Source organism: Antedon mediterranea, chromosome 5 (assembly GCF_964355755.1).
Source record: "Antedon mediterranea chromosome 5, ecAntMedi1.1, whole genome shotgun sequence".
Taxonomy (NCBI): Eukaryota; Metazoa; Echinodermata; class Crinoidea; order Comatulida; family Antedonidae; genus Antedon; species Antedon mediterranea.
The window spans coordinates 17,048,686-17,120,774 of record NC_092674.1 but is presented as its reverse complement, the minus strand read 5'-3'; the positions used below and the strand labels follow the sequence as shown (position 1 = coordinate 17,120,774).

Genomic DNA, 72,089 nt, shown 5'->3' with positions numbered 1-72,089 from the left:
AAATAAAGACGCATACAACATAAGTTCTGGCTTAAATAGTTTAATTAGTAAATGAACATTCACCCATGTAAAACTGCACATAAAAGTCATAAGCAAATAGAAGTTATATAGCAATAATTTTCCAATTCTAAGTAAGCACAACAGGGATGCTCAGAGAAAAATAGCCCACGGCAGGTGCCAAGGCACCGCCAAGAGCAGCCCACCAAAGTGCAGGAAAAAAGGAAGAATGTTCACTTACCCGCATGAAACTGAGATAAAAAAAAAACAACCAGGACTCCCTGGAAGAGTCTTCAAAGAGACTGATAGGTACAAAAATCACCATTAATACAACGATGCTCCCCATGAAAATATACGCAGATACTTCATGGCAGTATGTTGAGCATCAGCACCTTCCACCCAAGGCTAATCCAAGGGCTCCACTACCGTGCACTGCAATGGGAGCAAAGTTGTACTAACACATCGCCAATAAACAATACTGACAGAAAAAAAAACAAAAACGCATGGATGTGAGTTATAATGTAAATGTAGATTTTTATTATGTTGTTGAAAATTCGCAGAAATATAAATTATTCAATGAAATACAACAATACAGCTGGCCACCTCTTGAACATGATGAGGAAAATCCCTGTTACAGTTTATGACCGCCCATTTGGAGATCTAAAAGTATGATGCTTTTTGATTGGAGTTTCCGTAACAACCTGATGTGATTGTCAATTAGATTGCCAAGGGCTTTAGGTTGTCAACAAAGCATGTCCCAGGTTAAGATAAGATAAGATATGAGTGAGATCATCCATAATACCCATCATCTGCAGCTTCCTTACTAATAGAGGCATCAATACCAGAGTGGGTAAGACCATCTCGGGTACAAGAAAGATCACCTGCGGCGTGCCCCAGGGCACTAAATTGGGCCCAGTTTTATTTCTGGTCCTAATTAATGATGCCAGTCTAGGAAGCTGCAGAAGATGGAAGTATGTGGATGATCTCACTCTAGGTGAAGTCGTGAAAAAAAACAATAATTCCCATTTACAGGTCTCCCTTGATGATTTGGATGACTGGTGTAAAGCTAACAATATGTTGCCTAAACCGTCTAAATGCCATGTTATGACAATTAATTTTTTGCGTAATGCTAGTGAGTTCCAGCCATTCACCCTCAACAATACTATCCTTGAATGTGTTGGCAACCTCAAATTGTTAGGGGTTACTATTCAAGATAATATGAAATGGGACATGCATGTCACAGACATAGTCTCTAAGGCATCTCGAAAGATGTTTGCTTTATTTGTGATGAGGAGGTCTCGCGCGTCTGTGAATGACCTGATCAAGGTGTTCTGTTGCTATATTAGACCTATTCTTGAGTATGCATGCCCTGTGTGGCATGGTGCAATTACTAAAAAATTAGCACATAAAAATTGAAGCTGTTCAAAAAAGAGCTCTAAGAACTATCCTGGGAAAAAATTATATATCGTACGATTTAGCTTTAGAGGAGACGCAACTCCTTTCGCTTGCGGCAAGGAGGGAAAGTCTGGTGCTTTCCTTTGGTCAGGGTCTCATAAAATCGACTTTGCACAGGGATATGCTCCCTCCTTGCCGCAAGCGAAAATTAAACCTTAGATCCAATGGTGGAAATCTGGAAGTGCCTAAATGCAAAACCGACAGATATAAACGGTCTGCTGTACCGTATATTGTTAATCTGCTTAACTCGAAATAATTTTTTTATATAGGATTTTTATAAGAAAATAAATAAATTCATTTAAATTAATACTATTGTATTTATTGCTTAAAATAAATTAAAACCTTGATAAATTTTAATGATTAATGTACAGTATATTTATTTTTCTTATGCATATTGTAAATTGTTTTGTATTTTTTATCTGTAATGTAAATTTTTTATATAATGTGCTACAATAATTTCAGACTTGTTCTGCTTTTTGTAATGTTTCATATACCGAAATAAATAAATAAATAAATAAATGATAAGATAAATCTTTATTGTCATGAACACAACAAGGCGAGCATGAAATTGGTTTTCCTTGATGCTTAAAAACACATACAATATATAAAACATTAAAAATATCAATACAATACAATAAAAATATATACAGTTGTAAACAAGTAAAACAAACTATCTTTGAAATGTTGAGTTGGAAATGAATAGAGTTGTGGACGATGTCTAGAACAGAATTGGTGAACTTTCAAAAATTGTCTTCGGTTTTTCGGTAGGTTGATCCAATATTTAAATCAAAGACACATATAAAATAAAAAGATAATGTTTAAAATACATATTGTTAAAATATTAAAGTGATTGGTTGAGAATTGATGAACGGAAAAAAAAAAGAGTAGGCACATGTTTTTCGATTCTCAAGCCACGGTCCATTAGTTCCATTGTCTCGGGCTGAGTGAGGCTAACCTGTGACTGTCAGTAGCAGTTTGGCTTAACGGAGGTTAAATTTTCTATATATTGTATTTAACCAACATTGATTATAATTATGATTAATATATTTGCCATTCCTAACGTTCCGAAGTATTAATAATAGGTACTTAATTATTTTGAAGTATTTTAAAACATATTAGTTAGAAATGCGCAACATCCCTATTATAGTAAATGGAATCGTCCGTACCATGAAAGTTAAATACTTTATGGACAGGTCCACTTATTTTCGAGGGATATTCTTTGATTATTATTGATTGAGGATTATTTATATATATATAAATTTGCCATTGGATATATATATATATAAAGTATGAAAGGAATCATATTTTGTAGGTTTTTAGTTTTAATTGATTAATTTAAAACTGTTAGTACTGCTATAGAAATCTATGTTTGCATTTTCTTCAGTTAATATTTATTTTTAAAAATGAAAACAGATTATTTTTAAAACTGTTAGTACTGCTATAGAAATCTATGTTTGCATTTTCTTCAGTTAATATTTATTTTTAAAAATGAAAACAGATTATTTTTAAAACTGAATTTATTGTAATTAATTAAACTAGATGGTCGTGTCCACGGATGGTTCTCGAATACACAGTAATTTCAGCGTGAAAAAAAAACTACGAAAAACTGGCGATTTCAAATGTACGTACCGCAGGACTATAGAACATTGTCGTTTACAGAAACGAATAAATAGACACGATGATTTATGTAGTCAACTAAAATTAGCACCATGGTAATTAGACCTACTTCCGAAGAAGGAGAAACTTTTTTATTTGAACTCATTTAAACAAACCCAATTTGTGTTTTGTATATAACATTAGAGTTGAGGGATAGGGAAGAGGATGGGAAGAACATTTTTTTTAATATATATCCTTTATCCCTTCAGTAACGAAATATTTTTTAATGTTTTGGCCTATCAATAATACTTATACCACTAGATACAGTAAAACATTTACATTTTAGTACTTCTTTAAAACTGTCCCTGTCGATTAAAATAGTAAAGTACATGTAACGATACACCACTACGAAGTTTATATTGTTTATAATTAATTATTAATATAAACGTTGAGAAGCAGCTGTCAGTAATGCCGTTTCTTATTTGTATATTATGTGTTTATATATCCAGCAGTAGAGCATACCCACGGTAACAGTAATACATGTTCTTTGTATATGTGTTTATATATCTAACAGTAACCACATTCACCGTAAGAAAGTTTCGATTCAAATGGCGACCAAAAATGGTTAATACGTATTTACAATAATGTAAAAGTCTTGCAATATCTCAGTTTTAAGTTTATTCCCCAAGGGTTCATAACTTTACCTACTTGTGTTAAACCAACACCCCTATTTGGGGCAAATAATTGAATCTAAATACGTTTTAATTGTTAATAACTAATTATCTGACTAAATTTAATTAGTAAACAGGGTTACATCAGGTGGTAAAAACCAGTACCGAGATTCTAACCAACTTTATCATCGAGTAAACATTCTAGGAATAACGCACGATTTACCGAATTTTTTCCTTACGTAAATTTATATATAGATTATTATTGATCAACAGGTATTTAATCTATACAGTAATGGAAGAAAATATGAAAGAAAATTATCAGAATCAGATTCTTCAATGAACATATGTAATTCCGACAGTTTGAAAAAGAAAATTGATCGTGCAAATAATGTTTACGTTTCAACATATTTTTATTTATTACATATTTCTATGGTATCAAAAACATATTTTTAATAAACATTTGATTTAAAATTGTGTATTTATATTATACAATTAACTGGTGAAACAATGGGCATGATGTGATTTATAATTAAAGAGCTATGTTAGATCTTGTGTAATTTTGCGATTAACCAACACATTTTTATTTTGTTACACGTTTCCATGATAACAACAAAAACATATTTTTCGTATCTTATTAAAAATTGTGTATTTATAGTATACAATTAAATAGTGAAAAAAAATGGGCATTATGTGATTCATAATTAAAGAACTATCTTTGATTTGTATGTATTTTTGCGATAAAACGACAATTTTTTTATTTTTTATTTTTTTTTTATTACACGTTAACAACATGTTAACAAAAACATATTTTTTAATAAAGTTTTGATGGAAAATGATGTATTTATATTATACAATTAACTGGTGAAAAAATGTGCATAATGTGATTAATAATTAAAGAGCTATGTTAGATTTTTGTGTATTACATTCAAATATTACCTATTTGCATTATGTATTATGATAAAACAATATTTTATTATTTTTTTTTTTGCAAAAGTTTTATAGAAGATGTATTTACATCAATCAATAACAGTTGAAAAAACTAAGTTGGTACAATTTATGGTTGTCTTACGTGCTGTCCGTTTGGCCAATATGAACCCCTATCAGAAATCGATGTAAGAATACAATAAAACAAAATGTTAATACCCCAAAACGTAGTGTGTATTGCCGTACCATATAAATATTATAGGTATTATACATATGTACAATGGAGCTAGGCTGAATTCAAAACTTCACTTGACCGAACATATGGAAAGGTAAACGTTTGTTTGTTTGTGTAATTACTAGGCATAGTCGTTTGTAGACGTTAATATTGAAAGTTAGCTTTTATATTTTACTTAGAAGATGACATATAAAATTCATGTGCGAGTCGGTATCGCACGACATATAAAATTCATGTGCGAGTCTTTATCGCACGACATATAAAATTCATGTGCGAGTCGTTATCGCACGACATATAAACATTCATGTGCGAGTCGTTATCGCACGACATATAAAATTCATGTGCGAGTCGTTATCGCACGACATATAAAATGCATGTGCGAGTCGTTATCGCACGACATATAAAATGCATGTGCGAGTCGTTATCGCACGACATATAAAAATTCATGTGCGAGTCGTTATCGCACGACATATAAAATTCATGTGCGAGTCGTTATCGCACGACATATAAAATTCATGTGCGAGTCGTTATCGCACGACATATCATGTGCGAGTCTTATCGCACGACATATAAAATTCATGTGCGAGTCGTTATCGCACGACATATAAAATTCATGTGCGAGTCGTTATCGCACGACATATAAAATTTCATGTGCGAGTCGTTATCGCACGACATATAAAATTCATGTGCGAGTCGTTCATCGCACGACATATTATAAAAGTATATGTGCAGGTAATGTCTGTGTCGTTAATATCTTCCTACAATAGGATTTATATATGGGCCTTGTCTTCGGCTAAGGCGAAAGTAAATGTGCGAGTTGTTATCGCACGACATATAAAATTCGTGTCCGAGTCGTTAATCGCACGACATACAGGGATTACAGTATAATTATAAGAGTATAATATGTGCGGGTAATGTTTGTGTCGTTAACATTTTCCTACGAGAAGACAACATATAAAAGTATACAGAAATATATATATATATATATATATATATATATATATACGTATAAAGTCGGATAAAACATGTGTTAAATCACAATGGCGGCCGAACAGTTGGCCCTCGTGTAAACTGGAATCACACCAGTAGCCTGGACACACCTTAAAACACACTCACGTTACCACACATACAGTACATAGGTACGGGTAGACTTTCCATAACGGAAAGGGCTGTAGTATTTGTAGTCGTGGAAGTATGAGTTGCATCGCATAAGGTGCCGAATTGTTCGAAAACTTACTTGTAAAAATGTTGTCGTGTTAGGATGGAAATCGGTGATGTATTTTGGCTTATAACTTGACATATAAGTAACATAGTAGGTTAGAAATGATGTCTATACAGTACCTATTTTTGTGATACTGAGGATTCCAAATATATTGTTATTAAAGTTGTAAATATTCTATTTCAGCCGCCATGTTGAAATCCAAGATGGCCGCCATAATTTTAAACGTATTTTGGCTTATAAATTGACTTTTAATTAACATAGTAAGTTAAAAATGGTTTCTACCTATAGTCCAGTAAAAGTATGGTTGAACCTAGAAAAAAATTTGCAACATAATTTGTTTTTGTTTTGTCTGGTTGATATGGTCCAAATTAACATCATATCCAAAGTTTGCCAAAATCGGACAACGTGAAGTGGGTTCATTAGCATAAATAGAAAAATGGCCGAACGGTTGGTTTTACTTATAGACCACCTACTGTAAGTGAATTACTATTAATTATTATTATTAATCAGATGTCTTGTTAATTTTGGACTGAACAAAAGATACATGTTTCGAATTCATTCATAATTCATATCTTTGTTTCTTTACAAGTTTTTTCGAAAATCACAATGTGGTCTAAAACGTCTCCACATTCGATTTGAAGCTATTCTGTACACTTTGATGTTTTGTGTGAAAAAGTTTTGTCGAAATGCTCAAAATGGTCTAAAACGTTTTTAAATACGATATTAAGCTCTTTTGTGCTCTTTGTTGTTTTTGTGTAACACAGTTTCATCGAAATGAACAAAATGGTCTAAAACGTCTCCAAATGCGATTTGAAGATTTTCAAAGCACTTTGGTGTTTTTATGTTAAGTTTTTTCGAAAATCACAAAATGGTCTAAAACGTCTCAAAATGCGAATTGAAGGTATTTTGAGCACTTTGGTGTTTTTATGTTAACAAGTTTTTTCGAAAATAACAAAATGGTCTAAAACGTCTCCAAATGCGATTTGAAGCTATTCTGTACACTTTGATGTTTTGTGTGAAAAAGTTTTGTCGAAATGCTCAAAATGGTCTAAAACGTTTTTAAATACCATATTAAGCTCTTTTGTGCACATTGATGTTTTTGTGTGAAAAATTTTATCGAAATGCTCAAAATGGTCTAAAACGTCTCCAAATGCGATTTGAAGCTATTCTGTACACTTTGTTGTTTTGTGTGAAAAAGTTTTGTCGAAATGCTCAAAATGTTCTAAAACGTTTTTAAATACGATATCAAGCTCTTATGTGCACTTTGATGTTTTTGTGTGAAAAGTTTTAACGAAATGCTCAAAATGGTCTAAAACGGTTTCTAATGTGATTTTAAGCACTTTGATGTTTTTGTGTAACCAAGTTTTTTCGAAAATCACAAAATGGTCTAAAACGTCTCCAAATGCAATTTGAAGCTATTCTGTACACTTTGATGTTTTGTGTGAACAAGTTTTGTCGAAATGCTCAAAATAGTCTAAAACGTTTTTAAATACGATATTAAGCTCTTTTGTGCTCTTTGATGTTTTTGTGTAACCAAGTTTCATGGAAATGAACAAAATGGTCTAAAACGTCTCCAAATGCGATTTGAAGCTTTTCTAAGCACTTTGGTGTTTTTATGTTAACAAGTTTTTTTCGAAAATCAAAAAATGGTCTAAAACGTCTCCAAATGCGATTTGAAGCTATTCTTAGCACTTTTGTGTTTTTATGTTAACAAGTTTTTTCGAAAATCACAAAAATGCGATTTGAAGCTTTACTGTACACTTTGATATTTCGTGTGAAAAAATTTTGTCGAAATGCTCAAAATGGTCTAAAACGCTTTCAAATACGATATTAAGCTATTTTGTGCACTTTGATATTTGTGTGTGAAAAGTTTTATCGAAATGCTCAAAATGGTCTAAAACGGTTTCAAATGTGATTTTAAGCACTTTGATGTTTTTGTGTAACCAAGTTTCATCGAAATGCACAAAATGGTCTAAAACGTCTCCAAGTGCGATTTGAAGCATTTCTAAGCCCTTTGGTGTTTTTATGTTAAAAAGTTTTTTCGAAAATCACAAAATGGACTAAAACGTCTCCAAATGTGATTTGAAGCTATTCTAAGCACTTCGATGTTTTTATGTTAACAAGTTTTTTCGAAATGCACAAAATGGTCTAAAACGTCTCCAAATGCGATTTGAAGCTATTTTGTGCAATTGATGTTTTTGTGTGCAAAGTTTTATCGAAATGCACAAAATGCTCTAAAACGGTTTTAAATGTGATTTTAAGCACTTTGATGTTTTTGTGTAACCAAGTTCCATCGAAATGCACAAAATGGTCTAAAACGTCTCCAAATGTGATTTGAAGATATTCTAAACACTTTGGTCTTTTTATGTTAACAAATTTTTTCGAAATGCACAAATGGGTCTAAAACGTCTCCAAATGCAATTTGAAGCTATTCTGTACACTTTGATATTTATTTGAAAAGTTTTATCGAAATGCTCAAAATGGTCTAAAACGGTTTCAAATGTGATTTTAAGCACTTTAATGTTTTTGTGTAACCAAGTTTCATCGAAATGCACAAAATGGTCTAAAATGTCTCCAAATTCAATTTGAAGCTATTCTGTACACTTTGATGTTTTTGTGTGAAAAGTTTTATCGAAATGCTCAAAATGCTCCAAAACGGTTTTAAATGTGATTTTAAGCACTTTGATGTTTTTGTGTAACCAAGTTTCATCGAAATGCACAAAATGGTCTAAAACGTCCACAAATGCGATTTGAAGATATTCTAAGCACTTTGGTCTTTTTATGTTAACAAATTTTTTCGAAAATCACAAAATGGTCTAAAACGTCTCCAAATGCGATATGAAGCAATTCTAAGCACTTCGATGTATTTATGTTAAGAAGTTTTTTCGAAATGCACAAAATGGTCTAAAACGTCTCCAAATGCGATTTGAAGCTATTCTGTGCACTTTGATGTTTTTTGTGTGAAAAGTTTTATCGACATGCTCAAAATGGTCTAAAACGTTTTCAAACACGATATTAAGCTATTGTGTGCAATTTGATGTTTTTGTGTGCAAAGTTTTTTCGAATTGCACAAAATTCTCTAAAACGGTTTTAAATGTGATTTTAAGCACTTTGATGTTTTTGTGTAACCAAGTTTCATCGAAATGCACAAAATGGTCTAAAACGTCTCCAAATGTGATTTGAAGATATTCTAAACACTTTGGTCTTTTTATGTTAACAAATTTTTTCGAAATGCACAAAATGGTCTAAAACGTCTCCAAATGGAATTTGAAGCTATTCTGTACACTTTGATATTTTGTGTGAAAAGATGTTGTCGAAATGCTCAAAATGGTCTAAAACGCTTTCAAAATTAAGCTATTTTGTGCACTTTGATGTTTTTGTATGAAAAGTTTTATCGAAATGCACAAAAGATCTAAAACGTCTCTGAATGCGATTTGAAGCTATTTTGTACACTTTGATGTTTTTGTGTGAAAAGTTTTATCGAAATGCTCAAAATGGTCTAAAACGGTTTCAAATGTGATTTTAAGCACTTTGATGTTTTTGTGTAACCAAGTTTCATCGAAATGCACAAAATGGTCTAAAACCTCTCCAAATGGGATTTGAAGCTATTCTGTACACTTTGATATTTTGTGTGAAAAAGTTTTGTCGAAATGCTCAAAATGGTCTAAAACGCTTTCAAATGCGATTTGAAGCTTTGGTCTTTTTATGTTAACAAATTTTTTTGAAAATCACAAAATGGTCTAAAACGTCTCCAAATGCGATTTGAAGCTATTCTAAGCACTTCGATGTTTTTATGTTAAGAAGTTTCATCGAAATGTACAAAATGGTCTAAAACGTCTCCAAATGCGATTTTGTGGACTTTGATATTTTTGTGAAATGCACATAATGGTCTAAAACGTCCCCAAATGCGATTTGAAGATATTCTAAGATCTTTGGTCTTTTTATGTTAACAAATTTTTTCGAAATGCACAAAATGGTATAAAACGTCTCCAAATGCAATTTGAAGCTGTTCTGTACACTTTGATATTTTGTGTGAAAAAATGTTGTCGAAATGCTCAAAATGGTCTAAAACGCTTTCAACTACGATATTAAGCTATTTTGTGCACTTTGATATTTGTGTGTGAAAAGTTTTACCGAAATGCTCTAAAACGGATTTAAATGTGATTTTAAGCACTTTGATGTTTTTGTGTAACCAAGTTTCATCGAAATGCACAAAATGGTCTAAAACGTCTCCAAATGCAATTTGAAGCTATTCTGTACACTTTGATATTTTGTGTGAAAAAGTTTTGTCGAAATGCTCAAAATGGTCTAAAACGGTTTCAAATGTGATTTTAAACACTTTGATGTTTTTGTGTAACCAAGTTTCATCGAAATGCACAAAATGGTCTAAAACGTCTCCAAATGCGATTTTAGCATTTCTAAGCACTTTGGTGTTTTTATGTTAGCAAGTTTTTTCGGAAATCACAAAATGGTCTAAAACGTCTCTAAATGCGATTCTAAGCACTTTGAAGTTTTATGTGAAAAAGTTTTGTCGAATTGCTCAAAATGGTCTAAAACGCTTTCAAATACGATATTAAGCTATTTTGTGCACTTTGATATTTTTGTGTGAAAAGTTTTATCGAAATGCTCAAAATGCTCTAAAACGGTTTTAAATGTGATTTTAAGCACTTTGATGTTTTTGTGTAACCCAGTTTCATCGAAATGCACAAAATGGTCTAAAACGTCTCCAAATGCGATTTGAAGATATTCTAAACACTTTGGTCTTTTTATGTTAACAAATTTTTTCGAAATGCACAAAATGGTCTAAAACATCTCCAAATGCAATTTGAAGCTATTCTGTACACTTTGATATTTTGTGTGAAAAAGTTTTGTCGAAATGCTCAAAATGGTTTAAAACGGTTTCAAACACGATATTAAGCTATTTTGTGCAATTTGATGTTTTTGTGTGAAAAGTTTTATTGAAATGCACAAAATGGTCTAAAACGTCTCTAAATGCGATTTGAAGTTATTTTGTACACTTTGATGTTTTTGTGTGAAAAATTTTACCGAAATGCTCAAAATCCTCTCAAACGGTTTTAAATGTGATTTTAAGCACTTTGATGTTTTTGTGTAACCAAGTTTCATCGAAATGCACAAAATGGTCTAAAACGTTTCCAAATGCGATTTGAAGATATTCTAAATACTTTGGTCTTGTTATGTTAACAAATTTTGTGATTTTTTTCGAAAATCACAAAATTGTCTAAAACGTTTCCAAATGCGATTTTAAGCTATTTTGTACACTTTGATGTTTTTGTGTGAAAAGTTTTATCGAAATGCTCAAAATGGTCTAAAATGGTTTCAAATGTGATTTTAAGCACTTTGATGTTTTTGTGCAATCAAGTTTTTTCGAAATGCACAAAATGGTCTAAAACGTCTCCAAATACGATTTGAAACATTTCGATAAAACTTTTCACACAAAAATGTCAAAGTGCACAAAATAGCTTCAAATCGCATTTACAGATGTTTTACACCATTTTGTGCATTTCGATAAAACTTTTCACACAAAAACATCAAATTGCACAAAAAAGCTTAATATCGTGTTTGAAAACGTTTTAGACCATTTTGAGCATGTCGATAAAACTTTTCACACAAAAACATCAAAGTGCACAGAATAGCTTCAAATCGCATTTGCAGACGTTTTAGACCATTTTTTGCATTTCGAAAAAACTTCTTAACATAAAATCATCGAAGTGCTTAGAATAGCTTCAAATCGCATTTGGAGACGTTTTAGACCATTTTGTGATTTTCGAAAAAACTTTTTAACATAAAAACACCAAAGTGCTTAGAAATACTTCAAATCGGATTTGGAGACGTTTTAGACCATTTTGTGCATTTCGATGAAACTTGGTTACACAAAAACATCAAAGTGCTTAAAATCACATTTGAAACCGTTTTAGACCATTTTGAGCATTTCGATAAAACTTTTCACACACAAATATCAAAGTGCACAAACTAGCTTAATATCGTATTTGAAAGCGTTTTAGACCATTTTGAGCATTTCGGTAAAACTTTTCACACAAAAACATCAAAGTGCACAAAATAGCTTCAAATCGCATTTAGAGACGTTTTAGACCATTTTGAGCATTTCGATAAAACTTTTTACACAAAAACATCAAAGTGCACAAAATAACTTAATATCGTATTTGAAAATGTTTTAGACCCTTTTGAGCAATTCGACAAAACTTTTTCACATAAAACTTCAAAGTCCTTAGAATAGCTTCAAATCGCATTTGGAGAAGTTTAGACCATTTTGTGCATTTCGATGAAACTTGGTTGCACAAAAACATCAAAGTTCTTAAAATCACAATTGAAACCGTTTTAGACTATTTTGAGTATTTCGATAAAACTTTTCACACAAAAATATCAAAGTCCACAAAATAGCTTAATATCGTATTTGAAAATGGTTTAGACCATTTTGAGCATTTCGACAAAACTTTTTCACACAAAACATCAAAGTGTACAGAATAGCTTCAAATCGCATTTGGAGACGTTTTAGACCATTTTGTGCATTTCGATGAAACTTGGTTACACAAAAACATCAAAGTGCTTAAAATCACATTTGAAACCGTTTTAGACCATTTTGAGCATTTCGATAAAACTTTTCACACACATATCAAAGTGCACAAAATAGCTTAATATCGCATTTAGAGAATTTTTCGAAGCATATAGGAAAATTGTTTTGTGTCACTTAGCAGACAGGTATAATTGTAATTCCTGATAGAGGGTGTTTCATTTGCCAAGTCATGTATAACATATCGCTGGAGGGGCTTTATAAGCGGCGGCGCATGTGGTTTAATCCTCTCCTTTGTTTTAATTAAGACTAAACCTACGTCCTGCGTCAAAACTCAATTTTCAAATTCCATTTCATCGTGGTCATTATATATTTGGAGAGTAATTTTTCGTATCACTTCCTAACTATTCGTGATTTCTTCAGAATTCAACTGTATTTTACGCATTCTCCCTCGTTTCTGTAAGTAACTGTTTCAATTTATAAAGGTATCATGCCAATTACGGTATGCCTTTTTGGGCACTCCTTTATTCGGAGGCGGCGTGACTATGCCAACACGCCGTTCAACAATGCGGCTAATATGAGACTGTCGAAACACAACTTTGTTATTGGCTACAGATGTAGAGGGGGTCTTAAACTTCATCAATACACATCTTTATTATATGCTTGGCCTGTGTCGCCTGATGTTGTAATTATACAACTTGGAGAAAACGACCTAGCTGACCGAGATAATCGCTACATAGTCGCACGCTTATGCACTTTAGTTGACTTCCTGCTATGCGGAACAGGTTGTAAACTCGTGATGATTTGTCAACTCCTTAAACGATCGCCGAACTCGAACGGACTTTAGAAAGGCGGTTTGCTAATAGGCATAATGTTATACTATGGAAGCACAGAGGATTATGGGCGATTTGTCTCATCTACATGTAGACGGTGTCCATCTCGGTCCATCAGACATGTACAAGTATATGAGGAGTGTAAGAGGAGCGATGATGCACGCAGAACAAATTCTTAAAAGGCCAGTATTTAAATAAATGTTTCTATCATCAGTAAATATAAAAAATATTTTCTATAAGAATATGCAATAATACTGCTACTACTATTATATATTATATATATATATATATATATAGATATATTATTTTATACTATATCATTATCATTTTCTACTATTACTTAGTAGTCTACTACCTATAACTACGGTACCTAACCACCAACTTATTACATGGTTTTCCTGGGTAATTTCCAGCTATTTTAGCTGTGCCTCCAGGCTTTTTATCTTATGGTCAGCCATTTTATCTTCGGTTGGTGTTATACTATGCCATATCAATTGGCAGTTTTTTACTCTCCGCCGAATGTATTTTTATTTTTAATAACGTAGCCACCAACTATCGGTCCTGGGTAACTTCCAGCAGTTTTATGCTGTGCCTCCAGGCCAAGTGGTGGGGCCGACCATACTATGTTTATATAGCTTTTTATACCATGTTAATTATATTTCTATTTGGTTGGTTGGCTCACCCACGTTTGGATGTTTACCTGGGTAATTACCAGCTATGCTGTGCCGCCAGGTTACTTGCAAATCGATGGGTGAATCATACATGTTACCACGGGATATAAACCCGCAACTACTTTATATATATATATATATATATATATATATATATATATATATATATATATATATATATATATATATATATATATATATATATATATATATATATATATATATATATATATATATATATATATATATATAAATCCAAAGGCAAATTACTGAAAAAAATGACAATGCTGTGGGTATCAGTGGCTGGATCTCAATGGAGATACAAAAATAAAAAGCGAAAAGCTAAATCAAAACGATAAAGTAAACAGCCAGAAAAGTTAGCAGAGCTTTCGGGCAACACTAGCCCTTCATCAGTGCAAGTGAAGGAATTTGGATAACGTCAGAGTATAAAGCTGGCAAGTGCTGCCTGGGTGGACAGGAATAAAAGAAATATAACAAAGGGAGCCAGGGTGGAGTCTGAATATATATATATAAATAAAATAACAGCAGAAAACTTGGTTACTTCATTGTTTTAATCACTACAAATTTGTTTCGTACGAAACAAATTTGAAAAAACCAAGTTTTCTGCTGTTATTTTATTTATTTATGCTCTACCTTGGTATTGAGCACTCTATCCAAACGGTCTGAAAATTTCAACCTGAATATATATATATATATATATATATTTTGTTCTTTAATTACTATTATCTAGGTAAAATGCCGAAATCAAAGTCAACCCGCCGGTCAGCGGCACCAAAACCAACCACAATGGAACAACTAACAGCTAATATCGACTATGAAAATTTGGCAGAGGCCGTAGCAAAACAGATGAAGAAACCGACCGACGCGCCTCCTGCTACTAATTCACCAGAAGGAGATGAACCATCGGCGATGGAAGAAGCGTTTACCCCTTTAATCAGCGACCTTCTCCAAGGTGAGCCGTCAACTGGGTGTCAATTGACAATGATGGACACTATTGCTTTGGGGTAGGACATTCCGCTTCCCACCAAAACTAAAATTTGGAACGATCAATATATCGAAATAAGGTCTCTGCTCCCCAACCAACGCGACCCGCATATGTCGGTAACTATAGCAGGAAATCAAGTGCGAGTCGAGAGCGACCAAAAACGGAAACCGCTCACGGTTTTAGAATGGCAACAGGTGTTCCACATCTATGCAGCCATTTTCTTGGAAAAATTCCCAAAAGAATGTTTTAACATTTTAAAATATGCGAACAACATTTTGGATTTGTCAATTACCGCACAGAACAATGCATGGCGAGCATACGATGAACAATTCAGAAGAGCCCGTCAAGGACGCTCCTTGAAGTGGGAGGTACTGCACACCGAACTGATGCTAAAGCTAGTAACATATCAATCGGTCCCGATGACCACTTCAGGGGTGAGAACGGGATTCAATCAGCCCTTTCGTGGGGTTCCCAAGGGCTACTGCTTTGTCTTCCATACAGGAAAAACCTGCACAGCACAGCCCTGTACTTTCAAACACAACTGTACCTTGTGCGACCTCCCTCATCCCAAGATCCGCTGCAGGAAACAGCGCCCCTCTGGATTCGGACATACCACGGCCAGAAATCAAACAGCCAAGCAAGGCAACATTACCAACACCAGTAAAAGTTAAAGTACTGGCTTCGTACTTAACCGGTTATTCACCACCCCTCTTTACAAATTTAATTTGGGGATTCTCAGTCGGGTTCAGACTTTGTTGCACCACTTCCCCCCTCCGCCGGGAATCGCACGCAACCATCCTAGCGCCATTAACCATCCGGAGCAAATCACAAATTTTATTAAGATTGGGATCCAACGCAAAAGGCTAGCAGGCCCATTTGTCTCCCCACCTTTCTCGGATTTTGTCGCATCACCGTTGGGCGTCATTCCAAAGGCGGAAGCGGGAAAATTCCGTATTATACAATACCTGTCATACCCGCGGGGTGTCTCTGTAAACTCCGGTATCCCTTCCGAAGCCTCTGCCGTGTCATACGATACAATATATTCGGTAATAATGCTTGTTCTCCGCAATGGAATAGGATGCCTTATGGCCAAGGCCGATATCGAAGATGCTTTTCGCATTGTCCCGATCCATCCGGACGACTATCATCTGTTAGGTTTCAGTTGGGAGGGTCTACTTTACTTTGACAAGTGTCTACCAATGGGGGCTAGCAGATCCTGCCAAATATTTGAGTGATTTAGTCGGGCAATAATATGGATCATGGGGAACAAATTTCAGGTTCATGAGTCTTCGCACATTTTAGACGATTTCTGGTTCGTAGGCCCGGCGCATTCGAAAACCTGTCGCGAAGCATTAGCCAGTTTCATATTCCTTTGTCGCAGAATTGGAGTACCTATAAAAGATTCTAAGACAGTCGCTCCTACGACGAATATCATCATTTACGGCATTGAAGTTGATTCAATCAACATGATATGTCGCTTGCCGGAGGCAAAAGTAACGAAAATAAAATCAATTCTAGATACATTTGTAACAAGGAAAAAAGTTACTTTAAGGGAACTACAGTCGTTAATAGGTTTCTTGCTTGTTCAGTTGTCCTACCGGGTCGAACCTTTCTGCGAAGACTCATCAACCTCCTCTCCCTTGCAAAACACCCAAACCATTTCATTAGGATTAATTTAGAAGCAGAACAGGATCTGTACATGTGGCTTACCTTTATTAAACATTTCAATGGCAAAGCCCTCATTCTTCCGGTAAAATGGATCACCTCGGATACGATCCGATTATTTACCGACGCGGCGGGTTCAAGTGATTGGTTTGCGTTTCCTTGGCCGTGTTCATTTTTAGGCAGGTCCATAGCTGTACTTGAATTGTTTCCAATTGTGATTGCGTTGGAAACGTGGGCACCCAGGCTCACGAATAAGAGGATCCTATTTAGGTCCGACAACCAAGCAGTTTGCGAAATACTTAACAAAAAAACCGCGAAAGACGCTACTCTCCTGCGCCTTTTGCGACGCTTGGTGCTTTGTTGCCTAAATCACAACATTCTGTTCAAAGCAAAACACATTCCAGGAAAGAAAAATGTGTTGGCTGACCTACTGTCCAGGATCCAAATCAACAAAGCATTGTCATTGGATAAGTCTCTTAACGCTCATCCTACAGAAGTACAGCATGAGCTGCTTCAATAACTTACTTACGTTAAACAAGATTAATTTGTATAGTTTATTTTACAGGCTTCTCCATTATAGACCCACAGCAAGGAGCAGCCAATCCCGCTCTGACACCGACAGCGGTCTCCTTAATCGAATCCTCCCTTGCACCAGCCACCAGAAAGGCTTACAGACGTAGTCTGCAACTGTTGGCATCCTGGTCAGGAAAACGAGTACCCTTACCACTTGATGTAGGTACAATTTGTAATTTCCTGTCTCATTTATTTGACAAAGGTCTGGCACCAGGAACAATTTCCTCACATATGTCTGCAATCTCGTTCGTACACAAGTTAGTAGGCCTACCGGATCCTAGCGGGTTTTTCCTCGTTCAAAAAATTATCCACGGAATTCATTCTAGGGCGGCAAAAGTGGACTCTCGGCTTCCCATAACAAAAGGGATCTTGATTAGGCTACTCGATGCATTGCAGTTTATAGAACCATTACTACCCCATCGTTTGTTACTTGAAGCATTATTTCTTACAGCGTTTCAGGGGTTTTTTTCGGCTCGGAGAATTGGCATCAAAAGCCAAAGATTCAAACGTAGTACAGCGCAACGATTTAACTCTGAACGAAACAGGGGCCTTAATCATAATACGACACCACAAAACTGGAGTTGGAAAATCCCCCGTTTCGGTATCATTTGCACCATGGGTTAGAGAAAAGTACTGCCCAGTGGCCGCACTAACAAACTACCTCGCACATTGCCAACAGTCCACAGGTCCCTTGTTTCAGCACCTTGATGACAAGGCGGTTACACAACAATTTGTGGCGTGCCGGCTGAGAGCGACAGTGTCGTTTATTGGGTTGAATCCGAGCCATTACAAGGGCCACAGTTTTCGTATTGGGGCAGCAACACATGCTGCGTCATTTGGCATGTCAGATAGCCTCATTCTACAATTTGGGAGATGGAAATCTTCTGTTTTCAAGAAATACATTCGTATTTCATGGTTCAGTTCATAAGGGTCAGGTCCGTGGTTTTTGTTCGGTCTGGGTGGGAACCCATCCAAGGCTGGGTTTTTGGCGCTGACACCCAGACTCATGTCTTATCTACAGCCAATTTCATATTTGTATTTTAATCAGACTCAAGTAGATTTATAGATGTATATATTTGATGCTTAAGTCAAATTTTTTAACCTAATATTAAGTACTGTTTAGTAAGTAGAGTTTAATACTTTGATTTATACTTTGTTTAAATATTCTGATTACTGATATCCGTTATGCAGTATTTGATTTATGGTTTCAGATGACATAACGTATAGGGCGTAACCCCTTTTTATATTATCTAATATTATTAAGTTTTTTTATGTCATCTATGTTTTACCAATATACACGTTTTAATATTCGTCATTTTAATAAATGACATTTCCATCCAATGATCGGTCGGCGATTTTTTTTTTCGTACATAAGTTGGGGACCCCTCATGAAACGTCAAAAATAAACATTAATAATTCATCAGTTAAATTGTCTTACTCCGTGTGCACCCAAGCGTATAGCAACAAGAAGGTGATTACACAACTGCGATACGATTCTAGGCCTATCTCCGCTGTGGTTTGCGGCGTGCGATTTCATAAAGAATAGCGGCGTTTTGTGTGGATTGTCGAAATAATCAGCCTTTAGTTTTTGGGGTTTTTTAATAGAATTTATTACTAAATAATTACGTGTTAAAATTATAGTTTCTATTAATACTATTAGGCCTAATTATTAGTCTCTAAAACCCATGTCTATTCTAATGTGACGTGTGTGTGTTAGGTATGACACAGTCCGAGTAATAAGTCAGCAAAATTAAACAAATTACATTACACAAAAATACATTTTTTATTCTCGTGGGTCTAATCTTTCCATCTCATGTGTTCATATACGCGCATTTTTAAAGTTCCTTTGAGTACATGCATATTGTTTGATAATAAAATAGCAGAATCAAAAAATTACAGTACACAAAATTATACACATTCTCGTGGGTCTAAGCTTTCTTTGGGCTATGTCCAATTATTACTCAGCTGAATGTGTCTTGCCTAGCTCTCGATTAGCCTCGACACATTTTGCATAGTGGTGTGTGTGTGAAGAAGAGTGCGCAAAGGCAATCACGTGAATTGACCTAGAATCCAAGGCCTAGAAAGAATTGTATCACTTGTTGCTATACGCTTGGGTGCCCACGGAACAACAAATTTAACTGATGAATTATTCATGTTTATTTTGTGACGTTTCATGAGGGTTCCCCAACTTTTGTACGAAAAAAAAAATCGCGTCCGGTCACAACAACACAAAGAGACGTTTTAGACCATTTTGTGCATTTCGATAAAACTTTTCACACAAAAACATCAAATTGCACAAAATAGCTTAATATCGTGTTTGAAAACGTTTTAAACCATTTTGAGCATGTCGATAAAACTTTTCACACAAAAACATCAAAGTGCACAGAATAGCTTCAAATCGCATTTGGAGACGTTTTAGACCATTTTGTGCATTTCGAAAAAACTTGTTAACATAAAAACATCGAAGTTCTTAGAATAGCTTAAAATCGCATTTGGAGACGTTTTAGACCATTTTGTGATTTTCGATGAAACTTGGTTAAACAAAAACATCAAAGGGCTTAGAATAGCTTCAAATCGCATTTGGAGACGTTTTAGACCATTTTGTGATTTTCGAAAAAACTTTTTAACATAAAAACACCAAAGTGCTTAGAAATGCTTCAAATCGCATTTGGAGACGTTTTAGACCATTTTGTGCATTTCGATGAAACTTGGTTAAACAAAAACATCAAAGGGCTTAAAATCACATTTGAAACCGTTTTCGACCATTTTGAGCTTTTCGATAAAACTTTTCACACAAAAACATCAAAGTTTACAAATTAGCTTCAAATCGCATTTAGAGACACCATTTTGTGCATTTCGATAAAACTTTTCACACAAAAACATCAAATTGCACAAAATAGCTTAATATCGTGTTTGAAAACGTTTTAAACCATTTTGAGCATGTCGATAAAACTTTTCACACAAAAACATCAAAGTGCACAGAATAGCTTCAAATCGCATTTGGAGACGTTTTAGACCATTTTGTGCATTTCGATGAAACTTGGTTACACAAGAACATCAAAGTGCTTAAAATCACATTTGAAACCGGTTTAGACCATTTTGAGCATTTCGATAAAACTTTTCACACACAAATATCAAAGTGTACAAAATAGCTTCAAACCGCATTTATAGACGTTTTAGACCATTTTGTGCATTTCGATAAAACTTTTCACACAAAAACATCAAATTGCACAAAATAGCTTAATACCGTGTTTGAAAACGTTTTAAACCATTTTGAGCATGTCGATAAAACTTTTCACACAAAAACATCAACGTGCTTAGAATAGCTTCAAATCGCATTTGGAGACGTTTTAGACCATTTTGTGATTTTCGAAAAAACTTTTTAACATAAAAACACCAAAGTGCTTAGAAATGCTTCAAATCGCATTTGGAGACGTTTTAGACCATTTTGTGCATTTCGATGAAACTTTTCACAAAAAACATCAAATCGCACAAAATAGCTTAATATCGTGTTGAAAACGTTTTAAACCATTTTTAGCATGTCGATAAAACTTTTCACACAAAAACATCAAAGTGCACAGAATAGCTTCAAATCGCATTTGGAGACGTTTTAGACCATTTTGTGCATTTGGTAAAATCTTGTTAACATAAAAACATCGAAGTGCTTAGAATAGCTTCAAATCACATTTGGAGACGTTTTAGACCATTTTGTGATTTTCGAAAAAACTTGTTAACATAAAAACACCAAAGTGCTTAGAATAGCTTCAAATCGCATTTGGAGACGTTTTAGACCATTTTGTGCATTTCGATGAAACTTGGTTAAACAAAAACATCAAAGGGCTTAAAATCACATTTGAAACCGTTTTCGACCATTTTGAGCATTTCGATAAAACTTTTCACACAAAAACATCAAAGTTTACAAATTAGCTTCAAATCGCATTTAGAGACACCATTTTGTGCATTTCGATAAAACTTTTCACACAAAAACATCAAATTGCACAAAATAGCTTAATATCGTGTTTGAAAACGTTTTAAACCATTTTGAGCATGTCGATAAAACTTTTCACACAAAAACATCAAAGTGCACAGAATAGATTCAAATCGCATTTGGAGACGTTTTAGACCATTTTGTGCATTTCGATGAAACTTGGTTACACAAGAACATCAAAGTGCTTAAAATCACATTTGAAACCGTTTTAGACCATTTTGAGAATTTCGATAAAACTTTTCACACACAAATATCAAAGTGTACAAAATAGCTTCAAACCGCATTTAGAGACGTTTTAGACCATTTTGTGCATTTCGATGAAACTTTTCACAAAAAACATCAAATTGCACAAAATAGCTTAATATCGTGTTGAAAACGTTTTAAACCATTTTGAGCATGTCGATAAAACTTTTCACACAAAAACATCAAAGTGCACAGAATAGCTTCAAATCGCATTTGGAGACGTTTTAGACCATTTTGTGCATTTCGTAAAAACTTGTTAACATAAAAACATCGTAAGTGCTTAGAATAGCTTCAAATCACATTTGGAGACGTTTTAGACCATTTTGTGATTTTCAAAAAAACTTGTTAACATAAAAACACCAAAGTGCTTAGAATAGCTTCAAATCGCATTTGGAGACGTTTTAGACCATTTTGTGCATTTCGATGAAACTTGGTTACACAAGAACATCAAAGTGCTTAAAATCACATTTGAAACCGTTTTAGACCATTTTGAGCATTTCGATAAAACTTTTCACACACAAATATCAAAGTGCACAAAATAGCTTAATATCGTATTTGAAAGCGTTTTAGACCATTTTGAGCATTTCGACAAAACTTTTTCACACAAAATATCAAAGTGTACAGAATAGATTCAAATTGCATTTGGAGACGTTTTAGAACATTTAGTACATTTCGAAAAAATGTGTTAACATAAAAAGACCAAAGTGTTTAGAATATCTTCAAATTGCATTTGGAGACGTTTAGACCATTTTGTGCATTTCGATGGAACCTGGTTACACAAAAACATCAAATTGCTTCAAATCACATTTAAAACCGTTTTAGAGCATTTTGAGCATTTCGATAAAACTTTTCACACAAAAACATCAAAGTGCACAAAATAGCTTCAAATCGCATTTAGAGACGTTTTAGACCATTTTGAGCGTTTTGGTAAAACTTTTCACACAAAAACATCAAAGTGCACAAAATAGTTTCAAATCGCATTTGGAGACGTTTTAGACCATTGTGTGCATTTCGATAAAACTTTTCACACAAAAACATCAAATTGCACAAAATAGCTTAATATCGTGTTTGAAAACGTTTTAGACCATTTTGAGCATTTCGACAAAAACTTTTTCACACAAACCATCAAAGTGTACAGAATAGCTTCAAATCGCATTAGGAGGCGTTTTAGACCATTTTATGCATTTCGAAAAAACTTGGTTGCACAAAAACATCAAAGTGCTTAAAATCACATTTGAAACCGTTTTAGACCATTTTGAGCATTTCGATAAAACTTTTCACACACAAATATCAAAGTGCACAAAATAGCTTAATATCGTATTTGAAAGCGTTTTAGACCATTTTGAGCATTTCGACAAAACTTTTTCACACAAAATATCAAAGTGTACAGAATAGATTCAAATTGCATTTGGAGACGTTTTAGAACATTTAGTACATTTCGAAAAAATGTGTTAACATAAAAAGACCAAAGTGTTTAGAATATCTTAAAATTACATTCAAAGACGTTTAGACCATTTTGTGCATTTCGATGGAACTTTGTTACACAAAAACATCAAAGTGCTTCAAATCACATTTTAAACCGTTTTAGAGCATTTTGAGCATTTCGATAAAACTTTTCACACAAAAACATCAAAGTGCACAAAATAGCTTCAAATCGCATTTAGAGACGTTTTAGACCATTTTGAGCGTTTTGATAAAACTTTTCACACAAAAACATCAAAGTGCACAAAATAGCTTCAAATCGCATTTAGAGACGTTTTAGACCATTTTGAGCGTTTTGATAAAACTTTTCACACAAAAACATCAAATTGCACAAAATAGTTTAATATCGTGTTTGAAAACGTTTTAGACCATTTTGAGCATTTCGACAAAACTTTTTCACACAAAACATCAAAGTGTACAGAATAGCTTCAAATCGCATTAGGAGGCGTTTTAGACCATTTTATGCATTTCGAAAAAACTTGGTTGCACAAAAACATCAAAGTGCTTAAAATCACATTTGAAACCGTTTTAGACCATTTTGAGCATTTCGATATAACTTTTCACACAAAAATATCAAAGTGCACAAAATAGCTTAATATCGTATTTGAAAATGGTTTAGAACATTTTGAGCATTTCGACAAAACTTTTTCACACAAAACATCAAAGTGTACAGAATAGCTTCAAATCGCATTTGGAGACGTTTTAGACCATTTTGTGCATTTCGAAAAAACTTGTTAACATAAAAACATCAAAGTGCTTATAATAGCTTAAAATCGCATTTGGAGACGTTTTAGACCATTTTGTGATTTTCGAAAAAACTTTTTAACATAAAATCACCAAAGTGCTTAGAAATGCTTCAAATCGCATTTGGAGACCTTTTAGACCATTTTGTGTATTTCGATGAAACTTGGTTACACAAAAACATCAAAGTGCTTAAAATCACATTTGAAACCGTTTTAGACCATTTTGAGCATTTCGATAAAACTTTTCACACAAAATATCAAAGTGTACAGAATAGCTTCAAATTGCATTTGGAGACGTTTTAGACCATTTTGTGCATTTCGAAAAAATCTGTTAACATAAAAAGACCAAAGTGCTTAGAATATCTCCAAATCGCATTTTGAAACGTTTTAGACCATTTTGTGCATTTCGATGAAACTTGGTTACAGAAAAACATCAAAGTGCTTAAAATCACATTAGAAACCGATTTAGACCATTTTGTGCATTTCTATGAAACTTTTCACACAAAAACATCAAAGTGCCCAAAATAGCTTAATATCGTATTTGAAAACGTTTCAGACCATTTTGAGCATTTCGAAAAAAATTGTTAAGATAAAAATACCAAAGTGCTTAGAATAGCTTCAAATCGCATTTGGAGACGTTTTAGACCATTTTGTGCATTTTGGAGAAAACTTGTTAACATAAAAAGACCAAAAAGCTTAGAATAGCTTCAAATCGCATTTGTTTTATACCATTTTGTGCATTTCGGTGAAACTTGGTTACACAAAAACATCAAAGTGCTTAAAATCACATTTGAAACCGTTTTAAAGCATTTTGAGCATTCCGATAAAACTTTTCACACAAAAACATAAAAGTGCACAAAATAGCTTAATATCGTTTTTGAAAATGTTTTAGACCATTTTGAGCCTTTCGACAAACCTTTTTCACACAAAAACATCAAAGTGTACAGAATAGCTTCAAATCGCATTTGGAGACGTTTTAGACCAATTTGTGCATTTCGAAAAAACTTGTTAACATAAAAACATCAAAGTGCTTAGAATAGACAATTATGTATACGAATGCGTGGTCATTAAAGAATAAAGCAGACGAATTTCACTGTACCTTAAAGAAACATAATGTAGATGTAGCGATAGTCACTGAGACATGGCTAACAGAGGAAACACAAGGTATTGATAACTTTTGCGATTATAAAGGCGTTTTTAAAAACAGAACTGATGAAATCGGCGGTGGCGTAGCATGCTTTGCAGCGGACCACTTGGAAATCCATCCGATTGTTACGCATACTGATTGCAAATTCGAATGCAAATTCAAATTAGCTATCGCTCTTCACAGAACAGCAAAACGCGTTCTATATATATCGGAGCTATTTACTACCCGCCGTCTGCCAACTACCCCAACCAACTTTTAGAGCATGTTGGAGATATAATTGATAGTATTTATGGAATTGATAGATTGGCAAATATCATGGTACTTGGTGACTTTAACCATCTAAACACTACCTATATGCAATCTGAATTAGGTATGGAACAAATGATTTTCCTACCCATAGGAAAAATAACATCCTTGATAAAGTGTTCATGAAGCGACCGGATAAATACAGTAAAGCCACTAAGTTGGCCCCCTTAGGACGTAGCGACCATTGTTGTATACTATTGAAACCAATCCATGTTATACCTACCTCTAACTACACCACTTGTACTATCCAACCGTATCGTAACTCGTCGGTTAGATCATTTGGATCGTCCATGACTGGTGCCATGTTCTTGATAGCGACTCAAAAAGTGTTAAAACAAATGAATTTCTTACTGTGCTTAATGGGAAATTTGCGGATTTTTTCCCCGTGAAATCGATTTGCCATAAGAAAACCGACAAGCCGTGGATGACGCCGATTTAAATAAAATTAGTAATATTATTTCTAGAAATATCGGTATTATTAATAAACTAAATTATATATTTCTTTCAAAAATTCTTTTGTCCTTGTATAACACTTTGATTTTACCTTATTGTAACATTGCATGGGCCGTTACACCCGACAAATTTAAAACACTTTGCCCCTGGACAAGTACAGAATCTACTAAACTTGATCGTACAGTATTTTTAAACTACAAAAAAGAATTGTCAGAATTTGTGCAGGGGCACCATTTAATTCTCATTCTAAATTATGTTTTCATTATTACAATGTCCTAAATATTTATGATTTAAATAAACTTTTAACAAACACTTTTATGTTTCGTCTTACTAATAAAACATTACCACCACCATGTTTGTTCATTATTTACTAACGCATCCGAGCTCCACTCATATAATACACGATTCTCCCAGACAAATTTCTTAAGCGATCTATCAAATTCTAAACTCAGACGCTCTTAAATTCTGTACAATGGCCCAAAATTATGGAAAAATATCCCCCCTTCTTTAAAAAATAAACATTCTCTTTCATCATCTAAATATCATTATAAAAGCCTCTTGGTCTCAGTGTATGGTGAGTAGTCTCCTCCTTCCTTCTTTTGATATTTTTTGTATTTGATTTAAAGAGTTAAAATGAATTGTAAATTATTTATATTTGGATTTACATAATATATTATATAATTTTTTACTATATTTCTTAATTTTATTTATTTAATTATTTTGTTTTTAAATATTATTTTTTGATGCGCTCAACTTAACTTGGTCGGTCTGTAATCTGATCGACTCCTGTTACAATTAATGGTTTTTAACTTGAACGCTTCATTTGTTTTATCATTTTCGTATATTTATCTGTAATTATTGTTTAAGTGATAATTTTTCTCCCGTGTGTTTGTCTGGGTATCCAAACTAAATACCGTTCTGATGATTAACGAAGGTGACCATATCCTAAAGTTTTCAACTTATTTGGTCACCTTCCACACTCATCATACTTTTTTAAAATCTGAATATTTAAGTAAAATGTATATTGATGTGTGTGGAAAAGAATTAAAAAACAAACAATAATAAACAAACTAATGGAGAAAGGGGAAATAAAAGGTGCCCCAGCTCGACTGGCACTAGTATCGGAGTTGTGGCTTAGGAAGAGATAGAGGAACAAATTTTGGCTTAGTGCTATTATATTACAGATTTGTAAATGTATTGAAAAAATTTAGTATTATCAAGTAGAAACTGTCCAAATATAATATTTTGCATGTCACTAAAAAGAGCCCACCATTTCATGAAATTATTACAATATTTATTATACAAGATTAATATAAAACAAAACTAACATCACTATAGGTATCAAAATATTTAGTTAAATACAAAGGTTACTTTGAAAAGCATGCAATATTGTTCTACTGCACAATATAAGAACGTTTCTATGAAACTATTATCACTTTGAGTTGATCTTAATTTATGGCAGTTTATAAAATACATTCGTAATGATCACCTAATAAAAGAAATAATAATAATAAAAGAGCTTAGTGTTACCAATAATCATTGTACACATTGCTCAATGCATCTCGCATTACAGCATAGAACAATATAAGTTTGTAAAACACACCTTGCCATTGATTGGTTGATTTTGTTACTTCATTCATTATTGAATTTGTATACAATGTACATATAAAATATAACATATAAAAACCTCTTTATAAAAAAAATAATAATAAAACAAAGACAACAACCCATGGACTACAGACTGGTAAAACATTAAAAATCTTAGGAGTAAAAATCCCCAGTTTACATCCATTGCTGAGCCGTAAAGGCAATTTCTCATTATGCATATTAAACCATAACATCATTAGAATGGTTAATTCTTCATTGAAAGATAACAAACCATTACTAACAAACATAGCTGATGGACTATTATGTCATGGAAAAGTATCATATGCAATGCGCAATTGTAACAAACTTGTAGTTTCCTCAGTGTACCCTTTAAATGTAATTATACTATAATGATCACAATACATATTTAAACAACATGCATTTAACCTTATCAGAACATTTACTAAACATAATTCCTAGCAATTCAATTTGCTCTTTATAAGACACATTATTAAGATACTATTATAAAGACATTGTTTACTGTTAACTTTGTAGATCCACTGTATGTAACCGAATGTCATTGTCAAATTGCTAATGATGTGCACCATAACTTCTTTATTTTCTAAAGGAATTAATAATTTTCGCCACTTATACATCACTTAAAATATCTTTAGATTAATCAGGACAACATATTCTGTACAGTAACACAGCAAGCATCACAATATAAAAATCTTGTTATTACATTTATAAAAAGGATCTTTAAAAACTATTAGGCCTATATTAATTACATTTAAAATAGAAGTAAAAAAATCAAATATTTTGAAAATTTCCGAAAGCCCTTAATTGTTTAATATATTAACTGTACTTTACAACATTCTGTACTAATACTATACAGTATAATCATTTTAAAATTCAAAATTTACTGCTATATAATAAGTAATACTTATAAATAGAACAGAAATGTATAAATAATATTAATTAAGCCATACTACTGTATTGTGAAATAGGAACAGTAGGTGAATTGTTTAATACTATTTTACAGAGCATTAGGACAATGAGAATACATACTACTTATTTTCTAACTAAAATTAAAATATAAAGTTACATGTAGCACATGAACACATAAATGGTATCAATCTAGTACCGTATTATAGCCTTGTATTGTATGGTCTCCAGACAATAATACTGTAGTACATTAAATATCACGTACATACAATGACCTTTTCTACAGCAATGCTTCACTGTACGTATATTGAATTAATATATTTAAATAAGTTGTAGATATACAAATTGTAAACAAATTTAATAGATTAGACATAATGTGAATCATCTGAAGATAGTTCATTATCTTCAACACTTGAGAAGGAAGATATTGATGACGAACTTTCCCAATTGCTTTTCTGCTTAGAAAATATTTCTTTCATTTTATTGTACCTCTGGAAAAACAATTTCTTGGAAAATGAGTAAAGCTCAATATCCAGTTGGTTTAGTTTTTCAATTTGTTTCCTTTCATCATTGGTAATTGGCGACTGTTCTGCTAATGTACGATTAAACTGCTGAAACGGATCAATAAAATTTAGCTTAAAAGTCTTTTCAAATATAAACTGGCTTTTTTTTTGGTACTCCGTCAAACCAAAATATGCCATGTGTCGAAGATTCTTCTTTGCACTTTTAAGCATTTTATTATTTCTCTCTTGCTCAGACATGAAAGACATATTATAACACCCAATAATAGATAGGTCGGCCAGCATTCTTGTCTGTCTGTTATTAGCTAAGTTGTATTCACAAGCCATAAATTCTTTTAATTCAACATTCTTCCAATCTTCCCCACTGTAACATACAGGTAATTCATTAGTTCCTTTGCCATCACACATGTGTTTAGAATTTTTCCATGTTGCACCTCGTTGAACATGACGCCATTCACTAAGATAACGTGAAACCGGGTTACGCAGCATTGTAATGTAATAATATCTGAAAAACACATACAGTATAAAATTAATCATAGCACTACAGTCGGCCTTCTCATTTACACACTTCTCAATTACGAACCTTCTATTTTACGAACGCCGTTCGAACGATGACGTCATCAGTAATATAATAAAACTTTTACGTTCCATACTAATTTAATTTATTATCTTCTTAATTTATTAAACTATCCCAAAACAATTATTTCATAAATAAAGCAAAGGTTATTACAAACGATCCACGTATTCTATTTATTTCTAGTTTAAAAGTTGCCTAGGCCTATATGCCGTTAAGGCCTAGGCCGTTTAGTCTACTAGGCCTAAGCTAGTGGTCAGGAGATCATCATCCCCACTGTACTACTGCTGGAGTGCATGGAGAGCACCCTGCACATGTTTTTGAAAAAACCAAAGGTTGATCGCGAACTGCAAAAAGGCTAGCTACGATGACCATACTATAAATTTAGTTTGGTGGGTGCATGTTTTTACGATATAAAAAAACACTTGACTCTTATTTATTAACATTTTAAAACTGTTTTTCCATCCACCACACAACACATACATAGTAGCTTCAAAATGTAAAATATTTACGGTCCAGAACGGATATGATATTATTACTTATTACAGTTTGTATCAATATGCAATAATAAAAAGTAAACGATGGAATTTTGGTACAGAGAATGTGTAAACATAACAAAAAGCAGAAATATCAATCTTTTTGGAACTGGCAGTGAAGGTGTTAATTTACATGTTAAATTGAATTGTTTTATACTGTATTTTCAATAGTGTTTGTTCTTTTACTGTACTATGCACAGTAAGTTTTACATAGGGGGCATTTGTTTGGACATGTTTTTACCACTGATTTTATTAGAGGGGACGCTTTTTTCCGAACCTTCTCATTTACGAACTTCTCTTAGACTGAGGGGTACGTAATTGAGAATGTCGACTGTATAAGTAACTAGAGGGTACTCTGAGAGTACAAAACTCCGCCTACTGTAAAATTCCCCTACAAAAATGTCCCCGGAAAATACATATATATTTTTTTACATTTTTTTTAATTAGTTCTAAGTGTAACTAGATTTGAAATCGTCACTACGGACGAGGTAGGTTATCCGCAGAGCAAACGCCACGTGCACATCATACGTTAGAATATTGCGTAGAGAATGTTAGTGCGCTCTCTATTTTGTGTCACATCTAAGTATATACAGTTTACACTATATATTGTATACGTACTACATACAGTGAAGAATAGGTGAAAATAAGTGGCCCAAGTTATTGACGCTTTTGGACATGATGACGTCATCACAATTTTAAAACGGTATATCATGCGAAAGATAATTGATTGGAATAGACAATATAAAAAAATGAGGGGAAATGGAATACGGATAAGTGGAGATGCGCTCTATTAAATGTGATGAGCTATGACGAAAGATACAAAAATCCTCAATTTTATATTCGTGTGGCCATACGATGACGTTAAAATGTCCGGTTAGCCATATTAATACATGATCCGGAGGTGCACAACTTCACGTATATGCCCATATGTTGACAAAGTTATGAAATGTTATGTTTACAAGTTTTTGAGATACGTGAGACACAAAAATGGGGGAGAAAGAAATAAGAAAAAAAAAAGTAACAGGACGATTACAAGGAGTTATCCGCTACTAAGCGGATAACTAATAATACAGAAAAAAAAAAAGATGATTTCATACAGTTACAAGGAGTTATCCGCTGAATGCGGATAACTAACTAGACATGAAACTCGTCACTTTGACGAGTTAGTTATCCGCACGACAAACGCCACGCGCAAGTCACACATTGGAATATTGCACACAGAAGAATATGATATGTTGTTTTTGCTGAATTTATTCTTACGAGCTATAACAGATTAAAATTTATTGTAAAGATGAATTTAATGACCCACTTAATTTAAATTGTTAGGCATGATGACGTCATAAAAATTAAAATATTTTAACTCATGCGAAAGATAGTTGATTGACCTAGACAATATCAAAATCGGGGTGAAAATGGAAAATGTATAAGTGGAGATGCGCTCTATTAAATGTGATGAGCTATGACGAAAGATACAAAAATCCTCAATTTTATATTCGTGTGGCCATACGATGACGTTAAAATGTCCGGTTAGCCATATTAATACATGATCCGATATCTACAACTCATCAACTTCCAGAATATGTCATCCACAAAAAGTTGACCGTGTAGTTTAGAAATTACGATTGTTTAAAAAAAGGCATAATTTTGACAAATTTTTGTACTTTTTCATCAAAAACGTGCGCAAATTGTCCAATTCGACATGCTCGTATGACGTAACTTTAAGTCGAAATTGTTAAAAAATTGGTAAAATTACTATAAAAGGCTGGAAAAACATAATTCATGCAAAAAAACATGTCTTTAGCGCTACGTGCGCACCGCGTATGTAAAATTTTTCGCGCGCGTGGGAATTTTTGACATGCTCAAAATGTCATGATCAGCGTAGAAAGTTGATTAGAAATTAATTTTGCGCATTTTGAAATTTTAAATGCGCGTGCGCGCGTAACTTTGTGTAAAACACGCAACTTTTTTTCAACAGAAAGTTAGCACCTGATATAAATTAAAATTTTGCAAAGTTTCAATTTAAATTGTTATATGGTTTTCGATCTATGTTATTATCTGTAAATTCATAAAAACGCGCGCAAGTCATGTTGCGCAACACTGACGTCATTCAAAAATAGGAGGTGCACAACTTCACGTAAATGTCCATATGTTGACAAAGTTATGAAATGTTATGTTTACCCATTTTAGAGATACGCTCTGCACAAAAAGTGAGGGAGAAAGACTGAAGAATAATGAAAAAAAACTAGATTTGAACTCGTCACTTTGACGAGTTCGGGTTATCCGCGCAAACGCAACATGCACATACCTTAAACTATATGAACTTCGACAATTGTTATGCCATCCTGTGACATAAATTAAGTATGTTTACAGTGTTGAATTGTACCTATTTTGTAGCATACAGCATTATTACAGTATTTACAGAATACATTGTATGTTATATACAGTGTAGCATAGACGAAATTACGAGACCCATCTTTTAAATCCAATTATTGACGCGATGATGTCATCAAATTGACATATAAAGATATTTTATATTAAGATAATTATCTAAATAATTACATTAATACAAATTTGAGGAATTTTGGGCACGTAAAAGAGAGATGCGCTCTCGATTAAACGCAATGAACTTTTACGCAAGAGATGAAAATATGACCTTTTGAATTCAACTGCCCATATAATGACGTCACAGCATCTGATTGGCAAAATGTTTACATGAATTCGTATCTACAATCCAATAGCTTCCAGAAAACGTTTTAATCATGATTATCACGTTTTATTCTGACGAGCTATAACAGATTGAAATTTACTGTAAAGGTAAAAATAAGTGACCCACGTTATTTTCATTTTTAGACATGATGACGTCAAAAAAATTAAAATATTTTAACTCATGCGAAAGATAGTTGATTGACCTAGATAATATAAAAATCGGGGTGAAAATGGAAAACAGATAATTGGAGATGCGCTCTATTAAATGTGACGAGCTATGATGAAAGATACAAAAATTCTATTTTTTATATTCGCATGGCCATACGATGACGTCATAATGTCCGGTAAGCCGTATTGATGCATGATACATGATCTACAACTCATCATCTTCCAAAATACGTAATAAAAATAACTTTTACCGTTTAGTTTAGAAACTACGACTGTTTAAAAAAAGGTATAATTTTGACAAATTTTGACAAATTTTTTAACTTTTTCATCAAAAACGCACATAAATTATCCAATTCGACGTGCCCGTATGACGTAATTTGAAGTCGAAATTGTTTAAAAGTTGGTAAAATTACTAGAAAAGGCTGAAAAAACATAAATCACGCGAAAAAATCTGTTTTTAACGGTACGTGTGCTCCGCGCGGGTAAAAATTTGCGCGCGCCTGGGAATTTTTGACATGCTCAAAATGACATGAAACGCGTAGAAAGTTGATTAGAAATTAATTTTGCGCATTTTAAAATTTTAAATGCGCGTACGCGCGTAACTTTTTGTAAAACACGCATTTTTTTTCTAACAAAAAGTTAGCGCATGATAAAAATTAAACTTTTGCAAAGTTTCAATTTAAAATGTTATTTGGTTTTTGACCTATGTTAAATATGTGAAATTCATAAAATCGCGCGTAAGTCATGTTGCGCAACTCTGACATAATTCAAAAATAGGAGGTGCACAACTTCACGTGAATGCCCTCATGCTGACAAAGTTATAACATGTTATGTTTACAAGTTTTTGAGATACGTGAGACACAAAAATGGGGGAGAAGGAAAGAAAAAAAAAAGTAACAGGACAGTTACAAGGAGTTATCCGCTCAATGCGGATAACTAAAAAAAAAATATGATGAAACAGGACGATTACAAGGAGTTATCCGCTACTAAGCGGATAACTAATAAAGATGAAAAAAAAAAAAGATATTTACAATAACAAGGGTTATCCGCAACTTACTAGTTGCGGATAACCAAAAAAAAAAAAAAAAAATATGATGAAACAGGACGATTACAAGGAGTTATCCGCTACTAAGCGGATAACTAACTAGACATGAAACTCGTCACTTTGACGAGTTAGTTATCCGCACCACGACAAACGCCACGTGCACGTCATACGTTGGAATATTGCACACCGAAAAAGATTATGTCATTATGACCTGAACTGAAGAATATGATGTGTTGTTAGTACTGAATGCTGTATATTTTCTGTCATATACTATACACAGTATAATCTGTATACATGTCACAAACAGTGTAAAATAGGTGAAATTACGGGACCCGTATTTTATTTTAATTTTCAAAAGGAAACGCGAAGGTACTGTAGTAATTTCGGAAGAAAATTATCTCAGCAACAACATATTAACGTTTAGAAGAAATTTGAATACGTGAAATATTAATGCGCGCTTTTTTAAATGTAATGAACTATGACGCAAAAGATGAAAATATGACTTTGTTTATTTAACTGGCCATATGATGACGTCACAACATCTGATTGGCGAAAAGTTTACATGATTTCGTATCTACAATCCCATAGCTTCCTGAAAACGTTTTAATCGTGATTATCACATTTTATTCTTACGAGCTATAACAGATTAAAATTTACTGTAAAGATGAAATTAATGACGCTGTTAATTAAAATTTTTAGGCATGGTGACGTCATAAAAATTAAAATATTTTTAACTCATGCGTAAGATAGTTGATTGACCTAGACAATATTAAAATCTCAGAGAAAAATGAATACAGATAGGCGTGATGCGCTCCATTGAATATGATGAGCAATAACGAAAGAGACAAAAATCCTATATTTTACATTCGTGTGGCCATACGATGACGTCCTAATGTCCGGTTAGCTATATTGATTCATGATCCGATTTCTACAACTCATCAACTTCCAGAATATGTAATTAAAAAAAAGTTCACCTCGTTGTTTAGAATCTATGACTGTTTAAAAAAAGGCATAATTTTGACAAATTTTTGAACTTTTTCATCAAAAACGCACGTAAAGTATCCAATTCAACGTGCCCGTATGACGTAATTGTAAGTCGAAATTGTTTTAAAATTGGTAAAATTACTATAAAAGGGTGGAAAAACATAATTCAATAAAAAAAAAAAACTTTTAGCGCTACGTGCGCACCACGCGCATAAAATTGTTCGCGCGCGTGGGAAATTTTGACATGGTCAAAATGCCATGATCAGCGTAGAAAGTTGATTAAAAATTAATTTTGCGCATTTTGAATTTTAAATGCGCGTGCGCGCGTAACTTTGTGTAAAACACGCAATTTTTTTTCCACAGAAAGTTAGCGCATGATATAAATTAAACTTTTGCTAAGTTTCAATTTAAATTGTTATATGGTTTTAAATCTATGTTAAATACGCGAAATTCATAAAATCGTGCGTAAGTCACATTGCGCATTTCTGACGTCATTCACAATAGGAGGTGCACAACTTCACGTGAATGCCCATATGTTGACAAAGTTATGAAATGTTATGTTTACACGTTTTTGAGATACGCGAGATACAAAAATAGAGGAGAAATGCGCGTGCGCGCGTAACGTCTTGTAAAACATGGCATTTTTAATCCACAAAAAGTTTGCCCTTGATATGACTTAAATTTTCACAAAGTGTCAAAACAAATTTATGCTTGGTTTTTAGTCTATGATCAATCATAAAAAATCATAAAATCGCACGTAAGTCACGTTGCGCAACTTTGACGTCATTCAAAAATAGGAGGTGCACAACTTCACGTAAATGCCCATATGTTGACAAAGTTATGAAATGTTATGTTTACAAGTTTTTGAGATACGTGAGGCACAAAAATGGAGGAGAAAGAAATAAGAAAAAAAAAAAAAAAAAAAGTAACAGGACGATTACAAGAAGTTATCCGCTACTAAGCGGATAACTAACTAGATTTGAACTCGTCACTTTGACGAGTTCGGGTTATCCGCGCAAACGCAACATGCACATACGTTTAAAATATATGAACGCCGACAATTATTATGCCTTCCTATTACATGATTTAAATACGTTTAGAGTGCTGAATTGTACCTATTTTGTAGCATACAGCATATTACAGTATTTACAGAATACACTGTATATGTTATATACAGTGTAGCATAGACGAAATTACGAGAACCATCTTTTAAATCCAATTATTAACACGATGACGTCATCAAATTGATATAAAGATAACTATTTTAGAAGATAATTATCTAAATAATTACATTAATGCAAATTTGAAGAATTTTGGGCACGTAAAAGTGACATGCGCTCTCGTTTAAACGCAATGAACTTTTACGCAAGAAATGAAAATATGACTTTTTGAATTCAACTGGCCATATGATAACGTCATGACATCAGATAGACAAAATTTGTATATGAATTCATATCTACAATTCAACAACTTCTATAATAAGTTTTAGTCATGCGCGTCACTTTTTATTCTGACGAGTTATAACAGATTGAAGTTTACTGTAAAGATGAAAAGAAGTGACCCACGTTATTTACATTTTTAGACATGATGACGTCATAAAAATTAAAATATTTTTAACTCATGCGAAAGATAGTTTATTGACAGAGACAATAATAAAATCTCGGAGGAAATTGAACACGTATAAGCGAGATGCGCTCTGTTGAATGTGATGACCAATAACGAAAGAGACAAAAATCCTATATTTTACATTCGTGTGGCCATACGATGACGTCATAACATCCAAGAGGTAAAAATTCTGCATGAATTCATATCTACAATTTATCTTCTTACATAATAAGTAAAAAAAATTGGGGGTCACCTTTGATCCTGAGGAGCTATAATAGATTCAAAGTAGGCATAATTTTGACAATATTTTGTCTTTTTTGCAACTAAAACGCACGCAAATTGTCTAAATCAACGTGTTCGTATGACGTCATTTTAATTTGAAATGATGTCAATCTTTTTTAAAATGACTAGGAAAGGCTGGAAAATCATAATTCAAGAGAAAAAAACATGGTTTTCATGCACCGTGCGCACCATACGCGTAAATTTTTTCGCACGCGCGGGAATTTATGCTCAAAATGTCATGATCAGCGTAGAAAGTTGATTAGAAATTAATTTTGCGCATTTTGAAACTTTAAATGCGCGTGCGCGCGTAACTTCTTGTAAAACATGTCATTTTTAATCCATAGAAAATTGACCCATATGATATGAATTATAATTTTATTAAGTTTCATGAAACAATATTTGTTGGTTCTAAAGTTATGATCAGTTATAGAAATTCATAAAATCGCGCGTAACTTACGCGACGCGTATCTGACATCGTCCAAAAGCTTGGCTGCACATCTACCCTTCAATGTCAATCTTTTTACCAAGTTATACAAAGTTATGTTCACAAGCAATAGAGATATGCTGGTCACAAAATCCGGGAAAGAAAGAATAACAAAGAAGATGAAAAAAAAAGATATTTACAATCACATGGGTTATCCTGCAACTAAGTTGCGGATAACCAAAAAGATATTTACAATAACAAGGGTTATCCGCAACTTACTAGTTGCGGATAACCCAAAAAAAAAAAAAAAAAGATCCTGACAATAACAAGAGGTTATCCGCCAAGTGCGGATAACCAAAAAGAAGTAACAGGACGATTACAAGGAGTTATCCGCTACTAAGCGGATAACTAATAATACAGAAAAGAAAAAAAAATATGATGAAACAGGACGATTACAAGGAGTTATCCGCTATTAAGCGGATAACTAATAAAGAAAAAAAAAAAAAAAAAAAAAAGAAAAAAAAAAGATCCTGACAATAACAAGGGGTTATCCGCCAAGTGCGGATAACCAAAAAAAGATCCTGACAATAACAAGAGGTTATCCGCCAAGTGCGGATAACCAAAAAGACAACTAGATTTGAACTCGTCACTTTGACTAGTTCGGGTTATCCGCGCAAACGCAACCATGCACATACTTAACCATATGAACCTCGACAATTATTATGCCATCCTATGACATGAAATAAATATGTTTACAGTGCTGAATTGTACCTATTATGTAGCATATATCATATTACAGTATTTTACAGAATAAACTGTATATGTTATATACAGTGTAGCATAGACGAAATTACGAGACCCATCTTTTAAATCCAATTATTAACACAATGACGTCATCAAATTGACATATAAAGATAACAATTTTAGAAGATAATTATCTAAATAATTACATTATTGCAAATTTGAAGAATTTTGGGCACGTAAAATTGAGATGCGCTCTCGTTTAAACGCAATGAACTTTTACGCAAGAGATGAAAATACCACTTTTTGAACTCAACTAGCCATATGATGACGTCACAACATCTGATTGGCAAAATATTCACATGAATTCGTATCTACAATCAAATAGCTTCCAGAAAACGTATTAATCATGATTATCACTTTTTATTCTAACGAGCTATAACAGATTGAAATTTACTGTAATGATGAAAATAAGTGACCCACGTTATGCACGCTTTTAATCATGATGACGTCATCACAATTTTAAAAATGTTAAATCATGCGAAAGATAATTGATTGACCAAGACAATATAAAAAACGGAGGGAAATGGAATAAGGATAAGTGCAGATGCGCTCAATTAAATGCGATGAGCTATGACGAAAAAGACAAAAATCCTATATTTTATATTCGAGTGGCCATATGATGACGTCACAATGTCCAGTTAGCCATATTGATCCATGATCCGATATCTACAACTCATCAACCTCCAGAATATGTAATTAAAAAAAAGTTCACCGTGTAGTTTAGAATCTATGACTGTTTAAAAAAAGGCTTAATTTTGGCGAATTTTTTAACTTTTTCAAAAAAACGCCCACAAATTGTCCAATTCGACGTGCTCGTATGACGTGATTTTAAATCGAAATTGTTAGACAGTTGGTCAAATTACTAGAAAAGACTGGAAAAACATAAATCACGCGAAAAAAAAGGTTTTTAGCGCTACGTGCGCACCGCGCGCGTAAAAATATGCGCTCACGTCGGAATTTTTGACATGCTTAAAATGACATGAAATGCGTAGAAAGTTGATTAGAAATTGATTTTGCGCATTCCGAAATTTTAAACGTGCGTGCGCGCGTAACTTTTTGTGAAACATGCCATTTTTAATCCATAGAAAGTTTGCTCTTGATATGACTTAAATTTTCACCAAGCGTCAATATAAAATGACTTTTGGTTTTTAATCTATGATCAATCATTGAAATTCATAAAATTGCGCGTAACTTACGCTGCGCGACTCTAAAGTAAAAAAACGAAATGTCCTGCACTTCTACAGTTAAAGGTCAATCTTCTGACAAAATTATACGATGTAATGTTGATAAGAATTTGAGATACACGTGACACAAAATTCTGGGAAAGAAAGAAGAACTAGACATGAAACTCGTCACTTTGACGAGTTAGTTATCCGCACGACAAACGCCACGTGCACGTCATACGTTGGAATATTGCACACCGAAAAAGATTATGTCATTATGACCTGAACTGAAGAATATGATGTGTTGTTAGTACTGAATGCTGTATATTTTCTGTCATATAGTATACACAGTATAATCTGTATACATGTCACAAACAGTGTAAAATAGGTGAAATTACGGGACCCGTATTTTATTTTAATTTTCAAAAGGAAACGCGAAGGTACTGTAGTAATTTCGGAAGAAAATTATCTCAGCAACAACATATTAACGTTTAGAAGAAATATGAATACCTGAAATATTAATGCGCACTTTTTTAAATGTAATGAACTATGACGCAAAAGATGAAAATATGACTCTGTTTATTTAACTGGCCATATGATGACATCACAACATCTGATTGGCGAAAAGTTTACATGATTTCGTATCTACAATCCCATAGCTTCCTGAAAACGTTTTAATCGTGATTATCACATTTTATTCTTACGAGCTATAACAGATTAAAATTTACTGTAAAGATGAAATTAATGATGCTGTTAATTAAAATTTTTAGGCATGGTGACGTCATAAAAATTAAAATATTTTTAACTCATGCGCAAGATAGTTGATTGACCTAGACAATATTAAAATCTCAGAGAAAAAGGAATACAGATAGGCGTGATGCGCTCCATTGAATATGATGAGCAATAACGAAACAGACAAAAATCCTATATTTTACATTCGTGTGGCCATACGATGACGTCACAATGTCCGGTTAGCCATATTGATTCATGATCCGATTTCTACAACTCATCAACTTCCAAAATATTTAATTTAAAAAAAGTTCACCTCGTTGTTTAGAATCTATGACTGTTTAAAAAAAGGCATAATTTTGACAAATTTTTGAACTTTTTCATCAAAAACGCACGTAAAGTATCCAATTCAACGTGCCCGTATGACGTAATTGTAAGTCGAAATTGTTTTAAAATTGGTAAAATTACTATAAAAGGCTGGAAAAACATAATTCAATAAAAAAAAAATACTTTTAGCGCTACGTGCGCACCACGCGCATAAAATTGTTCGCGCGCGTGGGAAATTTTGACATGGTCAAAATGTCATGATCAGCGTAGAAAGTTGATTAAAAATTAATTTTGCGCATTTTGAATTTTAAATGCGCGTGCGCGCGTAACTTTGTGTAAAACACGCAATTTTTTTTCCACAGAAAGTTAGCGCATGATATAAATTAAACTTTTGCTAAGTTTCAATTTAAATTGTTATATGGTTTTAAATCTATGTTAAATACGCGAAATTCATAAAATCGTGCGTAAGTCACGTTGCGCATTTCTGACGTCATTCACAATAGGAGGTGCACAACTTCACGTGAATGCCCATATGTTGACAAAGTTATGAAATGTTATGTTTACACGTTTTTGAGATACGCGAGATACAAAAATAGAGGAGAAATGCGCGTCCGCGCGTAACGTCTTGTAAAACATGGCATTTTTAATCCACAAAAAGTTTGCCCTTGATAGGACTTAAATTTTCACAAAGTGTCAAAACAAATTTATGCTTGGTTTTTAGTCTATGATGAATCATAAAAAATCATAAAATCGCACGTAAGTCACGTTGCGCAACTCTGACGTCATTCAAAAATAGGAGGTGCACAACTTCACGTAAATGCCCATATGTTGACAAAGTTATGAAATGTTATGTGTACAAGTTTTTGAGATACGTGAGGCACAAAAATGGAGGAGAAAGAAATAAGAAAAAACTAGACATGAAACTCGTCACTTTGACGAGTTAGTTATCCGCACCACGACAAACGCCACGTGCACGTCATACGTTGGAATATTGCACACAGATAAATATTATGGCATTATGACAAGAACTGAAGAATATGATATGCTGTTAGTGCTGAATTCTGTCAATTTTGTGTCATATAGTATACATGCAAACACTACAGTATAATCTGCATACATATTACATACAGTGTAGAATAGGTGAAATTACGGGACCCGCCATTTATTCCAATTTTTAACATGGCGACGGTATCAAAATGAAACACATAGATAGCAATTTCAGAAGGAAATTATCTTAGGAACAACATATTAACGTGTAGAAGAAATTTGAATACGTAAAATATAGATGCGCACCCTTTTAAATGTGATGAACTATTACGCAAAATATGAAAATACAACTTTTTTTATTCAACTGGCCATATGATGACGTCACAACATCCGATTGGCAAAATGTTTACATGATTTCATATCTACAATTCAATAGCTTCCAGAAAACGTTTTAATCATGATTATCACTTTTTATTCTGATGAGCTATAACAGATTGAAATTTACTGTAAAGATGAAAATAAGTGACCCACGTTATTTACAATTTTCGACATGATGACGTCATAAAAATTAAAATATTTTTAACTCATGCGAAAGATAGTTCATTCACCTAGACAATATCAAAATCGGGGTGAAAATAAAAAACGGATAAGTGGAGATGCGCTCTATTAAATGTGATGCGCTATGACGAAAGATATAAAAATCCTATATTTTATATTCGCGTGGCCATACGATGACGTTATAATGTCCGATTAGCTATATTAATGCATGATTCCATATCTACAACTCATCAACTTCCAGAATATATAATTTAAAAAAAGTTCACCTCGTAGTTTAGAATCTATGAATGTTTAAAAAAAGGCATAATTTTGACGAATTTTGACACATTTTTGAACTTTTTCATCAAAAACGCACGTAAATTATCCAATTGAATGTGCCCGTATGACGTAATTTTAGGTCAAAATTGTTCAAAAGTTGGTAAAATTACCAGAAAAGGCTGGAAAAACATGAATCACGCGAAAAAAATTTATTTTCAACGCTACGTGCGCACCGCGCGCGCAAAAATTTGCGCATCCGTGGGAATTTTTGACATGCTTAAAATGACATGAAACGCGTAGAAAGTTGATTAGAAATAAATTTTGCGCATTTTGAAATTTTAAATGCGCGTGCGCGCGTAACTTCTTGGAAAACATGCCATTTTTAATCCACAAAAAGTTTGCCCTTGATATGACTTAAATTTTCACAAAGTGTAAAAAAAAAATTATGCTTGGTTTTTAATCTATGATCAATCATTGAAATTCATAAAATCGCACGTAAGTCATGTTGCGCAACTCTGACGTATTTAAAAAATACATGCTGCACAACTTCATATAAATGTTCATATGTTGACAAAGCTATGAAATGTTATGTTAACACATTTTAGAGATACAGGAGCCACAAAAAAGTGGAGGAAAGAAAGAAGAAAAACATAGAAATTGATCCAGTACAGTTACAAGGAGTTATCCGCTCAATGCGGATAACTAATAACAAAGAAGATGAAGAAAAAGATATTTACAATAACATGGGTTATCCGCAACTTTACAAGTTGCGGATAACCAAAAAAAAAAGATGATTTCATACAGTTACAAGGAGTTATCCGCTACTAAGCGGATAACTAAAAAAAAAAAAAAGTAACAGGACGATTACAAGAAGTTATCCGCTACTAAGCGGATAACTAATAAGATGAAAAAAAAAAAAAGATCCTTACAATAACAAGGGGTTATCCGCCAAGTGCGGATAACCAACTAGACATGTAACTCGTCACTTTGACGAGTTAGTTATCCGCACGACAAACGCCACGTGCACGTCATACGTTGGAATATTCCACACGGAAAAAGATTATGGCATTACTGTATGACCTGAACTGATGAATATGATATGTTGTTAGTGCTGAATTCTGTCAATTTTGTGTCATATAGTATATAGTACAAACAGTAAATCTGTATACATATTACATACAGTGTAAAATAGGTGAAATTACGGGACTCCCCGTTTATTCCTATTTTTAACATGGCGACGGTATCAAAATGAAACACTAAGATAGCAATTTCGGATGAATATTATCTCAGTAACAACATATTAACATGTAGAAGAAATTTGAATACGTAAAATATAGATGCGCGCCCTTTTAAATGTGATGAACTATTACGCAAAATATGAAAATACGACTTTTTTTATTCAACTGGACATATGATGACGTCACAACGTCCGATTGGAAAAATGTTTACATGAATTCGTATCTACAAGCCAATAGCTTCCAGAAAAAGTTTTAACCCTTGCCACTAAATTACGAATATGTCTGATTTTTGGTGACAAGCACTCTTAAATGGTTTAATAGGCAATTATTAATACCTTTCTAATATGAATAATTATGTTTACAAAGTTAAAAATGCGCAATCGCCATCTTGTATTAATTTGCAGTGAGTCCCAAAAGGGAATTTCACACCCCTTGTTGTTGTCGCTCAGCTCTAGCGTTCTCATGCAGCTTTTGTCACACACCACGTACGAGCTTTGGGCAGTCATATTACATCGTTTATGTTAAGTGATATTATTCCACAAAGTGTGTCGTGAGTATGTCAGATCATTACTGAAGTGGGGTTTTTGGGGTTTACTCATTTCTGCTAAAATGTTAACATGTTGTTGTTGTTGTTAGTTCCAAGTTGATCACGAATGTAAATATTATGTATGTATTGTTTTGCTTGTGTTTTTCTGCCAAGAAAGCAATTATCATTATACTATATATGAATAAATCGAATCTGAATCTGAATCTCTGAATCTGTGCTCTAACCAAGAAATACAGTGTGAATGGTAAAAAGTGTATGGTTGATGTCTGTTGTTAAAACCGGTCCATATTATAAACAATGAGAAATGTTCCCACAGCTCAGTTTCCACTCAGTTATGAAAATTAACACCGTTATTTTACTTCAAAGAGATCCTGCAAATAATGTCTAATAAAATAGAGTATAATAATCTACTTCATCACAGAGTTGATTGTAGGGCTTTGTTCTTATCAATCTGGACTACTGTACATTACATACAAGCGAGCGTTAATACAGTATTCAGATTACCAATTATTAACTTTCTAGTTGCAGCCACGAATGTTGTAGTAAAAGCCTAGTGACAGATTTGTACCGCCCGATATAATTTCATACTGTTTGCAATTCTATTTTATTTCATTAATAATTTCAGCATTCCTTTTCCCCCTTTTTTAACATTTAACTTGTATTTTCGTGATTTTTCACAAAATCTGAATCGCTTACAAATAGTACAATGATTTCGATATCAGAAAATAGTATCCACATTGTTTTAAAGTTAGTAAAGTATTAAAGCAAATAGTCATTGTCTAAAAAACAATTTCATTTACGTACAAGCACACCTCTGGTAAAAAATTACCATGCATGTTCATGAGAAAAAACAATGCCATTTGACGTACACGCACCTCTCTGGTGTAAGGAAAAAAATCCACAAAATAGAATTTCAAAAAATTGGAAATATTATGTTTGGCAAATCGAATTAACATTTTTCATCAACTAGTAGTACAGTACAGTATAGTTAGCTAGTAGCTCGACTTACGCCCGGGCTTTACCACGTGTGCTTCGAATTCAATTGCTGTATTGAACAGTTTCACAATCCCTGTCCCTAGCCTAGCATTTTAATAATCTGTTGAAATAGGTCTATCTTAGGCTCTATAGCTAGGCCTAGACTAGGATACGCTATTTATCTTTATTTATCTGGGACAGGCGCTTTTGTGCCGTGGTGACAACTATGTGTGTGGTTATGTCAGGTCTATAAAACATTAGGCCTAGCTAGCCGCGCCTATGTACGTCTTTAATGCGCAAAAAAAAATATTCGGCCTCCCGACTGGAACTTTTATGGGCCAAAAATCGACAGGAAACAGGAAAGAAATTTTTTTTTAGGTTGGCCTGATGGTACGTTAATTATGCTTGCATTCAAAAAAAGCTAGATTTCCATAATTGGAAAACGTTTTGTACTTTTTCGTACCAGTTTCTTATAACACTTTATCTTTATCATAGCCTAAAATAAATATTTATAACACTCTTCGTTACACTTCTTCTACATTTTGTGTAAGTGCCACTGATTCAATAGTCAATAAATAAATAAAATGTACAGTATAAATAAGTAAAGGTACACTTTACCTTCTTTTTTTAATTAATTTTTCTTTTTGATCCATCCATTGAGGAACACAGCTTGTCAATTCAGTCCAATCAGCATGCAGTCCACAAGACCAACCAGTAGAGTACCTGCTAAACAACCAGTGACTATGGCTACTCCCAGGACGAAAACAGTCGCATCTCTTTTTACCACGAAAACATTTGCAGGGATTTTCCATTGCCATATTCTTCACAAGGTGTTTTCCAAAGGTTGTACCACCTGTTTTTTGTATGTGAAGGAACACAAGAACATCATCTCCATTTATATCAAAATGATAGTCACGCACTAATGTCTTTTCACTGAATGGTTTTGTTCGTCTGTGACTCACAGATAAGTTTCCTCCTGTCCGAAACCTGGTCGAATATTGATAATCCCATCTTACATCTTCTAATATGTCCGAACTTGTACAAAAAAAATGATTAGAACAAACAACCTCATAGAAAATATAAGAGGAGGTTACTAAAACCAGAAGAATAAATCCAATGCATGTGTTATTCATGGTTGTTGTTACAGCACATTTCCCATGCCTCAAGTGTAATACTCACTCTGAAAGATCAATACAATAACATTTTAAACTAGAATTTAATTCGTCACTTTGACGAATTATAGGTGATCATTTTTATCATTTTATTGACATTAATATTTTTTAAACATGCACCAATGTTAACATTTAATCGTAAAATGTTTATTTATGTCATCCTATAATACGCTTATAGTGCTGAGTTGTGCCTATTATATGCCATATACAATATGTACAGTATATAATGCATATCTATATACAGTGTAGCATAGGTGAAATTACGGGACACACATCATGTTCTAATTTTTTGGTATGATGGAATTATCAAAACAAACTCGAAGATGACAATTTCGAAAGATAATGAATTGAGCAAATAAATATAAGAATTGGAAGAGAATTTGGCATGTAGAAGCGCTGTGCGCGCTCTTTGAAATTTGTATAACTTTGACGAAAAAGATGAAAAAACTACTTTTAAACTTCAACTGGCCATATGTTAACGTCACAACATCCGACAGGCTTGATTTTTATATGAATTCATATATATATTTTAATAAAATGAGCTAGACACCACGATATATTTTTTTTTTAAATTGTTTTTTTTTGCAATTTTTTTTTTCCAACATGTAATAGTATTAACCCATATTATTGTTCTATCATATGATAAAATCATTTTTTAAATAACTATTACCAATTTAGAGTAAACAGCAAACTAACTATCACCAATACTAAAATACCCACTGGCCCCTTAATTTATGAAAACACCCATCTACATTTCATCAGCTTCCATAATAAATTATAATCATCAAGGTAACCTTCAATTATGAAGAGCTGTAAGATATTCAAATTTACGGTGAAGGTGAAATTACACGACCTACGTTATTCAAGTTTTTACGCGTGATGACGTCATAAAAATACAAATAGTGGCAAGTCATGAGAAAGTCAATTAATTGTGCAATCACATACTAAAATTTGAGCGAAAATCGGGCACAAAATAACAGAGATGCGTTCTATTGAATGTGATAAAATATGACGAAAGAGAAAAAAAACTTAATTTTGTATGTGAAATGTGTACATGAATTCATATCTACAACTCAATGGCTTCCAGAATAAGTTTCAAAAATTGGGGGTCATCGTGCATTCTGAAAAATTATTTTCATTTTAAAAATGCCTTATTTTTCACCATTTTCAGCACTTTTATGCAATTAATGTGCGCATTTTGTCATTTTTAACCTCCTCGTATAGCGTGATTATTTTATTCTAAATGATCACCTAATAACTGAATTCCAGTGTTATTACCAAGATTTCGCATTGGGACGGTAGATGAAAGATGACGGTAGATATAAAAGGATACAAATTATACAAAAAATTAATCTATGTTTTTAGCCCAATATAATCTGTTCAGTTTTACTTTTTCAATTTTAGTTGTAAAATTAACTAAAACATACTACTTTATATTGTAGTATGTGTTGACTGTGAATTAACTTTGATTCCTCTAGATTCATAAAAAAAAAAAGCATTCTCGCTTTTAAGGTTTTAATTGACATTCACATCACTTAGTTTTAAACCTGTAATATCATTTTTCTATCTTCGATGTCATCTTGTTTTAAAGACACCTTTCCTACGTTTTTTAGATCTAATTTAAGATCACAAACTATATTTAATGTAAAAATAATACTATATGATCTTTAAATGGTTAAAAATGTGAAAAAATAAGTAAATTCTAATAATTATAGTGGCCCGCTATAAATCCCAAAATGCATTGCGCGCGGATTGATATTTTTGTTTTTTGTCTGTAATTCACCTACTTTTCGATCGATCGTGAGGCCAAAACAAATGGAAGACTTTCAGCGAAAATACCGGGTTTTCCCCAATTTGTATCAACGAAGTCTGACAAAAATAGAAAGACAAAATGCAGCAACTATACAACGTCAGGCTAGGTATATAGCTAGCGTACGGTACGATGTTCATACGTTACCGATGTTTACCAGCTAGTCCTACAAAACTAAGCCTAAAGACCGTCCACGAGAGGTCATTGCTGCGAGCTACTTAGGTAGTGCATTGTTTCTCACTTTTTATCATAATTTACCATAAAACGCACATTTAAGACAAGTAATGACCTGGTTTAAATGTTTTTAAAGTAATATATATGTATTATTTTTACAAAACGTCACAAATTGTAGGGAAGGTGTCTTTAATGATTTTTTATCTAAAGTAGTTTTTATTAAGATTTTAACCAGCCTGTTTTAGTGGCGATCGCTGTTGGTCTGGAATGCAATAAAGAATAAATGTTATAATAGTGCACAGAAAAGAATTTATTTGACCAAATAAATGCATCAGTAGCGCCTTATTTACACTTACAGTTGACCGCTGAATACATACAAGCAAGGTAGTGGGACGATTCGGCCCTGAGATGATTCGGCACACTTATATTTATGGATCACCATATTTATCAGCTTTGATATGCATTTTATGAGCATTTAAACAAGCTTTTTTCCTCAAATCTTATTTTCAAAAGACTATGATGGGGTAGGCCTACTGGGGTAGGCCTTCCTAGTACTTCTAGACTACTAGGGATAAAAAAGATGCAATAAAGCAAATATTTTGAAAAATTGTCGAAAATAATTTTAATTAAAGCCCCATTCCCTACGTTTTTTAGATCTAATTTAAGATCACAAACTATATTTAATGTAAAAATAATACTATATGGTCCTATTGCGATAACTTTTTTCGTCTTTAAACGGTTAAAAATTTGAAAAATAAGTCGATTCTAATAATTATAGCGGCCCGCTATAAATCCCAAAATGCATTGCGCGCGGATTGATATTTTTGTTTTTCACCTGTAATTCGCCCACTTTTCGATCGATCGTGAGGCCAAAACAAATGGAAGACTCCTAACTTTTCAGCGAAAATACCGGGTTTTCCCCAATTTGTATCAACGGAGTCTGGCAAAAATAGAAAGACAATTAATGCAGCAACTATACAACGTCAGGCTAGGTATATAGCTCGCGTACGATGTTCGTACGTTACCGATGTTTACCAGCTAGGCCTACAAAACTAAGCCTAGCTAGGCTAGGCCTAAGACCGTCCACGAGAGGTCGATCGCCGCGAGCTACTTAGGTAGTGCATTGTTTCTCACTTTTTATCATAATTTACCATAAAACGTACATTTAAGACAAGGAATGACATGGTTTAATGTTTTTAAAGTGATATGTATGTATTATTTTCCAAAAAACGTCCAAAATTGCAGGGAAGGGGTCTTTAAATAATTTATTTTAATATATATTATAAACTAATAATTTTTTAACCACACGAACGATGTAAACAAGTGGGTGTCACGAAACCTCAGACCACGAAAGCTCAGACCCCTAAGACCTAAGATCACGAAAGCTAAGACCCAACACCTAAGATTACAAATACTAAGATATACTACAGCTTAAAAACAATACTTGTTTATCCATACATAATTTTAAACACAATAGGTTTCATTTATTACCATAAATATAATTTAATACTACCGCAAAACATAGATAAACTCACATTATTTTCGCCCGTTGAGTAAATGTATATTTTTTCTTTACAACAAACAAACTTGACGGGTTGTTTGTTGGTATATATTTACTCCATTGTGTTGGTTCAGAGGATGTTTTTCTTACGCACCTGCCTTTCTTGTATTTTGACTCCAAATTTGTTGACTAACTTTATCCTGAACACCACACTTTAAAATTAGGACTTATAAGTACTTTCAGAAGGAGAAACACATAATAACAAATAAATAAATCCTTTAAATTGATGATTTTACAGTTGTGTTTCTTTGTATACTGTAATCTTTACTCCATGAATGTAACTCCTCGAGCTCCATGCTCAATGTTTTTGTTTCTATGGAGCGCCAAAAGAGCAACAATAATAGTATAAGTATAAAAACAGAAAGAAAACGAAACAAAAAAACTTATCATGATTTTTAAATTAAAATTTATTTGCCAGTATTTATTTCTTCGTACTTGCATGATTATACTATTATCATTACAATTTTAATTTTACATTGTTCCATCCACACTGTAGATGGACTCCACAGAGTTTTCAGCCCTCTATATAATTTTTGCTCTTTTGACGTTCCATAGAAACAAAAACATTGAACATGGCCCATGGGGTAGGCCTACTGTACTGTAGGCTAGTCATTTTGTGTGCGAGAAAAACGTCTGTAAAATCATCAATTTAAAAATGTATTTGTTACTTTTTATGTGATTCTTTTTCATGAAAGTGCCAATTCTAAGGTGTGGTATTCAGAATATATGTTGGGAGTTAAAACACAAGGCAGGTGCGAAAGATAAATATTTGTAATCTTAGGTGTTGGGTCTTAGCTTTCGTGATCTTAGGTCTTAGGGGGTCTGAGCTTTCGTGGTCTGAGCTTTCGTGACACCCGTAAACAAGTTACTGTTGGCCGCTTGGCGAATGCACGAAATAAAAAAGTGGGCCGAATCATCCCCCGGGCCGAATCGTCTCAGGGCCGAATCGTCCCGGATTCGAATATAATATAGATAGGCCTAGGCCTACACAATATTATTATTAACATAGACACGAATTAACACGTTCGTTTCGTTACTATTATGACGATCAAACGCATTCGATTCTGGAATTGCGACGGCGAGAATTCACTTTTAACTTCAATTTATCAGTTCCTAGCCTACGTACTTACCAAACAAAGAATATGGCTAGGCCTAGCCTAAAATAAGGGAAGGATCTTTTAAAATAGTCTCCTACTCTCTCACCGCCACCACCGAGTCGCAAGCTTCCACCACCAGGAAGGATCTAAATCTCCCTACTCCAATCCCGGAGTTCTTCTACGCATGTGTTGATATCTACTACGTCATCATATATATATCGTATTTTACTTGCGGTCCGGCCATGCAGTATTTTACTCGTACTTCGCTATTTTCTACCGTTGTTATAATTATGATGGCACCATAATATTATGATGTCGCCCTCTATAGTATGTAGGATACCCATAAGGGAACAGACCTCTAAAACATGGCTTCAGTATAGAAGACCTCACGAATCATTGCAATAGGGTTGGTGAAATCTGTCCATAATAGGTTACTTTTCTGTCCATAATAGGGGACTTTCTGTCCATAATAGGGACTAGAGGGCGCTGTTGTTGGTCCATAATAGGTAACTTTCATAATTGGCTGTCCAAAATAGGCGACTTTTTGTCCACAATACTCGAGTTTATTGGAGTAGTGCGCCATCCATTGTGTTGTCCATAATAGGTGATTTTGTTGGCGTACTCGTACCAGGGAGTTGCTCCCTGCTCGTACATACGTAGTTTATTTCGCGAGTAGAAGTAATAATATTATTAGTTAATACTAATTTGCTTTCTCTTCAGACTTCGAGGCTACCTAGGCCTAGCTAGTAGGAGGCCTAGGCCTAATTAGTATAATTATTTAAGTCTCTCTAGCCTCTAGGCCTAGCCTAGGCTAGTCCTGTTTTAGTTAGGCTACCTCAGTCAGGCCTAGGCCCTAGTACTACTACTAGCTTAGCTGGAGTCCATTTGTTATTGTCCACTAATGAAATGTGAGCTTTTTTTTTCTAGGCCTACCTTACAGCAGGGGAGGAATACAAATGACATGGGCTCATATTAGGTAGATAGGTTTCCTACTACAAACACCTAGGCCTATCCTCATTATCTGTTTTTTTATTATTTTATTTTTTTAATATGAATATTTTACAGACTAGGGCCTATGCCTACTCGTAACTATACTGCCTAACTGCAGGTCAGGTCTGGCGGACTAGTCACTATACAGTCTTTTACTAATACCACTGCCACCACAGCCCACTACTATACTTTGAAGACCGAAATCAGCTACTACTAGCCTAGTCTACTAGACCTATTGGTAGTTTGTCTTCAAATCACAGACATCTAGATTGCTAGATTGACCTATTTAAATTTTTGTTTTTTTAAATTATTTTTTGAATGAATGAGTCTTATCCAGACAGTTCGAACAGTTAGTAGGTTGGCAGTATAGTAGAGCCAGAGCTATTGTTACTGTATGTTATTAATTATGTCATCTATTTAAATCTCAATTTTTCCATATTTTTTGCATGTATCACAGATTGTGTACAGTGTATCTTCTGATCAATGTTATAGTACAGTAGCATGGACATTAACCAGGGTAAGTAACAGATAGGCCCAACTTACAATTGAAGAATAATACTTTACATACACTACCCACTAGGCCTACATCTTTTAGGACATTTTTCAAAATCCCAAGAAAAAGCCTATTTAGAAAAAGTATTTGTTTGCAAAAGTAATCTTCGGAAAAAAAGGATACAATTTAGTCAAACATTTTCAGAGAGACAAACTGAATTTTATCAGTACCGTAGTAGAAAAACTGACAATACATGAAAATTAATTTTTAACATTCTGATTTGAAATATTCTATTCATTTGAATTGCTAAGAAATTAAAAGTAGATATTTTTTTTTTCATTCATTATAAACATTACAATCACAGTACAAAGAATAGATAAATCCACTAACAAATTCATGCAGAAAATATTTCAAAATTTAATTGAATGTTATATTATTAAAGCATTCATTCAATAAAGCATTTGTCTTTAAAACATTTAATATCAGTTTTCATATAGTGAGTATGGTAATAATTGACTCTAACAACTGGTATAAACTTAAATTTAGTAAAACAATCCTACATATCTTTTTTTAAATGCAATAAAATATTTAAACATAACTGTTTCCCACCATACTGTTTCCCACCATACAACATGAAAATTTGTCTCAGCATTACTAAGATTGAAGTTACTTGCATTATAAAATACTTAAACATTATTATAGTATTTAAATGCTTCCTTTTTTTTTATTATAGGCATACAGATGTTTGATATTCTGCTCATATACAGTATGCTGCTGAAATGAAAAAGTACATCACTTCAACGTATTATTTTTGATCATAATCATCGATCAATAATTATAGTAATAAACATAATAATTATGGTTCATTTTATTTATCCTTGCTATTTTTTAAATTGTAGTTTAACCATGTTTTTACACTTTTAAAATTAATATAATTCAGTATTTTTTAAATGTGATTTAGATTTTGAATAAACTGTTCTGAATACAGAACAAAGGTGTTGCTTGTACACTGCGTGTATGTAAACTTGATTTATTGTCGTATTTCTTATTATTAAACATTAAAATTGATTCATTTAATTAAACAATATAATAAATGGATGAGATGTGCTGCTGTTGATACACTTTAGACTGGGATGGTTTGTCATTGAGCTATGTGGATCCAGAATTTTGAAATAGGGGAGGACCTAAAATGACGAAATGAAGTGCTGAACTGTGATGTCTTTTTCAATATTAAATTGATTTTTATTATTACTGTTAACAAAACAAAATAAGTCCAAAGAAAAAAAAATACAATTACATTGAAACACCAATGCATTTATAAAAATAACAGTTTACATGTTTATTATCTTAAAAAAATTAAACTTTATCAATATTATTATTAGAGTATATGGGTATTTTTTATTTTTGTAAAAGAACGTGTGGGTTTGGTGATTTATTTAAACTTGCAATAGTATGGTAAGTTGCGTAATGTCTGTCCGTACTATCAAACCTAAAATGAAGTTCAAATTAAATTATTTGTTGCTGAATAAATTTCACATTTCATTATTATTATTAGTGGACAATAACAAATGGACTAGGCCTAGGCTAGTAGTACTAGTAGGCCTATAGAGGTAGCCTAGCTAACTAGCTAGGCCTAGGCTAGAAAGACTTAAATATTTATATACTAATTAGGCCTCCTAGGTAGCCTCGAAGTCTGAACAGAAAGCAAATTAGTATTACTTCTACTCGCGAAATAAACTACGTATGTACGAGTACGCCAAAAAATCACCTATTATGGACAACACAATGGATGGCGCACTACTCCAATAAACTCGCCTATTGTGGACAAAAAGTCACCTATTTTGGACAGCCAATTATGAAAGTCACCTATTATGGACAAACAACAGTGCCCTCTAGTCCCTATTATGGACAGAAAGTAATCTATTATGGACAGAAAAGTAACCTATTATGGACAGATTTCACCAACCCCGCTCAATCATTGTGATAACAATGATGTCGAATAACTAAAGAATAAAAGCATTGTGTTACTAGAAACGTCTCTCATGTATTTAAAGAATATTACATGGTGGCAACGGTAGGATTGAAACATATAATAAAGTCAATCGATAAGCTATACTAGGCTAGAAGAATAAATAGGCTAGCGTACACGCCGCCGCACGAATAGAATAGTAAAACGTGTTGTTGAGAGTACACACGTGACGTGCGGAGAGAACTGAATTGGATTTTGTATTCGGATAGCAGAAGGCAAATAATAGCCCATACACATTTTGTTACCACTGTATACAACAACTGACAATATTAAAAATTAATATTGATCATGGCGAACCTAAATCAGCCAGAACCATTAAATATATCGACAGGCAACATATCAGAGAATTGGAAGAGATTCAAACAGAGATTTGAACTATATAACATTGCCAGTGGAATGTCACGAAAACCAAGTGAAACGCAAACGTCATTACTACTCCATACTATTGGGCAACAAGGCTTAGATGTATATAACGCATTTAAATTTGAAAATGAAGCTGAGAGGATGAGATTAAACACAGTTATGCACAAATTTGAGGAATATTGCAACCCCAAGAAAAACATTACATTTGAATGACACACTTTCTTTTCACGAAACCAGATACCAGGTGAGAAGATAGACCAATATGTGACCGACCTAAAGAACAAGAGCAAGACATGTGAGTTTGGAGAAATTGAGGAATCCCTCATCAGGGATAGAATTGTTTGTGGACTATTGGACAATCAATTGCGTGAACGATTGCTTAGAGAAGATGATTTAAATTTAGATAAGTGCATGAAAATATGTAAGGCATCAGAAGCGTCGAGAAACTTAGGGAAAGAGCTCAAAGCTGATCACCAAGTAGCGGTAGATCAATTAGGTATGTCTAATAATTATAAACATGATAGAACCAAAGATAGAGATAAAAGTAAACCATGCTCAAGATGCACTAGATCACATGAATATGGTAAATGTCCAGCTTTTGGCATGTCCTGCAATAATTGTGGTAGGAAAAATCATTTTAGTAGAGCATGTAGGTCAAAACGTAATGACAAACAAAAGGGCAAATATATAAATGCACCTAACAGAAGTAAGAGAAACGTGCATGGTATAAACAAAAGCAATGATAGCGATTGCGACAGTGAAGATGAATCTAATATTACATTTGAAGCAATTAAAATAAGCCAGATAAACGCTAAAGATGGTGACACAGAAGTGTTCACAAATGTCAAAATCGAAATAAACCGTAACAAACCAACTTTTCTGAAAGTAAAAGTAGATACAGGTGCAGAGGGTAATATATTACCACTGAGAATGTATAGAGCTATGTTTCCTAAAAACATGAGCAATAATGTACCTAATGATAGATATGTTAACAAATCTAATGTAAAAGTCACAGCGTATAACGGAGCACAAATCAAACATTATGGTTACATACACATCCCATGTTACTTCAATAACTTACACACAAATGCAAAGTTTTATATTGCAGAGGTACAGGGACCAGCTATAATGGGACTACCGACGCTAAAGACTCTGAAGATAATACAGATAAACTGTGCAGTCGAAGTAAATGACAAAATCAAGGATGTAGAGGACATAAAAAGACTCTATCCAGACAGATTTGAAGGCATTGGCAAGTTTGAGGGTACGTACAAAATAGTTATAGACGAAACGGTACCACCTGTCATACACGCACCAAGGTCATGTCCATTAGCGATAAAAAATGACATAAAGGCTGAGTTGGATGAAATGATGAGATTAAATGTCATACAGAAAGTAGAGAAACCAGTGGATTGGGTTTCAAGTTTGGCCTACTCACAGAAACCAAATGGGAGATGGCGGATATGTTTAGATCCTAAGGACTTAAACAAAGCTATAAAACGCACATACCATCACACACCAACCCTAGATGAGATAACACATAAATTTAGTGGGGCAAAGTTTTTCTCTAAACTAGATGCACGACATGGATATTGGTCCATAAGACTTGACAAAGAATCCAGTTATCTTACCACATTTAACACTCCAGGGTTTGGAAGATTCAGATTCCTAAGATTACCATTTGGACTGAATGTCAGCCAAGACGTTTTTCAACATAAGATGGATCAAATATTGGAGAAATGCATCGGAGCCACAGGCATCGCAGATGACGTTGCTGTATTTGGGAAAACAGAAGAAGAACATGATCGAAACTTAATGGACCTGATGGAAACCGCTAGAGAATATGGGCTTGTATTCAATGCAGAGAAATGTGAAATAAAGCGACCGCAAATAAATTTCTTTGGTATGATATATGATAAAGATGGAGTACATGCTGACCCAAAGCGCATTGAAGCCATCAGCAAAATAAAACCACCAACGAATGTTAAAGAGTTACAAAGTTTCCTAGGCATCGCCACGTATATGAGTCCCTTCTGTCCCAAGCTGTTAGACAAAACAGCACCCCTCCGAGAACTTCTGAAAAAAGATAATGTATTTGAATGGAATGGCTCACAACAAAAAGCATTCGAAGAGATAAAGTCAACAATATGTAACCAGACAACACTGACCTATTTCCAACCTAACAAAAAGTTGAAACTACAAGTGGATGCATCCCTGATTGGAGTGGGAGCAGCACTCATACAAGACGAAAAAGTTGTTGCGTTTACATCAAAGGCATTAACAGAAGCGGAACAAAGATATGCGAACATTGAAAGAGAACTACTGGCGGTAGTATACGCAGTAGAGAAGTTCCACACATATGTGTATGGAAACTCATTCATTGTGGAATCAGACCACAAACCGTTAGAGATGATCCAACTAAAAAATCTAATGTGTGCACCACCAAGACTACAAAGACTACTAATGAGACTACAAGGATATGATCTGACAATCAAGTATAAACCAGTCAAAGAAATGGTCCTGGCAGATGCCATGTCTAGATTAAACCCTATAAATGACAGCCAAATTGAAGAAGAAGTAAAGATACAACTGTCATATTTCTCAGAGTCCAAAGAAGAAGAAATAAGGCAGAAGACCAAGGAAGACCCAACTCTCATAAAATTGGGAAGTATAATACAGCAAGGCTGGCCAGACAAACTAAAATCTGTACATAAGACAATAAGACCATACTTCCCATACAGGGATGAACTCACAACAGAGAACGGAATAATACTAAAGGGTAACAGAGTAGTGATCCCAGAAGTCATGAGACAGGACATCCTAAAACAACTACACACATCCCACTTAGGCATAACCAAGTGTCAACTGATGGCTAAAACATCAATCCATTGGCCCAGTATTAATGAGGAAATAGAAAACATGATAAAAGCATGCCCATCATGCCAACAACACAAACACAAACAACAACATGAACCAATGCTGAAGAGAAAAATCCCTACCAAAGAATGGGAAATACTCGCAGCTGACCTATTCTACATAAATAGAGTAGAATACCTCCTAATAGCAGATTATTACACCAAATATCCAATCATAAGAAAAATACCGGCAGACCAATCAAACAGTGAAACAGTTATATCGATAATAAAAAATGTCTTCTCAGAGTTTGGGATGGTTCAAGAATTGATTACCGACAACGGACCACACTTCAACAGTGAACAATTCAAACAGTTTAGCAAAGATTGGAAATTCATACACACAACCACAAGTCCTCACCACCATGAAGGAAATGGATTCATCGAACGAATGGTTCAAACAGTGAAGTCAACCATCATCAAAGCTCAGCACAACAACACAGATGTTGATAAAGCTTTACTATACATGCGAGCAACTCCAGTCGACTCAAAACTTGCCTCACCCGGAATGATGATATTTCACAGAGGACTAAAAACAGAACTTCCAACAAACAATGAAAAAATGCCAACCAGAAAAGAAATAAGAAATCGACTAAAAAACCGACAAGACAAACAGAAGCAATATCATGATGAAAATACAAAACCACTTCAACCAATAAAGAGAGGAGAAAGCGTGAGAATCAGACACTCTGACAAAAACCCACAGTGGATCCCAGCGAAGATACTAAACAAAACGAGTCCACATTCGTACAGAGTACTGACAGAAAACCAGAAAACACTAAGAAGAAACCGAACACACATCCGCAAAACAAACGAACACTTCACACACATAATACTAGAAACACCACTTACTCATTACAAGACTATAGAACACAAACCATCATCATGCTCTAGCAGTGGCAGAAAAATTAAGAAACCAAATAGATTAGATTTGTAAATAAAACTTATAATTGTTTTATTATGATTGTAATATGATTGATAAATGAGACCCACAGTTTAATTATATTTGTACACCATTATGAGTAATTAAAGAAGAGGGATGTTATATGATGGCACCATATATTATGATGTCGCCCTCTATAGTATGTAGGATACCCATAAGGGAACAGACCTCTAAAACATGGCTTCAGTATAGAAGACCTCACGAATGATTGTGATAACAATGATGTCGAATAACTAAAGAATAAAAGCATTGTGTTACTAGAAACGTCTCTCATGTATTTAAAGAATATTACACCGTATTACTTAAATATATATCGCTTTCCCAGACCATCCTCCTCAGCTATATAGGCTAATACACATGAAATTATGAAATTACATGACATTTATTATTTGTCATCCTTCAGGGCAGGTATTGTATGATTCCACTGTACATAGGCTAGCCGTATACCTGCCCTGACCAGACGTATGACAAATAAGACATTATTTCATTATTTGTCATCCTTCAGGGCAGGATTGTATGATTCCACTGTACATAGTCGTATACCTGCCCTGACGTATGACAAATAAGATATTGATTATTTGTCATCCTTCAGGGCAGGTATGGTATGGTTCCACTGTACATAGTCGTATACCTGCCCTGACGTATTAGTAGAGGCTATATATGGTTTGACCTTGAAAAAATTATAATAAAAGGTCTTTTGGTATTTTCTTGTAGCTTTAAGTGTCAATAATTACCAAAAAATTTTTGCAGCCTTCTAGTTGCTGCGTTAGTGAGATATTGAGGGTCAAAGGTCAGTGACCTTTTTGTGGCATTTGATGGCTCATAACTCCTCAACTCCTGGGTTTAAAAAGAAAAATGTGGTTTCTACATCTATGTTTTAGTGGTCAAACAACAAAATAAAGTTTTTGCAAATTTTGGGTTACTTGTGCCATTGGTCAGATAGTCGGGTCAAAGGTCATTTACCTTTATTCATTAATAACTACTACTAGTTTAGGACCTGGGTAAGATTTGTATGCATTGAATTTAGGAGAGAATATCTCAACTGTTATAGGATAATTAGACCCCAAGGTACAACATGGGATATGTGCCAAATTCGTTATCTGGGGCGAACATGCCCAAAATCGGGGTCAAAGGTTAGAAATGTGTGGTTCTTATATCTCGAAAACCACTTGTCATACAGATTTGCTTTTGGTGTCAAATTGTTCAGAATATACATATTTATATTCGGTCTAACACAACTTTTACCCAAAAAAATGACCGGAAATGCTTTTACTGACCTTTGACCAAAAAACACATTTTCGGTTTTAAATATTTAAAATGTCAATGGACACACTGTATGGTATCAAATGAAAGCATATACAATATGCTACCCATTGCTACCCAACTTGTATTTAATTATGTGATGTTATTTTTGGAAAATATGCATATTTTATTAAATTTAGACAAAAATGAGTATAAATTAATGTAAGTTTATTTTAGGTGAAATAATTATAGCGTTGTAATGAAATATTTGGTATAAAAAAGAAAAGACTTAGTTGTAGTTTATTAAGTTCTTTATTTGGTAGACCAAACAAAATGGCATTGCAGTAGTCTAACCGTGATGTTATTAGTGCATGGACAAGTTTAATAAGCGAGGAGTGTGTTTGCGAATTGATCTTATGTTACGAAGGTGGTAGGTATCAGATTTACTAATGTTGTTGATATGTCTGGACATAATCGTTGCTGAATCAAATACAACTCCGATATATCTAAGCTCCAACGATGATGTGATTGATGTTTCTAGCAATGGCCAATTTCTTGAAGTGTTTTGAATGAAGAAATAAGATTTCTGTTTTACCAGGTTTAAAAAGAGCATGTTTTTAGTTAGCCAATCCTCAACATCAACAACACAAGCTTCGATAACCGATTTCGCCTCATTAAACTCTGCTGGATTAAAGCTGATGTACAGTTGTGTATCATCTGCGTACACATGATATTGGACACAATGTCTCTTAATGATATCACTCATGGGCGAGATGTAAACTAAAAACAATACTGGACCCAGTATTGATCCTTGAGGAACACCGCATTTCAGGTCGATAGAGGTGGATTTGACATTACCAATCCGGACCTGCTGCTTCCTAGAAGACAAATATGACTTGAACCAATTTAGAGCAGATCCACAGATACCAATAGACGAGAGTCTTGCAATAAGAATGGAATAGTCCATGGTATCAGAAGCTGCCGACAGGTCGAGGTACACAGAAAAAAGACAATTAACTTTATTCAGAGTTAAAATAATATCATTATGCACTTTGAGAATGGCTGACTCTGTACTGTGGTGCTTTCTATATGCTGATTGAAGAGGGTCGAACAGATTATTGTCGTCAAGAAAATGTATGAGATCTAAAGGAACCAACGCATTTCTCAAGGATCAATTAGATAAAAAAGCGACATTAGAAATAGATCGAAAATTTGCCATGCAAGTATGATCCAGTGAAGGTTTCTTTAAAATAAATGTAACTAGACCCAACTTCAAATCATCAGGAAAGGTCGTACCAGTTGATAAAGATAAATTAATAATAATTCTAAATACTGAAGTCAATTATGCACATTTTCCATAAAGTTATATTCCTAATTAAAAATTTCAATACAAGTTGGGTAGCAATGGGTAGCATATTGTATATGCTTCCATTTTATACCATACAGTGTGTCCATTGACATTTTAAAGAATAATTTAACCAGAAAATGTGTTTTTTTGGTCATTTTTTTCGATCAACCAGCATCGGCCAACAGCTTAAGATCTGCATGGCAACTTTTCAAACAACTCTCAGGGAAGAGATCTCAAAGTGCCTGCATCATGGGAGAGGATCGTCTTCTAGCATGGAAAACTCACTTCCACAAACTACTATCGGTGGAGACTTCAGTGGTAGATGACATGGATATCGTCAAAATCTTCAACTTAACCACCAGATAAGCTCCGAGAGGTTCTCCGAGGCTGAGGTGTCAATTGCCTGCAAACAGATGAAATCTGGCAAAGCACCTGGTCTTGACGGTTTTCCCATCGAAATATGGAAATTACCTGGCACCCAGAAAGCTCTCACTTCTTTCTGCAATCAAATTCTTGATGGAAACAGGCCATCAGAATGGGGAATTTCGTTCATATCCCTAAAAAAGGTGATCTTTCAAAACCAGATAACTACAGGGGTATTTCATTATCACAATTGGCTGCAAAGATCTACAATCGCCTGATTTTAAATAGGATACGTCCTGTGATTAATGAAGTTTTACGCCCCAACCAGAATGGCTTTCGTCAGGCACGATCAACAACTACGCACATTCTTGCACTGAGGAGAATTGTTGAAGAGGTTAAGAACCATCACAAAGAGGCAGTCTTTATGTTTATTGACTTTCGCAAAGCCTTCGATTCCATCAATCGCAACATCATGATGAAGATCCTCTTAGCATACGGCATCCCTCATAAAATTGTAGAAGCCATCAGAGTAATGTATATCAATACATCAGCAGTTGTCCTGACTCCAGATGTTGAGACTGATTGCTTCAACATCGACTCTGGCGTAGTTCAAGGAGACCCTCTTGCTCCATTCTTGTTTATTGTCTGCCTTGACTATGTAGTGCGATCAGCAACTACATCATCAGACGGTCTCACCCTCCGCCGTAGTAGAAGACATCCAGCTGAAGTACTACCAGACCTGGACTTTGCCGATGACATCGCCATTCTTGAAGATTCCATACATGCTGCCGAAAATCTACTGCACAGAATTCAACAAGCCACACAAGCTATAGGTTTATACTTAAACATCAAGAAGACCCAATTCATACATTTAAACCCCTCATCACCTTCTATAACTCTCGCACTGGATGGATCAGCAATAGAACAAGTAGAGGATTTCAAGTACCTCGGAAGCTACTGTTCATCCACTAACCATGATGTCGAAGCAAGACTTGGTCAAGCATGCATGGGGTGCGCTGAACAGTCTTTCAAAAATATGGGCATCTCGTATCAACAAGTCCACAAAAATCCGCCTCTTTAAGTCAACAGTTGAAGCCATTCTTCTTTACGGCTGTGAGACATGGAGTCTTACTTCATCGCTCTCAAAATCATTGGATGGAGCATACACCCGCATGCTGAGGAAAGTCCAAAACATCCCATGGTCCTCAGACGCCACCAACAAGACACTATATGCCAACCTTCTCCGTCTTACGACCATCATTCAAAGACGTCGCATGGGCCTTGCCGGTCATGTTATGAGAAGCTCTGAGCCTGCCTCAAGAGTTCTCCTTTGGGAACCAGAAGAGAAAAGGAAAGTGGGAAGACCTCAACTGACTTCGCTCGACATTCTGTTGAAAGATACCAAACTAGACCTGAGTGAACTGAGAAAGAGCATGCTTGATAGAGATGTGTGGAGACAAATTATCATGGCACCCACTTAATAGTGGGATGACATTAAGTAAGTAAGTTTGGTCAAAGGTCAGTAAAAGCATTTCCGGTCATTTTTTGGGGTAAACGTTGTGTTAGACTGAATATAAATATGTATTTTCTGAACAATTTGACACCAAAAGCAAATCTGTATGATTTGGTTGTCGAGATATAAGAACCACACATTTCTAACCTTTGACCCCGATTTTGGGCATATTCGCCCCCGATAACGAATTTGGCACATATCCCATGTTGTTCCTTGGGGTCTAATTATCCTATAACAGTTGAGATATTCTCTCCTAAATTGAATGCATACAAATCTTACCCAGGTCCTAAACTAGTAGTAGTTATTAATGAATAAAGGTCAATGACCTTTGACCCGACTATCTGACCAATGGCACAAGTAACCCGAAATTTGCAAAAACTTTATTTTGTTGTTTGACCACTAAAACATAGATGTAGACACCACAGTTGTCTTTTTAAACCCAGGAATTGAGGAGTTATGAGCCATCAAATGCCACAAAAAGGTCACTGACCTTTGACCCTCAATATCTCACTAACGCAGCAACTAGAAGGCTGCAAAAATTTTTTGGTATTTATTCACACCTAAAGCTACAAGAAAATACCAAAAGACCTTTTATTAGAATTTTTTCAAGGTTACATAGGATAAATGTCATATATGACAAATAAGACATTTAATATTTGTCATCCTTCAGGACAGGTATTGTATGATTCCACTGTACATAGCCTGAAGGATGAAAAATAATAAATGTCTTATTTGTCATACGTCAGGGCAGGTATACGGCTATGTACAGTGGAATCATTACAATAATACCTGCCCTGAAGGATGACAAATAATAATGTCTTATTTGTCATACGTCAGGCAGGCCCGTAGCCAGGGGGGTTTTTTTGGGGTTGTTCGGGCGAACATCACCTCATCACCACATCACCCTTGAAAAAAAAAGGCCCCACTTCCAAAATCGTGCAATTAATTATCAATTATAGCAGATTTTTTGGTCATTTTACTTCTATCGACTGTATTAATTAATATTACAGTACGCATTAGATATTCTACCCAGGCCTAGTAATACCCTCTGAACTCGCGGGTGTGTACTAGCAGCATGCAGCATCACAGCGCAACACATTTATGGAAGAGTCCATTAATTACGGTGGTGTCACATTTTAATTACACAATAACTATTTCCCTTGATCACGGTGGTTTTGCGGAACCCCTCTTTTACCAGCGAACCCCCCTTGAAAAAAAAAAGGCCCCACTTCCAAAATCGTGCAATTAATTATCAATTATAGCAGATTTTTTGGTCATTTTACTTCTATTGACTATGTTTAAATCGATCGAATATACAGATTGTCCGATGTCAAAGTCACTGCTGAGCGTGAGATCGAGAGATTGTTGAGAGATGATGGTTATAAATGTGACAGAAAAATGGACTGACCAATCGCGTGCTTCGGCCGGGCTTTTCGGAACGCATAAGATCACGTTCAGTTCAGTTCAATCTTTTTGGGGATTTTTATTTTTTTCCTGGAAATATTTTTGATTAAACCAAAGAATTTCACTGTGTAAACTTGAATAAAAATGGTGTTGAGTTAAATTGGTACGTGTACGTAGGCCTACCGTATATTTCGGTGTATAAGACGCACTTTTGACACGCAAATTTGACCTCTAAATGTTACCCTAATTAATTTAATTACCTACTAATATTTAAATTAATTAAAAATAGTGTACTATTCTGCAACGTAGGCCTAGCTAGTTACTCACTCCTGTCTAACCACAGTGTGGTAACAAGTTTATTGAATTTTTAGTTAAGGTAAATTGTCATCCTCGACTGTATTAATTAATATTACAGTACGCATTAGATATTCTACCCAGGCCTAGTAATACCCTCTGAACTCGCGGGTGTGTACTAGCAGCATGCAGCATCACAGCGCAACACATTTATGGAAGAGTCCATTAATTACGGTGGTGTCACATTTTAATTACACAATAACTATTTCCCTTGATCACGGTGGTTTATTTTTATTACATCTCTATGTCAACAATCACATAATTTTATAATCATGTAGGCAATAGTTCGTATGTCAAGCGTTATTGTGTTAAGTAGCTTCCCCTAATCTCATAGTGTATATGGCCAACAGTGCTGGCCACCAGGCAAGGAGCACATGGTTAGTGCTCTTTTCTCCTCATATTGCTGTAATGCATGCATGGAAATTCCTGGTTCATTATCAGCCCAAAAAACTGAACATCATTTGGATTGATCTTATAATGGTCATACACACAATAAGAAGGGGTGTCACGAAACCTAAGACCACGAAAGCTAAGACCCCCTAAGACCTAAGATCACGAAAGCTAAGACCCAAGACCTAAGATTGCAAATTCTAAGATATACTACAGCTTAAAAACAATACTTGTTTATCCATACATAATTTTAAACATAGTAGATTTCATTTATTACCATAAATATAATTAAATACTACCGCAAAACATAGATAAACTCACATTATTTTCGCCCGTTGAGTAAATGTATATTTTTCCTTTACAACAAACAAACTTGACTGGTTGTTTGTTGGTATATATTTACTCCATTGTGTTGGTTCAGAGGATGTTTTTCTTTCGCACCTGCCTTTCTTGTATTTTGACTCCAAATTTGTTAACTGACTTTATTCTGAATATCACACTTTAAAATTAGGACTTATATAAGTACTTTCAGAAGGAGAAACACATAAAAACAAATAAATAAATCCTTTAAATTGATGTTTTTACAGACGTGTTTCTTTGTATACTGTAACTCCTCATGCTCAATGTTTTTGTTTCTATGAAGCGCCAAAAGAGCAACAATAATAGTACAAGTATAAAAACAGAAAGAAAATGAAACAAAAAAACTTATTATCATGATTTTTAAATTAAAATTTATTTGCGAGTATTTATTTCTTCGTACTAGCATGATTATACTATTATTATTACAATTTTAATTTCACATTGTTCCATCCACACTGTAGATGGACTCCACAGAGTTTTCAGCCCTCTATATAATTTTTGCTCTATTGACGTTCCATAGAAACAAAAACATTGAACATGATGTAGGCCTAACTGTAGTGTAGGCCATGCGAAATTCGCAAACAGTATGTGTGCGAGAAAAACGTCTGTAAAATCATCAATTTGAAAATGTATTTGTTACTTTTTATGTGATTCTTTTTCATAAAGTGCTAATTCTAAGGTGTGGTATTCAGAATAAATGTTGGGAGTTAAAATACAAGGCAGGTGCGAAAGATAAATAATGTAATCTAGGTCTTGGGTCTTAGCTTTCGTGATCTTAGGTCTTAGGGGGTCTTAGCTTTCGTGGTCTTAGGTTTCGTGACACCCCAATAAGAAGGTATATATTTAAATAATATGAAATTAAAGTTACTTAAATGACATAGGCTAGCCCTACCCACACAGTGCATCGTAACTGAAACAATATGGGGATTTCCTTTTTCATTGAATGTTCAGTTTAAGTAGTAGTAGTAGTTGAAGTAGAGACTGATTACGATGTAATAAAGGCAATCAAACAAAATTATATCATTTGATTCTAATAAATATGTCTCAAATATCGTTGTTTTATTATTAAAATACCATTGTTTTGATTGTAAAATGTTTAAATTTCGGCCTAGAAATAAGTGCGTCTTATGCATCGACTACATAAAAAATACTAATATTTCAGTCTCCGTTATGGGTGCGTCTTATAGGCCTACACAGGTGCGACTTGTACACCGAAATATACGGTATTATTTGTTTTTTATGTTTATAGGATAAGAAATTATTTAAGGGCCTAATATAATATACTTTTTTGCAACAATAAAGCTGTATTTCATGATCAGTACTACTAACTTCCATAATACTGTACTATATAATTTCTCTGCATAACTCAGATTTTAGTAGGTAAAAAATGTCTCTGTATAAGCTTATTAAAACAACCGAAATTGCTCTGAGCACCAAAGCTTCCAGGGGAATACTTGGTGTCAAGAAAACCCCCCTCTGATGCATTCTGGCCACGGGCCTGTCAGGGCAGGTATACGCGGCTATGTACAGTGGAACCATACCTGCCCTGAAGGCTGACAAATAATAAATGTCTTATTTGTCATACGTCAGGGCAGGTATACGACTATGTACAGTGGAATCATACAATAACCTGCCCTGAAGGATGACAAATAATAAATTTCTTATTTGTCATACGTCAGGGCAGGTATACGGCTATGTACAGTGGATTTACCGGAATCATAGTAGGCATAGATTAAGTATTCGTTTACGTTGATTCTCCTTTTTCCTACAGCATAAACATAACCCGATTATGATATCTAATAATATCTTTTTCAAAAATGTTTGGTAGGCCTACACTTTAATTCCATGTATATTAACCTATATAGCTGTGGGATGTCTGGGAAAGCGATATACATATATTTAAGTACTGTAATACGGTATAAAATAAGCGACGTGTGAGTAAATACTGCATGGCCGGACCACAAGTAAAATACGATACATACGATACATATGATGACGTAGTAAATATCTACACATGCGTAGAAGATCTCCTGGATTGGAGTAGGGAGATTTAGATCCTTCCCCACCGGAAACACCACCAGCAATCCAGTTCTTCTTTTACGCATGCGCGCCTACTAGATATATTCTACGTCATCATTTATGTATCGTTTTTAAACTTGTATCTTTTTCGGCCATCCCATGTATATATGTACGGGGCGCCGTATGGGACATTGCTAATTTTGTCGAAATATTACAATTTTTTCTACACATAATTAATTTTGTCAATACAAAATTCATTTTGTCAAATTGACAAAATGCATTTTGTGTTGACAAAATTTATTCTGTGTGGACAAAATAAATTTTGTCTTGACAAAATTCATTTTGTCTCAACAAAATTAATTCTGTGTAATGTGATGGGTTTGTCACATTAGTCCAGATCCCTATGTCAAAAAAAGTGCCTTCGTGTGCAGATCATGGGGAAAGTGTAAACATTGTGTTTTATGAATATTTGAATCATGCTGGTTATAAAAACCCATGTTGTCAAATTTCTAAAATTCATCTTTGACCTCTGACCTCAATTTGAATGGTTTGACCCATTGAAAACAAAATGGCCATATCTTTGCAACGCTTAGATTAGTTGAAATAATTTTAGTGTCTAATTATTTGGGAGATGCATATTAATATTCGTTCTAATGGAAAAGTTTGTCCAAAAATGGCTGGAAGTATGATTTTTAGCATATTTGAGCTTTGACCTACATATCATATAACTCCGTAACTAATAGTTGGACAAACTTTAAATAGGGCTCAATCACTTCCAAACACGTTAGTAAATACAGTCCCGTTGAAAGTGACAGAGAGTCATGACGTTGATGAAAGTGAGAAGTTGATCCAATCTTCAGGTCCGGAAAAAGTGCGAAAGCTATTTAAGCCTTTCCTCTCTACTGGTTCTGTAGCATTGATCAACGATGTGAATCTGAGTAAAGTTCGTGTCTTAAGAGACACAGGGGCGTCACAATCCCTGATAATAGAATTGGCATTGTCATTTTCAAACGAGTCTTCTGCTGGAGCAAGTGTGCTCATTCAAGGTGTTGAAGGGGGTTATAAGGAAGTACCACTTCATGTAATTCGGATTGAAACAGATATTGTTAGAGGAGATTTTGTTGTCGGTGTCGTTCCGAGTCTTCCAGTATGGGGTGTCACACTCCTTTTGGGGAATGATTTGGCCGGAGACAGAGTGACAGTAGAACCGGTTGTGTGCAAGAGTCCTGTTGAAGACGAAAGCACTGTGTGTTTAGAGAAAGAATTATCACATGTGTTTCCATCATGTGCGGTGACGCGATCTATGGCAAAGAAAACCATAGATGAGGATGAGAGTATTGACTTATGTGATAGTTTTTACGGAGACATTACGGATCGCGTTTCCCAAGAGGCTGTCTGCTCAGGTCCCGAGTCACACACTGCCCAGGCTGAACAACAGCACCCAAAAGTTTGTGATTTCGGTCCGACAGTTCTCAATCGGTCTAGGTTAGTGGAAGAGCAGAGTAAAGATCCTGATTTGGTGTCATTTGGTCAGCAAGCTCTTTCTGTAGAGGAAATGTCTATTGTTCCTGTTTGTTTTTTTGTCTTACGTGGGTTCATCCCACTTTTAATTCCATAAATACATACTGTATATATATACATTAATACATTAACATGTATATTTCGTCTATTAACATTTGTTTTAATCATGCATATTTGCTTTCTTTTTGAGTTCATCTTTTTCATTATTATCTCTTAACACTTATGTTCGCCTTGTTGTGTTTCCCTATAGTTATTATACAATCCCTTTTGTTCTCATTTAATTTATATAGCCTTGATATCCTTTGAAAACTTTGATATACTCAGTACTTACATAACACATAAATAATATTGTATCTTGTAGCTACTGATTGATATCACAACTTTGACTATTAATACATACTCTTAAACATATATATTTAAATATATATACACACCCGTATATACATTATGTCATTCTCCTAGCACACCTTATTTTCAATCATTTCATAACGTTACATTTGATTGTCATCTATTTAGACAATATTCTAGACGATTATGATCTAATTTTCCCCATTTCTTTCGCAAGATTATCAATTGCGTATTCAATTTTTCTTAACATTTTAATTTCATTAGTGAATAACAACCATGCATTTATAATTTTATTTTCTGTTCGACAAAGAACACTTGCCTTGTAAATACAAAAAGTAAAAATTGATAACAACTCATTAACAATATTATTGGCTAAGCCAAGAATAATATATTCAAAACAAGAATAATCAACAAACGCCTGATTTTCTTTGTTACAAGAGTTTAGCATGTTGTATTATACCAAAAGGGTGCATTTTTTTCACATTTGATTAGCATGTGCCTTTCGTCTTCTATTTCTATGTTACATCTGTCACACATATCTGAATCATATATCTTCCATAACTTAAGTTTCTTTTTACAACATAAAATTCTATGCAACAATTTAAAATTAAATTGTGCAATTTTACTTATGTGTTTCATACAGTATACTTTTCTATGCCATATTGTATTCCAATCTAAAGAATCTAAATTAAGATCTCTTTCCCATTCGTTTGAACATTTGGTTCACTGGATTTATTCACCAAAAATCCCTTGTAAAATGTTTTAACTGTAGCGTTTTTGTCATATAAATCATATTTTTTCACTTCTACTACCTGAATATTATCTTTAACATTAAAAAGTTTGTTTTTCCAATGTCTGAGAATTGCCTGTTTTAAACAAAAATATTCAACAATCCAGTTTTTTTATTTCTTAAGTTTATCAACAATTTCTTGTGACGACTTAAAAGAGTTATCATTAACAATATCACTAATTTGTGTTATTCCAGAATCAATCCAATTTTGGTTATATAAAGAATTATTGTTTAGTACAATATATTTGTTGCCCCACAAAATCTGTTTATTAATTTCATCTATACCTTGTGGTTCAGTGTAAAAATAATTATTATACTTCCTGTTTGTTATTATATAAAGGATGGCATACTTATGCGTAAGTGGAGGCCACCAGATATTCCAAGTAGTGATGTTTGGAATGAGATTCACCAGATAGTTATTCCTAGTAGATACCGTCAGGATATTATTGGTATTGCGCATGATGATCCTCTTTCAGGTCATTTAGGTGTCAATAAAACGGTAGACAAAATTCTCAGGCATTTCTTTTGGCCAGGTCTTAGAAAAGATGTGTCTAACTATTGTAAATCCTGTCATGCGTGTCAGGTAGTGGGGAAGCCTAATCAAAAGGTTCCAGTAGCCCCACTTAAGCCTATTCCTGCATTCGGTGAACCATTTTCAAGAGTTATTGTTGATTGTGTGGGACCATTACCACGTACTAAAAATGGAAATGAGTATCTATTAACAATAATGTGTGCATCAAGTAGGTTTCCAGAAGCGATTCCTCTTAAGCGTATTACAGCTAAGAATGTTGTTAAAGCATTGGTAAAATTCTTTACATGGGTAGGATTGCCTAAAGCTGTTCAGTCCGATCAAGGATCAAACTTCATGTCAAAGATATTTAAACAAGTCTTAGAGCAGTTAGGTGTTGCCCATATAAGTTCAAGTGCTTACCATCCACAGTCTCAAGGGGCACTTGAGAGATTTCATCAAACACTTAAGAATATGCTTAAAACCCATTGTTTTCAATGTGAAAATGAATGGGATGAGGGAGTTCCCTTATTGTTATTCGCTGTTCGTGAAATAGTGCAAGAGTCCTTAGGGTTTAGCCCATTTGAGTTGGTGTATGGTCATTCGGTCCGAGGCCCTCTTAAAATAGTCAAAGAAAGGCTGTTAGGGAATGCAGAAGAGTCTGTATCGATACTAGATTATGTGTCTGAATTTCGTGATCGATTAAATCGTGCTCGTGAGATGGCTAGAAAGAATCTTGTGAAGGCTCAGGGTAAAATGAAGAGATTGTTTGATAGGAAATCAGAAAAGAGAAGCTTTAGTTCAGGTGATGAAGTGTTAGTTATGTTGCCTCTTCCCAGTCAGCCATTATCTGCAAGATTTGCTGGTCCTTACAAAGTATTAGAAAGAGTAGGAGAAGTTGACTATGTGTTAGATACTCCAGATAGGCGTAAGAAGAAGCGACTGTTTCATATAAACATGTTGAAACCATACACAGCGAGAAATAATAGTAATACCTGTACGTCAACACCAGTTACGTGTGTTGTTGAAGATAATTCTAAAGAGTTTGGGGATCCTGATACATGTGTTAAGTTCAGTAATTCAGATGTCCTTGCAAACATTGAAGACAAAGTTGGTCATTTATCTCGTGATCGTAAGGTTGAAATTGTTAGTTTGATATTTGGAAATCTGCAGTTGTTTTCGGATGTTCCAGGTCAAACGAACTTAGTGGAGCATGACGTTAAGACAGCTGATTGTTCACCAATAAAACAAAATCCATATAGAGCAAATCCGTTCAAGATGAAGATACAGGGTATTACAAAATGAGATTGATTACATGATTAAGAATAATATAATCGAGCCTAGTTGCAGTGCTTGGAGTTCTCCATGTATATTAGTTCCGAAGCCAGATAAATCGTATCGTTTTTGTACTGATTATCGGAAGGTTAATGCTAAATCTACTACAGATTCATATCCCATACCGAGGATAGACGACTGTATTGATCGTGTGGGTAGTGCTAAGTTTGTCAGTAAATTTGATCTTCTAAAGGGTTACTGGCAAATTCCTTTAACAGAGCGTGCGAAAGAAGTGTCAGCTTTTGTAACTCCTATGGGTCTTTATCAGTATAAAGTCATGCCTTTCGGTTTAAAGAATGCACCAGCCACGTTCCAGAGATTGGTTAA

The 72,089-nt window shown here is 34.0% G+C and overlaps 2 protein-coding genes and 1 long non-coding RNA gene across 4 annotated transcripts; 2 read left to right on the top strand and 1 right to left on the bottom strand.

The window, feature by feature from the left end:
- Window positions 1-25,769: 25,769 nt before the first annotated feature.
- On the bottom strand, window positions 25,770-50,710 carry LOC140048579 (heparan-sulfate 6-O-sulfotransferase 3-B-like). The gene is made up of 3 exons (XM_072093326.1): window positions 50,571-50,710; window positions 45,342-45,903; window positions 25,770-29,318 (listed from the first exon to the last, which is right to left on the bottom strand). The coding sequence occupies exons 2-3, from the start codon at window positions 45,854-45,856 to the stop codon at window positions 28,658-28,660; spliced, it is 1,176 nt and encodes a 391-aa protein (XP_071949427.1). The 5' UTR covers window positions 45,857-45,903; window positions 50,571-50,710; the 3' UTR covers window positions 25,770-28,657.
- Window positions 50,711-50,900: 190 nt separating this feature from the next.
- Window positions 50,901-53,195, top strand: LOC140049117 (uncharacterized). Of its 2 annotated transcripts, none has more exons than XR_011845185.1 (3): window positions 50,901-50,943; window positions 51,985-52,044; window positions 52,754-53,195. It is a non-coding gene; the product is annotated as an uncharacterized lncRNA (long non-coding RNA). The 2 variants fall into 2 exon arrangements; XR_011845184.1 differs by lacking the exon at window positions 50,901-50,943 and adding an exon at window positions 51,167-51,215.
- Window positions 53,196-67,190: 13,995 nt separating this feature from the next.
- LOC140049749 (uncharacterized) lies at window positions 67,191-71,732 on the top strand. Its single transcript, XM_072094699.1, has 3 exons — window positions 67,191-67,281; window positions 68,004-68,830; window positions 70,260-71,732. Exons 1-3 carry the CDS (start codon window positions 67,191-67,193, stop codon window positions 71,730-71,732), a joined length of 2,391 nt encoding a protein of 796 aa, XP_071950800.1.
- The last annotated feature ends 357 nt before the right edge of the window (window positions 71,733-72,089 follow it).

What these genes read in the sequence shown, in the direction of transcription:
- LOC140048579 (XM_072093326.1), bottom strand. Translation starts at nt 45,856, where the DNA reads ATGAATAACACATGCATTGGATTTATTCTTCTGGTTTTAGTAACCTCC. An exon ending in AAATTAATTAAAAAAAGAAG is followed by an intron (nt 29,319 to 45,341) that starts GTAAAGTGTACC and finishes TGTGTTTTTCAG; the next exon opens with ATATTATTACATTACAATGC.
- LOC140049749 (XM_072094699.1), top strand. Translation starts at nt 67,191, where the DNA reads ATGGCCGGACCACAAGTAAAATACGATACATACGATACATATGATGAC. An exon ending in AGAAGATCTCCTGGATTGGA is followed by an intron (nt 67,282 to 68,003) that starts GTAGGGAGATTT and finishes CGTAACTAATAG; the next exon opens with TTGGACAAACTTTAAATAGG. An exon ending in AGGAAATGTCTATTGTTCCT is followed by an intron (nt 68,831 to 70,259) that starts GTTTGTTTTTTT and finishes TATTATATAAAG; the next exon opens with GATGGCATACTTATGCGTAA.